Below are 60,948 nucleotides of genomic sequence, written 5' to 3' on the forward strand. Positions count from 1 at the left end.
CTGGGACAGCACTTGGGTGACTAACTCCAGGAAAGGCTTCACAGCTATAGACCCCCAGCAGTAGAAGAGACCTCCCTTCAGCCTGGACACAGCCAGATCCAGTCCCCGATCCTCTTCTCAGTATTTCCTACTAGTTGGTTTAGGCTGCTTACTGCTCAGGTTCTTGGCTTCTGAAAATCCCTTTTTCCAAGACACTAGCTATCCCTGTGTGTTGCAGAGGGAGCCTTGCTGCCTAACCAGGGGCTGTCAGTGCCTTTCGGTGGTAGGGGTGTGAAAGGTTGGCACCACTTCTCTGAAGGTAACTGGCCATCTTGTGAATCTAGGTCAGAGACTATTCTAGAAACCTTGTTTTACCTTAATAACCTGGAGTTTCAAAAATGTTTGGCATCAAACCTGATATGGTTGATAGTTTGGTCACAGTAATGATGATGGAGTGAGGCAGGTAAAGAGTGAAGTCATCCACTAACAGAAGCGCTAATGAAGTGTGTGCTGGGAGAGGCTGGTTAACGAGCTGCAGGAAAAGCCTCTGCACTTTCTGATGCAGATGTCTGTATTATTATTTACTTGCCATTGCATGGTATTTTGCTGCTTCATTTCATCCACACGCTAAGAGATAATAATATGCCAGTTGTTTAAATCAACAACAGTATTAATAATAATACAGTCTTGTGAACTTACCATTTTGTCATCTGTTCTAATGAGATGGTTGAGCTCAAAGTTTGTTAGGCTAGGTTACACGTTTAGTTTTAGATTTCCTTCAACATTCAATTTGTTTTGGTATTTTGTTTTTATTGATACTAAGGCTGAAAACCCACTTGCATGTGGTGATGGATAGCATCAAGGCTTTAAATGCCTTATCTGTCAGATCAGGGTACTTCTTTTTATTTTCAACCAGAATCAGGCAAGAGGTTGTTGCTTGAATTCAAGTTTTGGTCCCCCACCACAGGATAACTTGAGTACAGCTACTCCTTGCTTAACTTCATAGTTACTTTCTTGAAAAATGCGACTTCAAGCGAAACGATGTTAAGCAAATCCAGTTACGTCACAGTAGTTACCTACTAGCAGGCAGTGGCCAAATAACGTTATAACTGAACATTGTGCAACTTTAAATGAGTATGTTCTCTAATAGATCAGCGACGTAATAATGAAACAACGTTAATTGGGATGACGTTAAGTGAGGAGTACCTATAATTGCTGTTCTTTTCCAGCTGTTAGACAGGACCCAGAGTTGCAGTCTGCTACAAAGGGGCTATGTATTAGGGCTGTGCAAAGCTTTGGATGCTGATTCAGTCCGGAGGAGATTCTGCCTGATTCGATGGCCAAATCTCCAAATCCAAATTGAATCAGGGGACCAATTAAAAGGTCTGAATTAATTCAAAGCTCTCCAAATTGATTCAGAAAAGATTCGGAGAGTGTCGGTGATTCAGGCAGTCCCCGGTGGCTGCAACCAGGGAGCTGGACCTGGACTCTGAGCTGGGAAGTAGGAGGTGGGGGAGAGGTGGGCTGGAGGAGCGGGGAGGGGACCATGGGGGTACTCCTGCCAGGCCCCATCTGCTGCCTTCTCCCCAAGCACACCAGCCCCCTTCCTCCCTCCCCATGGCTGTCCTGCCTGCCCCAGCTTCTGGCCCTTTAAAGAAAAGCCCCCACTCATTGGGTGCTGCCAGGTGGGAGGGCAATCCTCACTGGCCCCCACTGCCCTATGCCACGTGGGGAGGGGGCTCTGTCATGAGCCTGCTGACCCGCACCCACTCTCCGAGCCCCCCCATGGCTGTCCTGCCTGCCCCAGCTCTGGGTCTTTAAGAACCCCCCGCACCCCCTGCACTCACCAGTTGCTGCAGCGGCCTTGGGCCTTCTCCCGGATCATGGCAGAGGCCCCCATGCAGCGCGGACCAGTGTGGGGCAGCAGGGATCGCCTCCCCTGAGTCAGCCGAATCTGAATTCGAAGCGAATACTAGCTGCTTTGCACAGGCCTACTATGTATCTGCTCATTCTCATTATCCATTTCAGGAAAGTATTGGCAAAACTGAGATTTGAGCACCAGGAAGTGTTCCTCGATTTCGCTTTTCACATCACTGTCCAGCATCAAATTGTTTTCAGCCAAAAAGCTGTCGAGGGTTTTGAATGTGTCACTGTTGTTTTCACTTACTTGAGAAACCCAGAATTGAAGCTTCCTGATAAAAGTTATCAGGTACAGTCCCCTGCACACACAGGCAACCATTCACCCAGGGACTCCCCCAGACTGGCACAGCAAACCCTCACACATTCACATGTATTAGATGTGCTGTGACGATGAGAAGTTGGGGCACAGATGAAAAGTCTGGTGAGGTATCATAGACATGCCTATACCCCACTACACTTTTGCTGGCGGCTTCCCATCAGGTTTGCAGGAACTATCCTTTCACTAAAAATATGTGCAGTTCACACACATGCGCGCACACACACACACACATACATGCACGCACACACGCGCGCACACATACACACACACACTTTGCTATAGCCCCAGGGAGCTTGTGGTGGTGCCTGAAAGCCATAACAGAGAGGCTGAGTTGGCAAAAGCAGGAGCAGAAGGTAAGATACCCATCAAGTTCATTGACAGAAAAGATTTCCTGCATTGTCCTCACTTGGTAAATAGCAGGAGCTTCACCAGTGAAATGGGGACAGCGGAGGAAGCTATTAAGGGTCCATCCCATGCAGAACAAGGGGAAGGTAAGCCCTATGGTGGAGGGGGCAGATGTGCAGGGGCTGTTGTTGCTGAAGAATGAGTGTGAATTAAATTTACCTTGACAATTTGTCCCAGCCTCTTTAAGGGCTGTCTATGGGCTTAGTAAAATGCATTCAGTGGAGCAACCCTCTACTTTAAGCACATCTTCGTGCAAGAACTATTAAGTCAAGTACAACTTCTTCGTATAGACAGCTATCTTCCCTCTGGCCCTGTTTTCTCAGGCTTGAGTTGGCCTGTATATTCATGAGTAGAGAGATGTAGTCAGCCATGTTAGTCTGAAGTCAAATAAAAGCAGGGTAGATTTGTACCTTCTTGACTAACCAAAGTAGATCTATACACTGACTAAAAGGTATCTACCTACCTACACTTTGGTTAGTCTGTAAGGTGCAAGTCTACTCTGCCGTCTAGGGTTTCTGGTTGTAGCCGTGTTGGTCTAAGGACATAGGCAGGCAAGGTTGTTTGGGTAGATGTGATTTCTTTCATTAGACCAACTGAGTAGTTGGAAAAAAGGTCTTAGCAAGCTTTCAGGTGCGGTCCAGGCATACGGAGTCTCAGTTGGCCTTCTATAAATTCACCATGAGGTGGCGCCAAGCGGACTGATGTTTAGAAATAGCTGGGAGCAAAGGGAGGCTATGCTGAAGGTAGATAAAAGCTGTTCTGACTTCAGGGTACTGCTTATTGTTTTTTAACATTTCCCTGCACTTAGGTATCTAATGCCTGGGGGCATGGGAAGTTCTCTGCAACATCTTGTGGGCAGGAAACTGAAGTGTAAAACCATTGCAACTGCCGCTGCAAGAGGGGAAATGAGCTAGTTGTCATTTAACCAGTTAGTCTCTAAAGGGGCTACCTTGCCCTGCCCTATCTCCTGACTGCCATTTAATCTAGATATGGGTTAATATGTCTAGGTCTAATGCAGCCACTATATAGCAAGGCAATGGCCAGCATTATTTGCATGGTGTATTTGATTTTTTTGAGCCATCTGTTAATAGCATCCATCTGCATTTTTATAACAGTATAAAATTAAATTATTAGAGACCCTGACTGTGAATTTGAACATGGCACATGGCAGTCTGTGGGTTCTGGATAGATTCTTTGTATTGATATTATAGAAGCCTCAGCTTCTCTGGTGTATTTAGACATATGAAAATGATGCTAGTAGGTGCGTCTACACATGCAATTAATGTACCTGAATTTTCTGCACAGGCTAGTCTAATGCACCGTAAATCATCTTGTGTAGGTGCACCCTGTAAGTTGTAATAATGTTGAGCAAGTTCTATTAAATCCTAAGAAACGAGACTACTTACTTTTGTGTGTGCAGAGCCATTAATTTACATAATACATTTGTATTGAAGTAGTTGAATTGCAAAGTAGTGCTTCATTTTCTCAGTCCTTAGTTACTAGGACTTATGGAAGAACTAGACGATGTGATTTGCTTCCTTGTTAAAAAATTATATGTATTTATAAGGAACAGAAATTAACAAAACATAGAAATATATTGCCAAAGATCTACATAACCTGGTTGCAAAGATGGATTTCTGATGCCCACTTCCGGGAAGAAGCCAGCCTCATTATTGTTAGGGTAATGGAACTATATGGGTCTTTTGCTGAATCTGATAAAAGGCCCCTCTAGAGTCCAACCTCCCAAATCTAAGATAAGCGGTGCTTTATAGTGAGCATGCCATTTTCAGAACAGCCGAAGCATCTGCCTGTCTGTACAGATATTTCTCAGGCACAGTGCACTGTAACCTTGAGAGGTGGGGAGACACAGAAAACCAATCAAGAAGTCATGAAAATATTATTACCACCAAAAATATTGCCTCCCACCCAAACACTCCTGGCAGGTCCTTAGCTCCCACGTTCAACTTTTCAACATCAATGTTTCAGCACCTACCTAAATCAGCTATACAGGGTTATAGGTTTGATATGTTTTGGTAAATGTAAGGGGGTGTGTAAACATCTTTTGATTTTCAACAAGGGGTCACCAGCCTGGAGGGGGTTGAGAAACGACAGTCTGTCCTGGTGTTCCTCACCTGGATTTTTGTGTACCTGGGCTGCACAGCAAAGCCTAAGACATGAGTCCAAACTACATGTGCTGCCACAAAAGAGATTAGTATTTCCACTTGTTTACCGAAGCACTGACCTGTAATCCCTTATATGAGGCAAATGCAAACTTTAGGTTTGTGAGTTATTGCAATCTGCTGCCCTCTGGTTCAGTCAATTACAACTTGCTAAATGCTCAGGCTACATCTGCCTCAGAATCACAGAAATTAAAAATGAGGAAGCCTAATAGCTTGTCCTGTCCCCATCCCCCAGAGCAGGAGTCTCCCCACAGACATTACTTAGTGCTGGTCTAGAAGGTCTGGCTTATTTTTCCCCAGATGTCTTGGCTTGTATCTCTCTGGATTGAATCTCATCTGTCCAAAGCCCTTTGTGTTATTTTACCATGTTCCTAACACCTCCCAATTTAACATCCTCCATGAATGTCATTAATTTACTATTTATTCTCTTTTCCACATCATTTATGTGGATGTTAAATAAGACTGAACAGAACACCATTCCCCACAGACTTTTCTTCCAATTCCAGGCGTGATGGTTTATCATAGCCTTTTGTTTATGCTCTATCAGAGGGTTTTCAGTCTATCCTCATTGCCAGGCCAAATTGAATTATTTTGTCTGAGTGAGTTTTATGCAATACCATTCCTGTTGCTTTAATCCAAATACATTGCCTCTCCTACCTTCTCTTCATCCTGCCTTCCCTATATCCATTGATTTTTTTTTCCAAGTCTATGTAATCAAGTTTATGTGGCAGGAATTGCACTTCATTGTATCACTTATAGTTAAGGCCACCCAGTCCTTTCCATCTGAAGGCCCTGTTTGCATTTTATTTAAAACTTTACCAAAATATAATGGTTTGGGCTCAATTTTTTCCTGTTGAGTATCTGCCTCTGACAAAAGGTTTGTGAAAAAGTTCAACTAAAATGGTCCAGCTCTAGCATCACCAGGCTTAGAAGCAAGGACTAAACTATTTGGCTTCTGGGATTTTCATTGTCAGTTCTGGCTAGAGGTGGGAAATTAGCCAGTATAGGCTGTTATCCTACAGGGTAGGCCTGCGCAAAGTGTCTAGTATTTGCTTCAGAGTCAGTCAATTCAGAGGACAGTAATTAGTTTCAGTGATTTGAATTGCTGTCCTGAATTGATTCGGCTGAATCTGAATCACACAGGCCCATCCCCCGCCCGCTCTCCCAGCCCCAGCACTTTGAAAAAAAAGCCCCCACTCACCGGGTGTTGCCGGGCGGGGGGTGATCCCCACTGCCCCACACTGCATGGGGGGCTTTGCACAAGCCCCCCGACCCCCACCCGCTCCCCCAGCCCTCCCATGGCTGGGGGAGGCTGCCCCAGCTCCAGCCCTTTAAGAAAAAAAAACAAAACAACCCCCGTAGATTTACTGGCTCCTGCCTGGCCAATCCCCTGCTGCCCCGCACTGCGTTAGGGGCTCTGCATGAGCCTCTGAAGCCCCGAGGCCCCAGCGGGGGCCGGTGAGTCCCAGGGTTTTTTTTTCTTAAAGGGATGGAGCTCGGGCGGCCATGGTGGGGGGGGACAGGGGGTCTGGGGGCTCATGGCAGAGGAGCAGTGGGGGGCACTGGGGATCACCGCCCCCACCCAGCAGCACCTGGTGAGTGGGAGCTTTTCTTTAAAGGGCTGGGAGCTGGGGCTGGGTGGGGCAGCCATGGCAGGGGGTGGGGCTGGGACAGCGGGTGGGGGTCGGGGGGGCTGGGAGAGTAGGCAGGGGATAGGGTCTGTCAGGGGTCCCCCCATGGTCCCCTCCCCCCTCCTCCAGCCTCCCTTTGCCCGCCCCCTACATACCCACTCCAAGTCCGGCTCCAGCTCCCTGCTGCAGCGACTGGGGACTGCCTGAATTGTCAAAGCTTTCCAAATTGATTCAGACCTTTTTATTGGTCCTCTGATTTGATTCAGATTTGGAGATTTGGCCACTGAATTGGGCTGAATCTCCTCCGAATGGAATCGGCACCTGAAGCTTCGCACAGCCCTACTACTGGGTATTAAGCAGAACCTCAAACGCCTGGCTAGCGTATCTTGATTATATACACATGGTCCAACAGATCACTAGCTTTACGGTCAGGAAGACATTTTCCCTGTCCTAGGACAGTAAGAACATTCTTTGAAGCCTGGCATTTCTGCCATTGCTGGCCTAGGTATTTATTGTGCCTTTATCTTACGGCCATCTTCCAGTGGGATGTGGTAGACTTTTCCTGTTGGGTCCTTTGTGCAACAAAGGAAAGTGCATTTCTTTGTGAGTGAACACTTTTGGACCAATGTTTACTTGTCAATACAAAGTTAGGCTCAGTGTCCTAGGGTCCTTTCCAGTCCTATGTTCTTGTATTGACTGTGGTAGACAGGATGCCAAAAGGAGTACCAAGTCCAAGATGTCACCATCTGCCAGATCTCCTGGGTATATGTAGGGTTCAAAGCCAAAGAAAGATTGCTACCCAAGACTTGCTGTGTTGACAGCTGTGATACACAAAGCCCATAAAATGGCAGGGGATGAGGGCAGAGTTAAGGTTGCTGCATGTGACATTTCCAGCCTAGCACATACCTGGATTTTCCCCGTGGTTTTGCGTAATATAGGGCTAGACTACAAAATCTCAGAGGCAGGGCCCAGCTTTATCTCAAAACACTTGTTTGTAGCTCCCCAGCATCAATCTTAAAGCCAAGGGAAGAATAGACAGCAGCACATCTGGTAATGGGAAATTCTGGTGCTCCAAACAGCTGCTGTGGCAGGGCATGGGCTGATAGGTTTGGAAAAGTGCCAGCAGCAACGCCCCCACGTTCAGCTCTGGTATGCATTTGTACAGAACCTGGCCCTTAGGTCCTCAGTCTTGCTTGGGGCTGTAGGGGCTCCTACAGTGCTAACAGAAAAACAGGATTCTCCCCTGTGCTTCACTGGTTCTGAGCTAATCCAGTAAAACCAGTGAGGTTCTCCAGGAATAAAGCTGAGAAATCAGGTCCTGGGTTCAGCCTTGCATAAGTGACAACTGCTCCATGGTATCATTTCTTCCTTATCCCAGATGAGAATCCTAGGGCCTGATCTGATCCTTCTGGAGCCCACACAGATGGGACCATCCCAGCTGCAGCCTGATGCTACCATGTGCCACATAGGTACTGCCAGGAGAGAATCCCTGTATGCACTGAACTTTTCCCATGGCTCCTACTCAGGTCAGAGGGTATAGCCTTCTGTGTGCCTGCAAATCCCCATCCCTGTTGCTGCATTCTTTCTCCACATGCCTTTCAACTGCTGGGGTATAGGTGCCTTTGGTACCTATCAAAACACCAGGCTGGGGAAGAACTCACCATCCCAGCACCTGCTGCTTGGGTTGGGGGGAGCTTGGCTGGGAGCCCTAATTACCAAGAAAAACATTGTTTCACATAAGGGCAGTAAGGAAGGACTCGGGACCTTGCCTCCTGGGGGGCTTCGGGGAGAGGGGAGGGTAGGCCCTTGAGGGAGCCATGTAGCTCCAGGCTCCAGAGCTGCCCCATTCTTGCTCTGTGAGTCCAGCCTCTCTTGTGAGGAGGGGGGAGAGGAGGGTGGAGCCTGTAATATTGCCAGATACAGGAGCTGTCACATGCAGAATCTAGGAGAGACTGAGATCGACTGGATCTGGACAGGGAAGTGGAGCCAGGGCCAGTGCCCAGGGAAAGGAGCAAGGGAGTGGCTGGAGGGAGCACCTGGGACTGTCCAGGTGGGCAGGGTGGGGCCTGGAGTGGGAGTCAGGTGTAGCAGAGCACAGAGAAGAGACCAGGTAAGGCACAGGACAGTGAAGAGAGAAAGAACATGGCAAGGCAAAGTGGGACCTGAGGGGCTAAGCTAGCCAAAGGGTGCAGGGGAAGGCTCAAGTGGATAAGAGAGCAAAAGGAGCAAGTTTCAGGGGTTTCATTGAAGCCAGGTGTACCATTGTGATCTCAGAGAAGGAGTAGCAGGCACCCCTGAACAGTTCTGCTGTGGCAGAGACACAGAGGAGGTGCTGCACTGATCTGCTCAGTTTGCACTGAGCCAGGACGTGACCTGGAGTGGATGCTGAAGCACAGGTCCCTCTCTAGTGATGAAGCCAGTGTGGCAGCCCCCCAGAGCCCAGACACTGCTGCTCCTGCTGGCGCTGCTCCTAGTTCCTCAGGTGAGTGCAACCTTGGGGTCTTTGCATGTCCTGGGGGCTGGATGAGTCAGGGGAGGGGGTCCATAGTCAGGGTATGTTTGTGTGGGGGGAAAGCAGCTGTTCCTGTTCTGGGCAAGGGGGCCATGTTAGCTGCACATTGTACCCGCCACATGGGAGGGGTACCATGGGGCAGCAAGTGCAGTAGGGATGTTGTTGGATGCTGGAGCCCAGCTTTCCCTGTGACTTCCTGGCAAGCCAGGGGTTCAGCAGGTCTCAACTCTGCAGCTTACACACACTGGCTAACTTGGCTACAATTAGATGGTGCAAGCAAAGCCAGAGCAGGATTGGGTCCCACTTGGTCTATTCTCCAGTCAATTTATCCATCCCCAGAACAGCACTAAAAAATGTCTGAGCAAATGCCCGGATGCTCCCTTTTGGGGTGGGAGGAAAACTGAGTGGGCAGCTCCAGACTGTTTCCCTCTGCCCCCCTGGCTTTTGCACACTCTCTGGCCAAGGGCCAGCCCACAGAGCTGCTGTTCCTTTCCTTGACCTGTGCCCTCCCTTCCCTGTGGGCTCAGGAGCTGCTTGGGTTGGCCAGGGAAGTGCCAAAATCCCAAATTGGGATGGCATTTCAACTGCTAGATGTGGTGAGCCAGGCAGGGAGACTCTGTCTCACCCCCCAGCACGCAGAGTTGTCTATGTTCTCTGTCTCTCAGCCAAAGGAGCAGGGATTGCTGGAGCCAGGGAACGCCCCATGCCCTCCACAGTGGAACGATCATGCCCAGGGACTCTCTTTGTGCGCTGGCTAATGCAATGAGGGTGAAGTGGAGCAGAACTTGCTCTGCACAAAAGGAACCCAGCACTGAGGTTTTGGGTGAGGGCTGCGAGCAAGGTCCCAGTCAACTGTGGGACCTCCTGGACCTGAGAAAAGAATACAGGGCGTGGAGGGACTCGAACTTGTGAGGGGCGGTAGAACAAAGAGCAACAAAGAAATTCTCTCTGCTGGCCCCAGAGAGTGTTGTGGGAAGGGAAGAAGGAGGTCTTTGGCATCCTGTGCCACTCCCTGTTGGGGCACATAGGATTTGATTTCAAGCCCCCCTGCCTATCTGATTTATGTATAGGGCCCCCTCACCTCATAGTCTTTACAGGTTTTGCCCCAAGCTATCTCCATTTCACACATGGGAACTGATGCCCAAAGGGGTACGTGATTCCTCCAGGTCACACAGAAGCTATAGTGAAGCACACTCAGGCTTCCTGAGTGCCAGACTACTGCTCTAACCACTGTATATGCTTTTCCCACTCACCCTAACTACCCCAGCATGCCAGTCTAGTTCTGTTTTCTTCTGATCATAGGGAGTGGCTCAGGAGGGAGCTGCAGCTGGCACCAGCCTCCAGAGAAGCAGGGTCGTGCTCCACCCTGCCCTCCATACAGCCCTGCCTTTGCACTGGGGCAGGCATGCTACCTCCTGGGATGGCAGCAACCCCTGGGAGAGTCCTGTCTGACTGAGGCTGGAGATGACCAGGCTTTGTGGGGGATGAGGGGGGTGGAACGGGGACACAGTAGTATGAAGTGACTTGCTAAGTCTTCATTGTGCTGGTTCAGCTTGCCAAGCACCAATCCCTGTGCCCTTTGGGGTGATACCACTCTAGGCTAGCAATGCCTTGGACCATAACTCAGATAGTGCCTCCCCACAGGGGGTGCACAAGGAGTGTCTCCCTGCATGTCCAGCATCCCTGCTCCCCTTTTATCCCCAGCCCTGCTGTTCTGTCCCTGTGTGCACCTGCTTTCTCTCTGTGTGCCCATCTGAGCCACTGTGTGTGTGTGTGTGTGTGTGTGTGTGTGTGTGTGTGTGTGTGTGTGTGTGTGTGTGTGTGTGTGTGTGTGTGTGTGTAGAGGGGAGGGTGTCCTATTTTGCTGTTGCCTTGTGCCAGCAGCAAATGACTCACATGAGGCGTGAAGGCGTGGGGAGGATACAGTGCCCTGGAAGGCTGTCACTGAGGTGCAGGATCTAGGTATTACATTTTGCTCAGGGCTAGGCTCAAGACACAATGTAGGTCTCTTAGGTAGCAAGGTCCCAATAGAGTCAGATGCCTTTGTTCTGGGATGCCCAGTATGGGATATTTTAAGGTCATCATAACCATTTGTGGGAGGAATCAGTGACGCTAATCTGAGGCTGAGTTATTTTAACATTGTCACAACATAAGCCATAACTGTAGCAAACTTCAATGCTATCCCTACCCCTAACCCTATGGCTAAGACTAACCCAAGGTATCTTTGTCTCTGACAGCTAACCATAGCCTTCAGATTTCTCAAGCAAAGCCATAAAAAATCAGAGGGTGCATATAAAAAACATGACAGTAACAGAGCCCAGCTCCACAGCAACTCTGTGGTTGGAAGAAGCTGCCTTTATTCTTTCATTATCAGAGCCAGGCTGTTGTTGAAGCAATACGCAGAAAGTCAGAGGTGTTTCTGCCAGGTAGAATTCTCCCAGTCTCCTGCCTTGAGAGGGAATTTGTTTCCTCTGTCAAATAGTTACTCCAAGGAGTAGGAAGCTCAAAGAGCTCCCAGGCAGGGCTTTTGCTGCCTGTGTTGCTATACCTGTGCTTGCAGAGAGCCAGGGTGTGAGCTGCTGAGCAGAGATGCTAGTGAAGCTCTGAAATCAATACCAAATTCCTGGATGGTCAGCAATGCTATGGTCAGCAGTGCTGGATGGTCCGTGAATTCCAGCTCAGTTAACAGCTGCTGATTCCAGTGTTATGTACAGAAAGAGTTGCTTGCTGAACTTTAGGACAAAATGCAGTAGTAGATGCTTCTCAGGAAATACCAGACAGGAGCAATTGCTAACAGAGGAAAGAATGCTTCCTAAGTGGGGTAAATGCAGAGCACGAGGGCGTCTGCTGATAGAGTTGAGTGTGAGACAGGGGTAGGCACTAGGGAACCCCTGGCACAAGTGCCAGAGTGTGGCACACAAAGACATTTTGCTTGGCATGCATGCCCTTGGGTGGATGGAAGGGAAGGGGCCGGGGCTACATGGCTACAACAAGGATCAGGCCCTTTGTGGCTCCCCTGCCATCCACCCCTGGCACACCAACATGTTACAGGTTGAAATTGATGCCCAAAAACGTTGCCGACACTGTTAGACCTTTTCCCCACTAAGAGGCACATATCAGGGGTGTCTGAAATGAACTGCAAATCAGTGTTGTATTCATGACATCATTTGACTCCCTACCCTGAAAAAGCCCCAATAATTTCAGAAAGTTTAATTTCAACATTTCTGACAATTAAACCATTGGACATTTCATTTTGCCACATTTCATACCAAGAGTTGCCTAAAATTTAATTTTTTTAATGAATAAAAAGGTTAAAAATCTAACCAAAGCACCGTTTGGGGGATCAAATGAAATGTTTTATCTGAGTCAGAACAACTCTTGATTCAGCTTTCCTTTTCAGTGACTAGACCAAAACCCTTGCTTCTTGTTCACCTTAGAACATGGCTGTGTGTTCATTATTTTTTTCTCTCCATTCAAACAGCATGCTCATAATTAGTGATTCACATAGCTCTACTTACTGGCTTCAATAAAGCTATGGGCAGCATCAGCCACGTGAATGAGGTGTAGGGCCTAACAGACACCCTAGTACAGAGCAGTGATCCGATAGTTCAGGAAGTCCTTACTGCCTTCCCCACCCCATCGCCTTCAGAGCTGCTCCTGAAGTTGCTGAGCATCCTCAGAGCACCCCAGTAGTGCAGGGTAAGACCCAAAGGTGTTCACACACTGGGCAGGATCATACACTTGGAGTAGTGTAGTAGCTGCACTTTTCATCTTGCAGTAGCATGTGGGCTGTGGCCTCAACAAACTGACCCAGGCCAGGCCTCAGAAGAGGGGAAGGGATGCCAAGGCAAAGCCAGCTCCTTAAGAGGAGAAGGGGACACACAGTGTTGAGCTCAGGGATCCAGTTGTACGGTCTTCATAAACCCGTTGCCGTGGTTTCTAGGAACAGGCATATTCACCCACACAATTCCTAGAAGTCCCAGAGCTTGTAAACATGTTGGTAACATGTTTCTTCCATATGACCTGCCTCTGAAAGACAAATTTCAAGGTATTCTTCATGCCTCAGGATTTTTAAATAGTGCTGTTTTCCCCTCTGGCAAAGTCTTATGGGCTGAGGTTCCATAAAGAATAACAAGATTGCTTCCCACCCACTGATCCTGGAATGAAAACATTCATGCCACCAGCATGCAGCCTACTTTAGCTTTGCTTCAGCAACCAGATGAGAAATACATAGTGGGTATTGTCTACATGTGCATTTACTGCACAGTAAATTTACTGCACTTCTGCTGTAGTCTACATGTGCAAGTATTAAAGCACGGTAACACTGTGTGTGGACTGACTTAGGACTAAAGTTAATCCACAGTCAGTCCACACACACAGTTTGATTGTGCAGTAAGGCATCTACCTGTGCATTACCGCACAGCATAGGTGACTGGTAGGGGGAGCGCAGGGAGCACGTGCTGCCCCTGACAGAGCTGTCCCCCACTGCTGATGCTGCCAGCGGCTTCTGCAGGTGCCCACCATCCCCATCCCCACTGCTGGCGTCATTGGCAGCTTCTGCGAGTGCTCGCCAGCCCCACCCCCACCACCAACGCAGCCAGTAGCTTCTGGGGGTGCTCGCTAGCCCCATCTCTGCTGCTGACACCGGCTTCTGTGGGTGCTCACCAGCCCTGTCCCTGCTGCTGCCATTGGCTTCTGCAGGTGCCCCCCCAGACTCAGGAGGCACCAGTTGCCCATGCTGCACAGTAACTAAACAAGCATAGATTTTATACACACTAGGGTTAGAAGGGACCTTGCAAGATCATCCAGCCCCCTGCCCAAGGGGCAGGAAGTCAGCTAAGGTCAAAGGATCCCAGCAAGGTAAGTATCCAAATGTTTCTTGGAAGTGACCAGAGTAGGTGCTTGCACCACCTCTGGGGGAGTCTGTTCCAGGCCTTGGGGGCTCCGACAGTAAAGAAGTTTTTCCTTATGTCCAACTTAAAACGGTGTTGTGGGAATCCGTGACCATTGGACCTTGTCATCCCTTGGGGTGGTCTGGTGAACAGATGTTCCCTCAGCCCCTGATGCACACCCCTTATGTACTTATAGGCTGCCACCAAGTCACCCCTGAGCCTGTGCTTCTCCAGGCTGAAGAGTCCCATAGCTCACAGCCTCTTTTCATAAGGCCTGCTCTCCTGCCCTCTGATCATGTGTGTGGCTCTCCTCTGGACTCTTTTAAGCTTCTCCATGTGCTTCCTGAATTGTGGAGTCCAGAATTGGATGCGATACTCCAGCTGCAGCCTTACCAAGGCCAAGTACAGTGGGAGGATGGCATCCTGGGTCTCTCTCGAGATGCATCAGTAGATGCAAGCCAGAGTTTTGTTTGCTTTGCCAGCTGCAGTATCACATTGGTGGCCTGTGTTCATCTTGTGGTCATTCGTGACCCCCAAGTTTCTTTTGGTCATGGTGCTAGCAAGTGTAGCATTGCCAAGCCTTAAGTGTGATGCAGGTTTTTTTCTCTCGAGGTGTAGCACCTTGTATTGAATGCCATCAGGTTTTCACCTGCCCACCTTGCAAGCCTATCGAGGTTGGCCTGGATCACCAGCCTATCCTCAAGTGTAGATACTCTTCCCCAAAGTTTGGTGTTGTCAGCGAACTTAGTGAGTTCGCTTTTGATACCAGTGTCCAGATCATTTATGAAGACATTAAAGAGTACAGGTCCGAGAAGGGAGCCTTGGGGGACACCACTAGTCACCGAGCGCCATGTTAATTCAGTTCTGTCAACTACTTTTTCTGGGTCCAAACTCAGAGCCAGTTCCCCAGCCATCAGACTGTGGAGTAGTCAAGGCCACAATTGCCCAATTTTTCCATGAGGACATCTTGGGACACCAGGTCAAAGGCTTTTTTAAGGTCCAAATATATGCTATCAACCTCTTCTCTTTTGTTCAGGTGATACTTCACCTGGTCATAGAAGGAAATGAGTTTGGTCAGGCAAGACCTACCCGTAACAAACCTGTGTTGGCTGTTCCTCAGAATGTTGCCTTTTGTTAGCCTGTTTCTTTGGTTTCTTTGATAGTGTTTTTCCAAGATCTTCCCATGGATTGAGGTCCAACTGATTGGCCTGTAGTTTCCTGGGTCTTCTTTCCTCTCTTTCTTGAAGATAGGCACCACATTGGCCCTCTTCCCATCTTTAGGTACTTCGTCCGAGCACCACAGGTTCTCAGATATGCTTGCCAGTGGCCGCACTATGATGTCTGCCAGTTCCTTTAGCACTCTTGGGTGCAATCTGTCTGAACTAGCTGATTTGTGGGGTTTCAGCCTCTCAAGATGCTCCCTCACAAGATCCACACCAAAAGTGGGCATATATTCATCCTTACCCTGGTCATCCCGCATCATGTTAGGTAGGGTGGTCCCTTTGGGCTGGTGAAAAACCGATGCAAAGTAATCATTAAGCAGATTGGCTTTTTCCTGGGTGTTGGCAGTCAGCTGCCCCAACTGGTTTAGCAGAGGTCCAACGTTGCCCTTGTTTTTCTTTCAACACCCCACATAGAAGGGCTTTTTATTGTCCTTGATTTGTATAGCAAGTTGGAGTTCAGTTGCAGCCTGGGCTTTCCTAGTTTACTCCCTGCAGGTGTGGCCCAGTGCAGAATACTCCTCCTTAGTGGTGTTTCCTATCTTTCATCCTTTATAAGCCTCTCTTTTTAGACATAGGAGGTTCATGAGTTCCCTTTTGAGCCAAAGGGTTGTTGAGCCCTTTTACCACCTTTCCGATAGGTTGGGATGGACTCCCCTTGTGCTTCTAGGATTGCTTCCTTAAGAAGCAACCACTCATCATTAACTCCCCTCCCTGTGAAATCATGGCCTTTCAGGGCCTTAAGAACAAATCTCCTGAGCTTATGAAAGTCGGCTTTCCTAAAGTCGAGGACTACTGCATTGCTGGCTGACTTGCCAGCTTTGCGATAGTGAAAGTGAACAACTCGTGGTCACTGTCACCTAGCTTCCTTTTGATTCTTAGGTAGGTCGCTGATTAGATCATCCCCTCTGACAAGTACCAGGTCCAGCAGTGTCTTACCTCTTGTTGGCCCATAAACTTCTTGAGACAGGTAGAGCTCATCCATGCATGTAAGGAAGCTTTGAGACTGATCAGATTTGGCCAAATGCTTTTCCCATGAGATGTCTGGTTGGTTGAAGTCTCCCATGAAAACCATACACCAGCAGCATGCAGCCTCAGCCAGTTCCTTGGCAAATTCTTGCTCAAGCTCTCATTCCTGATTTGGACGTCTGTAGTAGACTCCTACCATTGTATTCCCCTTCACCACATTCCCCTTGTATTCTAACCCAAAGGGTCTCCAGTTGTCCTCCTTCGGTGCCAATCTCAACTTGTAGGGACATGTAGCTCTCCTTCATGTAGAGAACTATACCCCCACCCCTTTTTCAGCATGATCTCTCCTGTACAGGGTATAGCCATTTATACCTGTAGTCCAGTCACAGAAGGAGTCCCACCAGGTCTCCATTATCCCTATGAGATCGTAGTCGTTTTTGTTTAGCAGAAGGACCAGTTCCTCCTGTTTATTCCCCAAACTCAGCATTAGTGTACAGGCAAGTAAGTATGCCATTGGAGGCCCTAGGCTTCCTTGTACTTATGGAGAAGCTCTGTTTCTGGACTGGGATAGGAGTGGGTATCCTTGAGCATCCTAACCTGCTGATTTTGTGGTTGATGCTTGGTGAGCTTGCTCTGGTGGTTATCTGCCCATCTCCCAGCGAGCTTAGTATAAAGCCCAGTCAAGCAGGTCAGCCATTCTGGCTGAGAAGAGCTTCTTCCCCGGTGGAGTAAGGTGGAGGCTGTCTCTTCCCAACAGACCACTGTCGCTCTCTTTGAAGTGAGGACTGTGGTCGTAGAAGCCAAAGTCTTCATGATGGCATCAGCACCGCAATCTTCTGTTTACTGCCTCAATTTGTCTCTCCCGCCTCTGCCCGTGCCCCATAACTAACCCCTTTGCCTTTCTTCCCAGAGCTTTCCCTCAGAACTGTAGAGGAAAAGCAGCGAATTCCTATCCAGGCAGAAGTGCAAGCTGCCATACAGCTATGCACAAAGGACTAGGCATTTTCACCTTGCAGGGCTATTGAAATATCACCTACCCGTAACTAATTCCCCTGAAAGAGCTTAGATATGATTTGCACCCTCAGCCACTAGTGCACAGAAGACTAGGAACAGCTATTGCATTTGTCCCAAGACAAACTGTGCGTATGTTTGTCCATGAACAGAAAAGTCTCAGGATTGGCACGTATGCACATTACCCTTCCAATGGGGGTTTAGTGGCTGAATGCACTGCCACTTTTCTGCCATTGATTCAATGATACAATCCCTGGATAACCATTCAAATGCACTTTGTGATGTCCCAGGATGAACTGTTAGCAGTTCCTATCTCGTGAACCTTTTTTAGGATTTGTCTTGAGACAACAGACATGGACGTCTGAATGACCACACTTGGTCCCAAGAGAAAATACAACACCTGTTTATAGCTGCAGGATGGCACTGTTTGCTGGCTTAGTGCACAAAGAAGTGTTGGTGCAGGTCTGGGGAGCAAGCAGGAAGGGGTCCGGAAGGCTCTGCAGCATCCAATGTGTAGCTCACCTGAGTGAGAGATGCAATCAAGTCATTTCTGGGTTTGGGAGACAGTATTGTTTCCCTAACCCCCAAAGGGAATCCATTAGGGCTCCTCACAGTGCTAATCACTGGGCCACACCAGCACACTTGAATGGCTGCCTTTTCTTACCGAGTAAATTAATTTCATGCATCACTCGTTAGACAAGTATAATTATCATTGACTAAACCCCTCTTACACCAGATTTTAAAATGATGTCTTTTACATTAAATTAGGACCTGTGTTTTTCATATTGAGTCAGGGAACTTGACACTACAGAAAAAACAGCAGTCTGGAAGCTCTTGTGACCAGGAGCTGTCTTTTGGTTGAGTGTTCATGTAGTACCTGGTACCGGATAGGTCTGGCCTATGGCAAAAATATTGGCAACATCACCGCTAGACACTGAAGTAGCACCAGCCCTCAAAGTGCTTTATACAGATCAGTATCATCCCTGTTTCACGAATGGGAAAACTGAGGCAGAGAGAAGTGAAGTGCCTCGATCAAGGATACTCAGCAAGCTAGTGGCAAAAACAGTACTAGAATTCACAATCTCCTGAGTCCTAGTCCAGTGTTAGCTCTGATAAACTGCACTGTCACAAATAATAAGCACACCCTCAGTTGTCCCCATGTGAAATGCTGGAATGGTGCACTGCCTTTGTGCCCATTGACTTCAAGAAAAAGTGTCAGTCCCTAAAATACGAGAGCAAATGCTAGGGCAGAGCTAAGGTTGCTTGGGGGCTGGTTGGTGGAAACGTGAGTGAATCGGAAGCTAAGGTTGCTGTCACAGCTGCCTGTTGGTTTCTTTTTTTTTCCAGGCATGGGGGCTTTTCTGGCCTTGTTCAGTGGCCTAGTATGTTTCTATCAACGTGCCCATAGCAACCTTAATTGTGGCATTTTCCTTTGTAGTTTGTATGCAGGTAGTATTTTAGTACCATACTGCGCTCCTATATTTTATGTGGAAAGCCCAAGGTACTTTCCGCAGGAGCTTTCAGGATTGGCTCAGACTGTTTTGGCCAGGTGCAATAAGTCTTGGACAGAGCAGCTGTGACAATGTGACCTTCCTCAGCCTCTCAGCCTGGGGTCCTTCATTCAACTTTGCTGTGTGCCTCCAGTCTGCAGTCAGTGTCTTTATTCTCTGGCTGTAGCCTGCTGTTAGGACTCCACTGCACTGTTCACCCTCTGTGAAGGGCCATAAGATGTTATCCCTGCTGAATTGGGTTCTCTGGAGCACATCTTCCATCTGACAGACCTTAGCTAATCTACAATGATAAGGATGTCTGCGCCTCAGAGCTGTAGGACTCCTGCCCTGACTCTGTCTGGGTGCTTAATTCAATTGCCTTCATACCCCACACAGCTCCTGGTAGTTGCAACACTGAGCGGTTCAGCATCTTTGTGGAAACCCTCCTGAACATTGTCTGTAATATGGGAAGTGCTGAAGGAAAGTGTACTCAGCTAGTCAGAGAGCTGTGTTATTTTGATGGGTCCCAGGAAATGCAGGTTGTAAAAGTTCAGGCTAATGAAAAGCCCTAGAAGGGAGATATGGCCCCATGCCTCCAGGGCTTACATTAGTCTTTGACAAGGGTTTTTCTACTCTCGAGGAGTGGTGCCCCTGTGTATGCCCCAATCATCTTCGCCCACTCCCACGTGCCCAACTTGGAAATGTGGTGTTGAAGCAAGAGGAGGCAAGGGAATGTCCCCCACAGGCACTAATGACATTGCTGGATGAGTGGGTCTGATGAGCGAGAGTGGGTGGGTGGGATGTGCTTGAGACAGGGTGCCAGAGGCTGACATTTAGGGACAAGGTTGAGGCCTTCCCAGGGCAGACTATCTCACATCTGCTACTTTGGGGGGGGGAGTGGGGGAGGGAATGAGCTGCCTCCCTGGGCACACTCAGAGGTAGGATATTGGGCTTGGTGGTGTTTGGGTTGGATCCAGCTTGGCAAGTCTGATGCTTCCTATGCAAAACCCCGAATGAATGATAAATCCTGAGGGAGTGGAGCGTTAAGGAATGACCTGTGTCCCAGAGCAAATGGCTCATGTGTGTGGCCAACAGTCTCTGCCTGGGAACTGGGGGTTATTGTCAACCTGTGCAACACGCCAAAACTGCCAACAGATGTTTAGATGGTTGTAGACATGCTTCCTTTCAGCTCCTGTTGAGTTCAAGGGTTTCTTTGCTGCCTGTCTAGCTAAGGTTTATCAGCAGCTTCCATTCTGACGGTATCTGAGTACTTGGCTGTCTCTAGCATTGTTATCTCCGTAACATCTCTGGGCAGCAGGGCAAAGCTGTAAGTGCAGATGCCCCACATGTGACTGGTTTCAAAGTGCTGAGCAGTGAGCAATCATGATTCCTGCTGACATCAGCAGGAGTTGTGAGCACCAAACTCCTCTGAAACCTCAGCCTCAAGGTGTCTTGGGCTAGGCATGAAAAATTCATGGGCCTTTTACAGATTTTCAGGCTGCATCTCTCTTCGCCCCAGTTCTCCCTCTCCAAGATAGATGGAGGGAAACAAGACAAACAAACCCAGTGTGATTGTGGCATGGAAGATGGTAGCATAAAGCTTAAGCAGGAGGCTGAAGTGGGGAATGGCGTGGGGGGCCTCAGTTTAAATCTGGTGTTTCCTAACTTCTAAACACTTGACTTTGCAGCCTTAATACTGCATGTTGTTTCAGCACGGATGCTAGCTTGTGAGTTCCTGTGGGAGACTGGGATGTAGGGCACTATGTAAATGTAGGATAACATTAAAGGTTTATTACCTCCATGTACTATAAAAAAATCTGTCAGCTTTGGATTCTCATGAAACAATCCTGCAATCCAAAGGCATGAGATTTCCCTCTCTAATGCCTTGTTCTTCTGTATATTCAGCACTTGTTTAGCTGCCAGAGCCTGAAACTTTAATGAACTTGTATGCCTGCAGTGCAGAGCACCGTTTCCCCAATCTCTGTTGGAGTGAGAGGTTTTGCCTTCCTACCACTATCTCAAGAGTCTTCCTTTCAAATCTGCTAAAATAGACAAGACCACATACTAAGCAGTCCCTGGCAAGAAACAGTCCCGCTCTGGTTGCCAGGAAAATGGATTCGACATGCCTCCATAGGTGTTTGCTATCTCTAATTATACTCTTGCTTTGTTTCAAATTCTCTTCCATCTGCCCAGCTAATGGGGTCAGATCATTCCATCTTTCAAGTGCAGGTCCTCTGTCAGGCGCTGCGTGTCTGAGAGAAGTCCCCCTGAAACATAATCCACTCAGAGAGAATGATAAATAATTGTAGCATTTATTAACAGCATTCACATAGTAAACATGATAAAGGAAAGGAAATATCAAATGAACACAGGGCAAAAGAGTAGCTGCATGACAAGGGCTGCTTAGAGCTGTGTCTCATTGAAATATGCAATACAGGAATTCTTTTTTCCTCAGTTTAAAGTTTCAGCCTCCAAAGAGTTAAACCCCTCCATTTCCTCTCAAAGGTGCAGGGGACCCATCCAGAATGCTCCATCATTATGCATTTCCAAGAGCAAGAGGCCGAGTGCCAGGAAATAATCAGAAGTGAAAACCAAAGCACTGAAGCTCCAGAGCCTCCCAGGTGGAAAGGTGAGTGAGTGTCAGCATCTCTGTTCACTGTTAAGGCTTTGCTGGGGAAAGCGGAGGTTGTCTCACTAGTGGAGGAAAATGTCACTCCAATGCTTAGTAAAGGGGGATGGGGGAGGGAGGAAAGAGGGAAGAAGGAGGGGGGTGGATCCTTGTGAAAAGCTTAGCACCCTTTGGTTAAGATGAGTGAGCTCACAGTGTGTCTTAAGAACCCCAAAAATTCCTCCAGCAAAACAGGCTAGAGCAGAGACTTGACCTTACAGATATTTTATGGTTAAAAAAAAATTATTTAATAGATTTCATAGACATTAGGGCTGGAAGGGACCTCGGAAGATCATTGAGTCCAGCCCCCTGCCCAAAGGGCAGGAAGTCAGCTGCGGTCATAGGATCCCAGCAAGATAAGCATCCAATTTGCTTTTGAAGGTGTTAAATGTAGGTGCTTGAACCACCTCCGATGGCAGGCTGTTCCACACCTTGGGGGCTTGGACAGTAAAAAAAAAATTCCTCCTTATGTCCAGCCTGAAACGGCCTCACAGTAGTTTATGACCATTCAACCTCGTCATCCCTTGGGGTGCTCTGGTGAACAAGCGTTTCCCCAGATACTGGTGGTCAGCCCTGATAAACTTGTAGGTGGCCATCAGATCACCCCTGAGCCTGCACCTTTCCAGGCTAAAGAGCCCCATGGCTCTCAGCCTCTAATCATAAGGTCTGTTTTCCTGACCTCTGATCATGTGCTTGGCTCTCCTCTGGACTCTCTCAAGCTTCTCCACATCCTTTTTGGATTGTGGAGCCCAAAACTGGACTCAGTACTCCAGCTGTGGCCTCACCAAGGCTGAGTACAAGGGGAGAATGACATCCCGGGATTTGCTTGAGAAGCATGTATGGATGCAAGTCAGCGTTTTGGTCGCTTTACTAGCAGCAGCATTGCATTGCAGGCTCGTGTTCATCTTGTGGTCAATGATGATTCCCAAGTCTCTTTCTTTTGTAGTGCTAGCCAGTGTAGCACTGCCAAGTCTATAAGGATGCTGCAGGTTTTTCTTCCCAAGGTGGAGAACCTTGTATTTTTCGGTGTTACTGGTCACAGGACACCATGATGATTGACTTCCATCTATTACTATCCTCTGGGTCCGACCATGGAGCCAATTTCCCAGCCAGTGGATAATGGTGGACCCAAGGCCAGTTTTGCCAAGAAGTGATCATAGGATACCAGATTGAAGGCTTTTTCGAAGTTAAGATATATGACATCATTCTCTTCTCCCTTGTCCAGGTGATAGGTCACCTGGTCGTAGAAGGAAATGAGATTGGTCAAGCAAGACCTACCCGCAACAAACCCCTGCTGGCTATCCCTTAGGATGTTGGCGTTGGCCAGTTCATTAAGGATGGCCTCTTTAATAAACTTTTCTAAGACCTTCCCTGGGATAGAAGTCAGGCTGATGGGCCTATAGTTAGCCGGATCCACTTTCCTCCCTTTCTTGAAGATTGACACCACATTGGCCTTCTTCCAGTCTTCGCGCGCTACACCAGAGTGCCAGGAGCTTTCAAAGATCGGTGCCAGAGGCTGGGCTATGATGCTCACCAGCTCCTTGAGCACCCTGGGGTGTAGATTGTCAGGGCCGGCTTACTTGAAGGTGTCCAGCCTCTCAAGGTGTTCCTTCATGAGGTCAGCATTGATGGAGGGCAGGGGATCTCCCTCACCCAGGCCTCCCTGTCCCGTGGTGGGCATGGGCGTCCCATGGGACTGATGAAAGACTGATGCAAAGTACCCATTTAATAGGTTGGCTTTTTCCTGGGCATCAGTTGTCAGCTGTCCCATCTGGTTCAGCAGGGGTCCAATGTTGCCCTTGCTTTTCCTCCGGCTTTCCACACATCTGAAAAGGGACTTTTTATTGTCCTTGATGCTGGAAGCTAGTTGGAGTTCAGTTGCAGCCTTGTAAGAACATTAGAATGTTCCTGCTTATGTTTGATGTAACCAATCTCTTTCCGTACAAAAAAAAGAACAACTTGGGGGTTTTAAAGTTATCTTTTGTGGGATGCTTTGAAAGCTGGAGCTAGAGATGAAAAGCCGCAGGGAAGGGCAGGAAAGTGGGCTGGACAACTGTCTGGGATAAGTTTTCAGAATCTCAAAGATATTCACAAGTAGGCTTAAAACTGCCTTGCTGTTCTTGCAGGCCATTACAATGGGCCATAAGGTGCTGCAGGGTGGCTGTGGAACTGGCTCCTTCTGGTCTGCTCCTGTTGAAAGTCTTCCCTAAACTCCAGGGCACAGGCCCCCCTGGTCTCTCCAGAGCTGTCATTAAACAGTTAATTGTGGGTCACTGGCCTTTATTCCTGGGGGATCTGGTCCTTTACCTCAAAGAGGCCACTGCATTGAAATGCCTTGCTCCCACCCTACTCCCAGCCACCAGTGTGTGCTCAGCTCAGACACCAACAAGAAGATACAGAGTGCAAGATAGTGGGGCTTAAGAGCTGGTGGGTCCCTCATTCTGGAGAAGTTTTCATTTAAGTTTGTTCTGCAGGGAAAGCAGAGGTGAAGTTTGGGTTTGGCTCAGCAGGTATTGTGTAATTGAATATTGCATGAGCTGGAAGGGCAAGAGGGGAAAGAGCATCCCATGCTGCCTGTATCCCACTGCATACAGTGCATGGTGGGTCCCAACTGGATGCACTTAAATTTCTGGCCCTTGGCTCAATTCCTTGCTCTGTGGACAAACGCTAGCCTGAGTGAGGATTGTTGGCCATACGAGGGAGCCAGCTTAGGGCCGATTGGACAGAGAGAGCGTTCTGCTCTGCTTCAGTCGGTCTCATGCTGTACTCGTCACTTAGGTCTCCAAACACCCTTCACCCAGGTAGCATGCACCGGGATTAACCTTGGTCAGATAGGACTTGTCCTTTGTTTCCTCCCTTCCTCAGAGTTTTTTTTTTCATAGATTTCATAGACATTAGGGCTGGAAGGGACCTTGGAAGATCACTGAGTCCAGCCCCCTGCCCCAGGGACAGGAAGTCAGCTAGAGTCAAAGGATCCCAGCAAGAGAAGCGTCCAAATGTTTCTTAAAAGAACCCAGAGTAGGTGTTTCATGTTCAGTGGAAATGAGTGGATGTGTTAGGGTTTTGTTTGTGTGTCCAGTCCACCCTGCTCTGTGTTTATACTGGAGAAGGCAAGGGAAGAGGTGCATTTGGCACATGGAGCAGAAGGTAGGGAGCTTTGCACTGCTTCTGAGGAGGTTACTTCCATTCCCTGAGGGAGCTCAGACTGTATGGAAGGCTCTTGGGGATTGCACATGAGGTGTGGAGTACTTGGCCGCAGTTCTCACCCCACAGCTATAGGCTCTTGGAGATATGCTGGGCCCAAGCCATTGCACACTGGGAAGACAAGGGCACGCACTGCATCACACCACTCCGAGCAAACCCAGAGAAATCAACAGCTGGAATTGCTAGCTCTTCAAATTACCTACCCTGAAGCTAAAAGATGAGGGACATTTTAGGCTCAGTCGTGAGGAGCTGATCTGTGGTTTTGTCCTGTGCTTGGAACATGCCAGGATGGCGCATGGCTTTGGGTAAGGAGATTCTAACTTTCCTCACCGGCTTCCCCAGGAATGGCCCTGAAGTTCCTCCATTATGTTCCCTTTCTAACTCCATCCCATGCTCGGCAACCTTCCTCAGGGCTTTCAGGGTCCAAGTCTTTCCCCTTGGGGCTCCACCAGCTTTCATGGAGGATTCCTCTCCACACCATGAGGACCATGTTTGGTTTATGTTTCATTTGATTCTGCTGGCCTTCCCAATGCACCGGTGCTCTTCCAGTTCCTGTGTTACCTGGAAGGGAGTCTCTCAGGGATGAAGGGCTTGTGTGATGGTCACTCAGAAGGGGAACATGGCTGAGGTCTGGCTGCCATGTTGTGAGCCATCATGCCTGTGGCTATCATTTCATAAAACAAGATGTCTGCTGAGCCCAAGATGGTCAGACCGCTTGGGGTGCTGTCTGAACAAGCTGGGCAGGAGCCCAGATCTGAAGGTAAAAGGCCTGAAGGAAATGCAGCCTTCTGATTCCATCCAGCCCTGGGAGGAATCCAAAGCAGGATACGCTGTCTGTGTGGATTTATACCAAGCCTGTCAGCTCCTCCACAGCCTGGTGCTACGTGATGTGAACCTACAGAGACAGCCAAAGACTGGTTCTTGGCTAAAAGCACGGGCTGTGCTCTCCTGGCATGATCAGATCTAAGCCTGCATCACAAAGGCTTGCCACACAGTGGCCACTACCTCCATAGGGCACTTCCCTAATAGCAACAGAGCATAACACACACCTGAGCTGCATCCTGGTGTGAGAGGACAGATGATGTTTCTCATGCAAAGCAAATGTTGGAACTCAGGGACTGATGCTGCTGAGACTGAGCCAGAGCCTCCTGTAGGAGGAGAAGACCTGTGCTCTCTGTCTTGGAACTAAGGGCAGATCCACAGCTGTTCACCCTCTCTTCCCTCCCCCCCATCCAGACTGAAAATGACCCAAAGGCATGGAGGGTTCTGGGATGAGGGCAAGCATCAACCAGCACAATTCACTCTGGGCCTGGGCCAGGCCTGAGGTAGGGGCAGGCAGGAAAGGGAAGGGTCTCTCTGTTGGTAGGTTGGGCCCCCCACTTGACCCAGCCGCTGTAGCCTTGCTGCACACAAGGACTGGCGCAGTGCAGGGAAAGGTGGAAGGTTTTTGCTTGGGTAGTTGGTTTGAAGGGGTTATGGGGCATCTGTAAGGTAGAAGGAAGCTATGCCCCATGGTGGTGACAGCAGGCAGATTTTGATGCCTCACTGGATAAAGAAGCCAGGATACCACTGTTCATATGCTCCTGCCATTATCAAAGGGCACAGGTGGGTGCACTTGTCTATTTCCCTACTGTTTCCCTGTCCCCTATCCCAAGCACTCACTGGATAGGACTTACCAAGGGGTCATACTGGACAGGAGGAGGCCTGATGCCTGGGTATGGCCACCCCAGTGCTATTCCAATGTACAGACATTCTGCAATGAATGCCAAACATGCCCTGTGCAAGCACCTCTAGGGATAGTCCTGTCAGCTCAGTCCTATCACCTTTGTCACAGTGTCTTACCAGGCTGAGAAACAAGGGCAGAACCCTAGCAGAGAGGCTCCAGTTGGCTGCTTTGCCAAGCTCTCTCAGTCAAGCATGAGAGCTGCCCTGGCTGACGCACTGTTTGCTGAGGCCATTGCATGCCTTGGGTTATATATGTGACAGAGCCAGCTGGGCTGTGCTGTGGTGAGACACGTGTAGCTTGAAGAGCATATTGTGCTGTGATTGTGCCATGAGCACAAGGGTCTTAGCCATTTCCAAGCTTTGTTCATGGAGTGGGCGTCAGAGAGAGGAGGGTCCAGGGTCAGCAAAAGACCTTTGAGCCTATATGCATAGACATTGCACACAAGCGAATGCATGCACAAGTACACCTTCATGCTCCTGAACACCCAGGCGCACACAAGCAGGGGCAAGCATGCATGCACACACAAGCATGCACTGGGGAATATACTGTGCAGGCTCCTAGCAGCAGGGCAGCTCTAATGAGTAGTGTGTGCATTGTGGGGGGAGTTTGTGGCACATACCCTGGTAGCTGGCTGAGCAGTGATGCTCTGGAGGAGGCTTTTAGCTGCTTCTTGGCCAGATGGCAGGAAAGGATGGAACAGATTCCCGGTTCCTTTTAGAATCCTGCTGAACTATCCCTGTCACAGACCCCAGAGCTCTCAGAAATGTATCTGAGGAACGATATGCCTGCCTGTGAAATAGAGCAGATGTCATGCAGCACAGGAGCATAGCAGGAGATGTCCCAGGGCAGGCAGAGGCCTGGTCACTCTATTCTCCTGTTCCCAGTGGTGCCTGGAGCTGACTCCTGTGGGGTGAATTCCAAAGGGTTTTCTAGTAAGATTTTCTTCCTTTCTCTAAGTGACTCAGGGCACTCATGATACTCTGCCTCCTGCAGACAGACTCCTCCTGGGGTTATGGGGACAGTGGTTTAAACGGGAGAAGGCTGTGGAGAAATCAGCCCCCAGCATGAACAACGCGTGCCTCCGGAGGCTGGGGGGGGGGGGGGGGGGCACAGCGAGCTCCCGCAGGTGGCAGCAGAGCTGTCGGCGGTGGGAGTGCGGCAGAGGCAAGTGGGGAGCTACCGCAGGCAGCCACAGCGCTGGTGGTGGTGGGTGGCAAGTGCCAACCAGTGGTTGGTGACCACCTGCAGACACCGCTGGCAGCGGCGGCCAGCAGCGATTGCGGATCACCCATAGATGCCACCAGCGGTGTCAGCGGCGAGGGGAGGGTGGCAAGTGGTGACCACCTGCAGGCGCTGCCGACAGTGTTGGTGGTACCTTTCTCAGGGGGTGCACTGCCACTCTCAGAGGGTGCACATGTACCCGCATGCACCCCCTCTGTGTCGCCAGTGCCCCCCAGTCTGTCTCTCTGCTGTAATGCAGCAGCCCAAACCCTCCCCCTCCGGTTACAAACCCTGTAATTCACCTGGATTCACCTGGTCTCCTAGGTAACAGGGTTGTAAATCCCATAGGGAGGGAGGAGCTCTCGCTTTCTTTGTTTAAGAGTTTCCACCACTGCAGGTCATGTGACTAATCCTCTCTCCTAGGAAGGTGATGTCATTTGGAAGCACCAGTCAGCAGCCAATGGGCCTGCTTCTGGTAGGGATTTAGTGATGAGGTCACAACAGTGGCATAAAACAGCCCCTCCATGAGGAAGTAGGGGGCAACATATTTGGGAACGTGAAGCAAGCACATGGCCTCTGGAGCTCTTCTAGACTCCAGATGAACATGCGAGTAACTTACCTGAAATGTAGCCAGTAACAGTGTTCCAGAAGCATATCAAAAGACTACCAAGCCACCTCTGTTTGGTCAGGGTTATTCTGTTGTTACTTCTCTGACTTGTACATTTCTCCATGCCTACCCTCACTACCCAATAAAGCTGTCTGATATAGCCAGCCTTGTACATGCTTGAGAGGGATTGGGCAAGCCTTTTTGCTCCCTGCTGGCTGACTAAGGGAGGCTACTTTCTGTCCTTCAGGGTAAAGGAAGCATCCCAAGCTCTCACAGTGGGTTAAGCACCCTCAAGGTGTACAAGGTCTTTGTACCCCAGGGGGCACACAACCCAGACAAAGACTAGACCCCAGGTGGTGGCAACAGTTACCGTAGGCTTGTGGGTTTGCTCCAGGAAGGGGGCTGGCCAGATGTTGGTGCCTGTGGGAAGGCATCTGAAGCTTGTTTTTTGATGGGGTGGCAGGTATCTCTGCGGAAGAGTGCCCCCTACTGGCCCACCACACAGGCATGTACAGATTCCCCTGTCCATCCCCTAGCTGTGCTGTTGCACATGCCTCAGGCTGGTGGAGCTAATCACTGACCCAGTATGGCCCTTTTTGGAGTAGCATCTGGCAGCAGACCACTTTGCCAACCTGCTCTGCCCACCATTCAACCTCCCCTCTTTGACCAGCTTCCTAATGGATCTTAGAGACTGACTCCCTGAGTTTATTGAAGTCTGCTTTCTTCTACCACCTCAGTGGTTGCGTCTGTGCAAGGGCAATGGCAGGAAAAGAATCTGTGTATTTCTGCTTTAATCTTCCGAAAATAAAATGAAAATTAAGCAGGCTTTGACTGAACATTTTAACAAATGATGTTCCCTGTACTCACCCAGGCTAGTGGGAAGGGACTGGATAATGCAAGGATCTCTGAGCTTTGTGTCTGAAAACTTCGCAATGATAGGCAAAGCAGAGTGACTTCTGAGTTTAAGAGCCCTGAGCTGTTGGTATGAGCTGAGCTGCTTTTGTGCAGCACCAGGGGCTCTGCCACAAATCTTGGTGGGATTAGTAACAGGGTATTCCCAGGCACTCCAAACCACCAAGAAGGTAGTTCCCATAGGAAGTTCTGGGATAGTCCTTGTCCCACTGGGGCGAGACATGGACTAGGAGGGAGCTCTGGGGATCAATATATCAAGGGCTGTCTTCGCATGTAGCAGCTGCAGCACTCCTGGTTTCATAGTTTCATGGTTTCTAGGGTTGGAAGGGACCTGAGCAGATCATCTAGTCCGACCCCCTGTCATAGCAGAAAAGAATACTGAGGTCAAACGACCCCAGCAAGATGTGCATCAAGCCTCCTCTTAAACACCCCCAGGGTAGGGGCCAGCACCACTTCTCTTGGAAGTTCGTTCCAGACCCTAGCCGCCCCGACAGTGAAGTAGCGCCTCCTGATATCTAGCCTGAACCTACCCTCTGCCAGCTTGTGACCGTTATTCCTGGTCACTCCTGGCAGTGCTCGGGGGAACAGTGACTCCCCCAATGCCTGCTGATCCCCCCTGACTAGTTTATAACAGGCCACAAGATCCCCCCTCAGCCTTCTCTTTTGGAGGCTGAACAGGTTCAGGTCCTGTAGCCTCTCCTCATAGGGCCTGCCTTGCTGTCCCCTGATCATACGAGTGGCGCTCTTCTGGACCCTCTCCATGCTGTCGCCATCCCTCTTGAAGTGTGGCGCCCAGAACTGGACGCAGTACTCCAGCTGCGGCCTGACCAGTGCCGCATAGAGGGGGAGTATCACCTCCTTGGACCTGCTCGAGATGCATCTGTGGATGCATGACAAGGTACGGTTGGCCTTCCTTACTGCCTCTCCACACTGCCGGCCCATGTTCATCTTGGAGTCGATGACCCCCAGATCCTTTTCCACCTCCGTGCTGACAAGAGGGGAGTTCCCTAACCTGTAGGTATGGTGCCGGTTGTTCCTCTCGAGGTGCATCACCTTGCACTTGTCTGTGTTGAAACCTATCCTATTCTCGTCTGCCCACCCTTGTAACCTGTCTAGGTCTGATTGTAGCCTGTTGCATCCTTCCAGTGTGCCCACGTCCCCCCACATATTAGTGTCATCAGCAAATTTGAGCAGGGTGCTTTTTATCCCCTCATCCAAATCACTGATGAAGATGTTGAACAGTGCGGGCCCGAGGACCAAGCCCTGGGGGACCCCACTGCCCACGTCCTTCCAGGTTGAGAAGGACCCATCCATTACCACCCTCTGGGTGTGGCCCTCCAGCCATCTGGCGACCCATTTGACTGTGGGTGTCTACACCGCAGCCCCCCAGTTTCTTAATGAGAATGGGGTGAGAGACAGTGTCAAAAGCCTTCTGGAAGTCCAGGAAGACTATATCCACTGCTACCCCTGCATCTAATGATCTGATCGTAAAAGGCCACCAGGTTGGTCCGACAGGACCTGCCACTGATGAACCCGTGTTGGTTGCCCCTAAGCACGTAGTCCCCTGCTGGCCCCTCCTGGATGTGTGCCAGCATAATTTTCTCGAACAGCTTGCCTAAGATCGAGGTAAGACTAACCGGCCTATAGTTTCCTGGGTCCTCCTTCCTGCCTTTTTTGAAGATGGGGACCACGGTGGCCTTCTTCCAGTCCTCCAGTACCTCACCAGAGCACCACGAGTGCTCGTAAAGTCGTGCCAGGGGACTTGCAATGACCTCGGCCAGTTCCTTTAGAACTCTAGGGTGGAGATCATCCGGGCCGGCCGACTTGAATACATCCAACCCCTCCAGAAGCTCCCTAACTAAATCCTCGCTAACCCGTGGTCCAGGTGTGCCTACTTAGGAAGATGGAGGCAAAGAAATCGTTAAACATGTTAGCTTTGCCATCTGGTGTGACGACCAAGTTTCACATCGCATCCTGGAAGGGCCCCACATTACTCGGGACCTTCTGTTTACCCCCTACATATTTAAAAAAGGACTTCTTATTCCTTAATCTGGGAAGCTAGTCCCAGTTCCATCTCTGCCTTGGCCTTCCTAACTACCCCCCTACATCCCCAAGCAACTACAGAATAGTCCTCTCTGGTGATGACCCCTTATTTCCATTGAGTGTTAGCCTCCTTTTTAGCAAAGAGACATTCCCCGATGCTTTTGGTGAGCCACGGAGGCTTGTGTGCTCTCCTGCTCCCTTTGATCCTCGTTGGGATTACCTTCCTCTGGGGTTGGAGGATCATCTCCTTAAGGAGCGACCACTCTCCTTGGACACCTGGCTCCCCTCCCCTCCGGGACCTCAGCGCTTCTTCAACTATCCTCCTTAGCTCATTGAAGTCTGCCCTCCTAAAATCTAGGGCCACTGCTTTACTGCATGGTCTCTGAGGTGCAGCCAGCAGCTGGGGTTGGAAACTGTTGCAGCTGGGGTTGGAACCAGCTTTGGTTTCTGCTTTGAATGATGGCACACTGAAGCAGCAAAGTTTTTATTTTGACCCCTAATAAAATTTATTTTGAGGATCTGCTGTGAATTTCTCCTTTACTGTTGCCTGGGAGAGCCTGGTACTTCCCAGAGTGACTTAGCCCAGGGAGGGAAAGAAAGGAGTGCCTCCTTGATCCTCTTGCTCTGCTTTCATGACTCATTTGGGTGACTTCCCTGGAGTGAGTGAGGCAGCAGCCTCCTGAGGATGCTGCCATGTTGACAGAATGGGATGGTGTGAGCTGCTGGGAGACGGCAGTGATTGGCCAGTCCAGAGGAAGGGAGGCTGTGGGGTCACAGTGGTTGAGCAGGCACCTCTGGGCTGGCTTGCCCTGCTCCTGGATGCCATGGTGCACTGGGTTGCTGTGGTTCCCTGACACAGGATGCAGATACAGCACTTGGCACACTCCTACCCCTGATGCTAACTGTGTTCTTGGCTCCCCCAGGCTGCCTGACGGAATGGGATGGTGTGAGCTGCTGGGAGGCGGCAGCAATTGGCCAGTCCAGAACCATGCCCTGTCCAGAGATCCTGCAGATGTTCAAGAAATCTAAAGGTACTGAGTCCTCTCTCCAGCAATGGAGCCTGGGCTCTGGAGGCACAAGATTGATCTGGAAATGGAAGGGAGCAGAATGAATGGGTGATGAGGGACAGTGGCCATAGGAGGTGTGGGTGGGCCCTGGCCTGCCAATTTTCTCAGGCTGCTGTAAGGACTGGCAAGTGTGCAGGGAGGGAGGGAGGGACATAGAGGAAAGAAAGGAAGTGCAAGTCTTCTCAAAGAGGTCAGAGGATGGGGATGTGAGCCTGAGTTTTGCCCACACACCCATTTTGTATCCTATAGGGCCACACCAGGTGTGGCAGCTGGGCAAACAGGGTGTCTGGCTGTGGCTTAACAGCTGTTTGTGTATTTCGGCTCCTTCAGACTTGTTCCCAAGGCTGCCCCCATCAGCCAAGCTGAGATGGGCACCTGGTCATTGGGATAGGTATTCAAAGGCAGCCAGATGTGACGGTGGTCCTGTCACTCCCTGGCATGCTGTTGGCTACAAAAAACTGGAATGTCTTATCCATGCTAGTCCTGTGTCTTTAGCTTGGGAAGACACATGATCTACAGATGGATACTTTAGGGTGCACTGTGCTTTTAAAGGGTGATGTGGAGGGGCAGCTGGCAATGCTGTTTAAGTCCCATGCATCTTCCTGCTCTGGGATCCTGTCTGGGAAGCATAGGTGGCAGAAGGCCTGGGCTAATGGGGCTTAACCCCCACAAATGTGAGACAGGGGTGGCTGTGCAGAGGGCTGCAGGGCAGCCTGGGCACAGGCTCCAGGCGGCTGCAGCAGGGAGCGTGCACAGACATAGACATGCAGCCAGGATTGCAGCCCAGTGGCTATGGAGCACTGCCCACCCCAGCAGGCAAGCCTGTGAAGGGGAAGGGGCATGGTGGGGGCAGACTGACACCCCCCACAGTGAGAGAAGGAGTGGGGCAGGGGCATTGGCTGGGGTGAATGGGGCCCCGGGGCAGGTCATGGGATGGTTGGAGCCCAGGAGGCTCATCCAGGGATACAGAGAGGCTCCCACCACTGTGTGCACCCTAGGAGAGGCATGGGGGGCACATGCTCCCCAGATTTGTGTGTGGGGCAGATGCAGGCTGCTGCTGAAGGATGGGCTCTGCACCCTGATGCCCCTGCCTTGGAAGCCACGCGACACCATATGCCTGCCACCACCGGGTGGGCAGGGGACATGGCGCGGCCTGGCGGCAGCAGTCACATAGCATTGCATGGCTTCCAAGGCAGTGGAAGCAGGGTGCAGAGCCCTAGCCCACAGCAGCAGCCTGTCTCTGCCCCATCCACAGATCTGGTGGACACGTGCCCCTATGTCTCCCCCAGGAGGTGCGCAGCACCAGCAGCCTCCCTGTGTCCCTGGACAAGCTGCAGAGGCTCCAACCATCCTACAACCTGCCCCAGGATCCCTTTTTACCCCAGCCCCTGCCTCTGCCGCACTCCCTCCCTCACTGTGGGGGCCTTGATCTGCCTCCCCCCACACCTTCCCTTTCCCCCCGCCACTTCCACTCAACATACTTACTGTATGTGCCTGTGTGTATGTGTATTCAGCCCCCCAAAATAATATTTTCTCCCTCCACCTATGCTGGGCAGCCCTCTTAGATTCCACCCTGTCTTAATCACTTCTACCACAAATTCTGATTCCTTTATCTTTTAGTAGACCAACTGGATTTTTGCAAAATAAATAAATAAATTTCTTCGCAAAAATTTAGTTGGTCTAAAAAAAAGAATCACTTCTACCATGAGCTCTGATTCCTTTTGCCTCTAGAGCAAAATGGCTACAACCTGGATACCTGACCCCATCTTAAAGGCACAGCACAGATGTTTGACTTTAATAGCAGGCCTATAGGAAAAGCATCCCAAGTGTTATCATGACAGGTGCCAGAAGGGTCTGATGGCAGAAGCCACCCAAAAGCAGTGACTGTGCTTCCTCCCAACTTGGCATCATGCTCAGTCCCTGCTGCTGTCTGGGTCTGGGCTTCTGTAGTCACTGGGCAGAGGTGACCTGGGCATTTCTGTAGAGGAATTCCTGAAATAAGGTAGTGTGGGCAGGTGAACATAATAGTTGGTTGGGATCCAGGAGACTCTGCTTCTGTTGGTGGGTGACCCCAGGCTAGATACCTCAGTTTCCCCATCTGTAATTGGTTTCATGGTGGTGACCTGCTTTGTAGAGGCACAGTGACTGATATTTCAGTGCCATTCTTTCATGGCAGTAAAGCAGCTCTCCCACATTTGACTTTAACAGCAGCCAAGCAAGTTCTACTTTCATCCAATTTGAAGTCAGAGTGCAAAGAAAATCAGCCTAAGAGGCAAACAAGTATTTTGCTCTGTGCATGCAATTGCAAACGTAAGGAGCTTTGATAAATACCAGCTGTAGGGCAGGGACTGGGCCTTGGATGGTTCCATGCAGGAGGACATGTTGAGCCCCTGGCCAGCAGCTGGAGACTGAGATGAAAAGGGCCTCTGCCCATTGATGATGGAGCTGTGTGGTATACACACACTGGGCCTGATACAGAGATACCCCCTCCAGCCAGAAAACTACCCCATGCCCTGGGGGAGGAGGGGATGCATTTTGATTTCAAATACAGTTCCTCTTCCCTGCACTTGGTAGGGGATCCTCTACAGCTTTCAGCAGTGGCCTCATTCTCTTCCCACCCCCTCAACACTCATGTCCTGTCCCTTGGTAGCCATACTATTTGTGAGGAACCCCTAGACCGCCATTGTCAGCAGTGATGGAGTCCAGGCCCTATGCAACCAGCACCAGATCTTCCATTGTAAGGCCTCACCGGGGGCAGAAACAGCTAACAATGAGGAGACCATGGGGGTTCTTTGGTACTGATCTGCTGAGAAGGAGGTGGGTCACCCTCCTCCAAATCCTTCTCCCTGGCCCTGCCTAGAGCAGGGTCCATCTTCTCCGGGCTCCCAGGATGTTGTGCTTAACCTCAGAGATGTGGCTGAAAACCTGAAACTATGAGCAGATCCCTTTAGAGCAGAAGCACAAGGGCCCCCTTGCCACAAAGCCATTTCAGAGGGAGGCTGGCGTGCTGGAGCCGAGGTTGGTGTGTTGGGCTCTGGGGTGGGTTCTATTGCAGAGGCCGTTATAAGAACTTCCCTTTATTGCTACAGGTCTAATACAACGGAACTGCACAGAAGCTGGGTGGAGCAGCCCTAGTCCCCCGTACTACAAGGCCTGTGAGCTGGATGGCGCCAATAAGGACACTGAAGCCAAGGCAAGCACGGGGGGCCTGTTGCCCCCAGGAAGCCTGCCACTGGGGAGATGTGGTATTTGCCATTTAATGGTGCTGGCTGTAAAAATAAACTCTCTGGCATTATTCAAACAATGATGCCCGGAGCAAGCTCCATTCCATCATCTGGGGCAGGTTGGAGACTGTGGCGGGCCAGTAGGGGGAGCTCCTGCATTGACCCCCTTTCAAGCCCCACCGTGGAGTCTGGGGGTAACGTAAGCTGCCACCACCTCGAGGGGGGACCCTCTTAAGCTCCATGTCCTTGGGGAAACACAGGCCTAATAGTCCTACAGGTACTCGACCCAGTACAAGCATTTGGGGCACCTCCCTAGGTCGGGGCCAAAAAGGAAAGTCTCCCCTAGTCCACAGACAGAAGGGGCCTCTTAGACATGATTTAGATCCACCCTTCAATAAGTCTCCTACACCAGTCACAAAGGAGAACTTTATTGATTACAGGAGTAGGGTGAAAATAGGGTACAAGATAGAGCAACATCATAGAAATCCCATAGAGCAAAACAATCAAAAGGCTACCTTAGCCAGACTACACATCTGAGTTACTGCCAGCTAGATATCTAATCAGGTCTTGAGTAGCTTACTCACAAGTATCATCCCAAAGCTGTTGGCGATTCCCTCTGGAGGCAGGCTGTTCCTCGCTCATTAGTTATGGAGGAGAGAGCCAGTTTCAGATGGTAAAGCTCCTCTCTGAGTCTGAGTCCCTCACATGACAGCTGCCCCCTCTTCCTGGGCAGTCTTAACTTATAAAGCCCCTGTGACCTTGTTGACCTGGTCCAATGGAGGCCAGCAGCTGTTGGCTGTTGGCCAACCAATTTGAAATACATCACTAGTTGCCAGGCAGAGTCTAGCCCACCAGGTAGATGCCCCTCACCCAGGTAGCCGATACCAGTCACGCAGGCCAAGGGAGCAGGTTTCCCCCCTCCCTCTGGAATGTATCCATCTCAGGTTACCTAAAGGGATAGGGTAAAGGTGTGTCTCTTCTGCTGAGCCCATCCTAATCAAATTGTCACAGAGCAGAGATTTTGGGGAGAAACAAAGGTGGCTTCCTGCCACAGAGACTATGGGCTTTTACCTGGCTTTCTCCATGGGACTGGCACAGTCCTTCAGTGGTGGTAGTTAGCTGGATCTACCTGTGGTGAAGAGAGCCAATACAGCTTGGATCCCACATCAGAGAACAGCTAGAAGAACTTTTCATATTTGTTCAAAGGTTTTCCCCTTCTGCAGAGTAGGCCCTACCTGCCAGGAGCATCAATGATTGATACAGCACAGCTGTCCTTCCCTCTGCTTGCTGGTGAGCAAACAGCAGTCAGGAAAGCAGGGGATTGCACACAGATGCAACCTTGCTGTGCTGTCTGCTCAGGCATGTGTTGGCACTGCCCTAAATATCTCCCTTGCACAGGCACACAAGCACAGGTGCTGCAAAGCCAGCGAACACCAGCATATGCCTGACCTCACATGGCCAATTTGCATGTGGGAGCCTGTCCCATGCAGTAGGGAGGCAGTATGTAAGAAGCTTCCTGATAACAGGGTTGCAAAGAGCACTGGGACAAACATGGCAGGGCCCAGGGTGCATGTGTCCTTTGTTGTCCACATCAGGTACCAGTGCCCTCAGGGACCATGTACTCCAGGCTGTCAGTCCATACACTGGCCTTAGCACAGGTAGGATGCCTGGTTTTGCCACCCTGATCTGCTAACTCAGTTGCATCTTTCTCTTCCAGAAAGGCTACTTTGTCACTGTGAAAGTGCTCTATACCTGCGGCTACTCTGCTTCCCTGGCTGCCCTGCTCTTGGCCATTGGCATCTTCTCTGGCTTCAGGTAGGAGAGTGGCACTGACATGCACTGGGAGAAGGAAGAAGGGCACTTGGGCCCTGTGCTCAGCTGTCAGACAGACTCCAGTTACCAGTTTACCATCATTGGTTTCCAGGTGTTATAGTGAAGAGAGGTAGAAACCACATGAGCAGGGGTTATAGCAGGCAGATTTACCCAGGATTGGAGGATGAAGAGAATGGGAGAAACCTTTATGGAAAGGCTGAAAGAAAAGTTCTTACAGACATTGTTTAGATGAAGGGGAACTTTAAAGTAGGCTGTATCCTATTTTTTCCCATTCCTTGTGCCTGTGAGACAGATGACTTACATCTGTGGAAGTGACTTCCCAGTCTGTAGGTAGATGGTTGCACAGGGGAGTGTGTTGGTTGCAGTTGCAAGTTGTTCCCAGCTGTAAAGTTTGCTCACCTGAAAGAATGACAGTCCCTGACTTGCATGAAATGGCCTGAGCATCAAGCACCTCACCCTCCTTTGTCCTGCACCTGGCAATACTACATACTCTAGTTCAAACTCCCTCACCTTGATTTGGTAGCATTTCCCTTCCTTGCATTGGTGTCAGTGCCACAAGGCACAGGATGACAGAGAATCTGACATAGCTGACATAAACATTAGGTGAAAACTATATGACTCCACATGCCACAAAACCTGGCTGCCAGCTGCTTACCTACCTCAGGCTCCTTAAAGGAAATAGGCTGTTGAACTGGATTCCAGAGGAGTGGTTTCTGATTGCAAGTCATGCAGGTGACTTGCAGACTCAGAGTCTGCAACCCATGTTACAGATCCAGTTGGAAGGGGTCTGAGAGAGACCAGTGAGGAGGAATCATCCATATACACCTAGAGAATGGTCCAAGTCCTGGAACTTTATTCTAAGTTTTTGCCTGGTTTAAATACTCAGGAGATCATAAGACAAACATAAACAGTGGAAATATGAGGAATTCATCTTTTATTTCTCAGTTTTAGCTAACAAAACTGTGCCTCCAGCCCACTAGAGTTGGCTTGAACTTTGTAACCTTTCTAGGCAATATTTTAATGATTCTCTCCTTGGAATTCGATGCCTATTGTGTCCTGGAACTAATGGAATATTAATTCTGTAGCTAATTAACAGGGATCCAGGTTTTCTGTTTGCTGTGGAAAATGTGGATTTTTCTCATTTAAAGGAGAAAGATGTGGGAAATCTTGGGGCTGCTTGGGGCTGGGGGGAGCAGGATGTAGAAGGCTTCACGTGCATGGGTTTGTGCACATACATGCAAGTGGCAGCCAGGCAGCAGTGTAAAGCAGCTCCTGCAGCTCCCTCCAGGTAAGTCTGTGTGGGCAAGGGGGCATAGGCGATGAATAGCAGGGCACAGGCATCAGCAGGGGTGGGCAATTATTTTGGGCAGAGAGCTGCTTACAGAGTTTTGGCAAGCTGTTAAGGGCCACATGGGTAGCTCTGGCCCCTTTCGGGTGCCTTACCCCCTGGTTGTTATCTTGCAACCAGAAGCCCTGCCCCCTAGCCCCTGACCTTTCCCACCTGAAGTCCCTTCCCTTGCTCCACTGGGAGTGCTCCTTAAAGCAAGAGGTTTTGCCATCTCAGAACCATAAAAATACCAAATTATATTCTTCAAAAAATTAAACATCTACAACATTCATTAATTTGATCTAAAAAAAAATATTTTTGTCCTGATTTACATGTGTTTGTGTAGCGTACACAAAGGTGATTACACAATAGCTTAAAATGAAGTCTTAATCTTGTATACTGTGCGGGGGCAGCATGGGTGGGTGGGTATAGGTTTGCAGGGGGCTCCGGGTGTATGGGTATGGGGAGTGTGGAGGTTTTGTGAGGGGATGGGTATGGGGGTGAAGTGGGGAAGCCTGTGGGTATATGTGTGGATATGTGGAGTGTAGGTGGGTATGGGGTTTGTGGGGGATGTGTGGGAGGAGGGTGGCTGGGGTGTGTGAGGGGATCTGCGTGTATGGCAGGGTATGCTTGTGGGATTTGCCCTAAGGACACAGACGCACACAAACTATCTCTCTTCCTCTCCCTCACTGCTGTCTCTGTCTCTCCCTCCCTCACGGTGCACACCCACACACACACAGGACATTGGTGCAGCCCTGTGCGTGCTGCTGCAGTCCAGTGGTGCAGCCCAGGGCCATGTGGTGCTGGAGGCTGGCAGGCAGGGAAGCAGTGAAACCCAGGGCAGGCAGAGACTTTCAGTGGGGTGGGGCAAGGATGGGAGGTGGTTGTGGGGGGGGGCAGGACCAGGCCAGCCTGCTGGCTCCTGCTGGCTCCCCCTGGGTCTTACTACCCCTGACTCCTGTCATTTTTGACAGGCAGCCAGAAGCAGATAAATATTAATTTTCTAAATTTTTTAGGGGCCTGCAGGCCAGATAGAATGGCTGGTGAGCTGCCCGCCCCTGGGCTACAGGGAGGGGCACAGGCAATGGGGTGAGGGGGGCACAGCTTTCTGTACCCACAGCAAGGCTGGACCAGCTCTGGGAACGAGCTGCCAATGTGGGCCAGCTGAGGGAGTGCCATGCTGCCATGGCCACCAAAGTAAGGCACTCCCTTCCCGCCCAGTAGTAGTGGGGGCACAACTCCATGCAACCATTGCTGCCATGCCTCACATTTTAAAACTGATTTTTAAACAGAGAAAAGTATGATTCCTGCTAATTAGTAACCAGACCCACTCACTCAGTGATCCCTTGGTGGGGCCTGGTGCTGCTGACACATTTTCCCTTCTTGCGTTGAAGGCTATAAGTTCACATCTTATGGGTCTAGGTATGCAAATTAATGTCATGACTGCAAATTCCCCTGCCTATGTGGTTACACTGGGGAGATAATTAATTCCTTAGTATTTGTTCTCCAAACCTTCCCCAAGTGAAGGCACTAGGGCAGAAGGCACTAGGGCAGGGGTTTTCAACTTTTTAAAATAAATGTATTCCCAGCAGCTGGATGCAGAGTGTGGAAAGTGGGGGGCAGTGCACACCTGGATGTGGCATGGTGGCAGTGTGGGGTGGTGGTGGCGGCCACTGCACGCAAGCTCCCTTTTCACACCCCTCCCCCCCTACGTCCAACTGGCCAGGCGGCGCTTGTGCGACCTGCAGAAGGGCATCACTGCCCTCTTTTCCCCGCCCCCAGCCCTGCTCCTGGGAGGTGGCGGTGTGGAGTGGTGGGTGGCAGCACTCTGTCCCAAGCTGCCTGTGTGTACCCCGTGGGGCCTTCTCAAGTACCCCCGAGTGTATGTGTACCCCCAGTTGACAACCCCTGCACTAGGGGATGTGAGAGACGGGCAAGGCAGGTGAAGGGGAGACCTCTGACAGATCGCTGTGAGCTAAAGGTGGGCTAGAGAAATGACACACAGTTTAAGAGACAGTTTAGGAATGGAAGAGTTCCCAGGCTAGATCAGAGCAGGATCTTTGAGCCCTGTGTTCTGTTTCCAGCAGTGTTCAAAACCTGCTGCTTTAAGGAAGGTGCAAAGTGGCATAAGCTTCCCCCAAGACGAGTCTTCTGCAAGCCTCTTTAGTTAGAGGATGGCTCCTGCCCTGACACAGCACAGAGCTCTGTTCATTGCTCAGTGCTTGCCATGGGAGTTCTTGCCTCTATCAATATCCTGCCCTTTGGGAATCCTACTAAGGAATTTATGCTATGCCCACACCTACCAGCTGCAAGACTTCACACACAGAAGAGATACTATAGGGGTACAAGGAAAGGAAGCAGCCATGGGGGAAAGCCACCAGAGCATGGGCCTGAGGTAGAACATTAAGTGAAACAGCTTCTGGCAGCATCACAGTGCCAGAAGTACAGGAGATGAGCTTTGTTGGGGATGTGGTCTGTGGCAGCAATCAAGGGTGATGCTGTGGGTATCACTCCATTGGTGCAATATCTCATGGATGGCCATGGTGCATGCTGGATACACTGTCACCAGCCACCTGAGCATGGTGTGGTCATGCACAGCTTGGCCCATGGTCAAGGAGAAGCCTTGGCTGACACTCCATTATATAGTCTGAGCAGCTGATCAGCCTAACTTCCTTGGCTCAGCAATATCTGCAGTCCCCTTTGCACTTGCTTGGACACATTTCTGTCTGGGATGTATTCGTCTAGGCTAGACGAATACACCCTTCACTAATACACTGTGCCCCAGTGGGACTTCATGGGCTGTGGTGGGTAGTGTTGAATGTGATCCCCAGTGTTCAATGCAGGGGGACCCCACTTGTGACCATGTGCATCTGTGTATGTGGCCTGTCCCCTTAGCCTTTGGATTATCTTCTTTCTACAGGAAGCTGCACTGCACCAGGAATTCCATCCACATCCACTTCTTTACTTCTTTTATATTACGAGGGGCTGCTGTGTTCATCAAAGACTCTGTGCTCTTTGCAGATGAATCCATCGATCACTGCACAATGTCAACAGTAAGTAGAAGCTCAGCACATGCCCAGGAGCTACAGAGGAGGGGTAGGAGGTTTCTCTTCGGTCAGACACTGAAGGAAAGCTTCTCCTGAGGGTTCAGTTTTAAACTTTTGCATTTCCTAGACATGCATGAACTTGCAGGTCACGCATTATATCTCACTTCAATGCCCATAGCTCCCAAAACACTTCAGAAATGAGGTTGGTGTCCTTATGCCTAGTCAAAGACTGGGAATTTGAGGTACCAAGCAAGGAAGTGAGTTGCCCAGTGGTGATGCTGTGGCTAGAACCCAGATCTCCAGAGTACACCCAGACATTACGAGGAGGAAGGAGCAGACAGGCCCTGCAAGCTCTGCAGGAAACAGTGTCCCTCCAACCCAGGTTATTAGAATTCTGTAGAGTTTATTTCTGCTTGAACTCTGCTTACAGTGAAACTTTCCTGCACTGAGAGTTTTCTACCTGGCTTGTAGGTGCAAACTCAGCCGGGGTGTGTTAATTCCTAACATCAGCAACAATGGCATAGGCAAAAGGGATTTCTTGATGCTTTAGCTTGTATATTTTTATTTTAAAATTATAATGGGCTTTTCCAAAGCCATGGACAGAGACATCCAGAGGGAAAGGAGGGTTGGAATCAGAAGGCACATTTCTCAAGGACTTACTGCAGTAAGCAAAGCAGAGTGGAAAACAGTCCCCAGTCAACATAATAGAAAGGAAAGGCAATCTGAGATCAGTCCAGTTGCCCCGGCCTTTTAGGGTCATGGAAATAAAAAGCCAATCTAGGGAGGAGATAAAACTGCAGTGGGGGAGAATGGGGCAAAAAATAAAGAAAAGGGATGCAGTTAGGTCAGGAACCAAAGGGGCCACTGTTGAGAGAGGCTACAAGTAAAGGGCAACAGAGGATGTTCCAGGGAGACAGCACTGTATCACTGAGTCAGGGAGGTGGCTAGGTGTGTTTTTCCCCTGAGAGTCAGGCTGTGAAAGCAAATCAGCTGAACTCCTCCTACCTTCATGCACACAATAAACTCTAGGCTTTGGAGCCAGATACCAGCAAGGAGGAGGGGGTGTTGCCCAGAAATGTCTGCCTTGGCTGAGGGAGCCAACAATGGACTAAGGGGAAGGAGTAGGGCCAGTCATCCAAGAGGGCTTGGGTTTTCTATGCTAGATACTACAGGAGAGGGTAAGAGCACTGAGGAGGGGATAGATGCTTTGTTGTGGTATGGGGTGGCAGGGAAATGATGCCAAGAAGGCTGAAAGGTTTCAGAACGTGAGAGGTAGATGCAGAAGGGACTCCTTCTCCTGTATGCCATTCTTTGTTTGGACTGCATCGGAAAAGATATGGTCCTCTTAGCCTGGCAGCCATTCTCATCCTGAAGTGTGCACTAACCTGCCAATGTCATAGAACAGAGATGTGCCGGTATAAACCTTCCTCTCCCTTACTAGGTTAACTGCAAAACAGCTATCGTCTTCTTCCAGTACTCAGTGCTGGCCAACTTCTACTGGCTCCTGGTGGAAGGGATGTACCTGCAAACCTTACTGCTGCTCACCTTCACCTCTGACAAGAGGTATTTCTGGTGGTACATCCTGATTGGCTGGGGTGAGCAAAGTGAATACTCGGGAAATGCAGTAACCTAACACACCAAGCCTGTCCCTGAGGGAGGGCCCACACTGCAAAGGTTCTCAGTGTCCTACCAGAGCGACCTGCTAGTCAAATTTTACTCAAATGTTAACAACTAGAGGTCAAAGCTATTCCTCTCCACTGCCTTGCTGACCCAAATATAACTCCAGCTTTAGACAGGTAAGTTGTAGGCCTATGTGAATAGGGAAGTATTCGATTTGGATTCGGTCAATTTGGAGGACAGTGATTCAATTTGGTGATTTGAATCACTGTCCCCATTTGATTCGACCGAATTGGAACCGGAGATTCGGCACTGATTCAGTGCTGATTTGGATCAGCTGGGGAGAGGCAGGTACAGCCAGGTGGCTGTAGGTTCTCCCACGGCTTCTCTGGCTGTGCCTGCCTCTGCCTGGGCAGGGAGAGCCACAGGAGAAGCCTCCCTGCCTGCCCTGCCTGTCCAACCCCAGCCTCCCGGCGCTTAAAAAAAAAAATGCATTCACTGGCTCTGGCAGGGGCTTTGGGGCCACAGAGCAGAGCCCTCCGTGCAGTCCCTGTTCCTTGATCACCCCCAATGGGTGCCCCGCCAGCCCCAGCATCCCAGCAATTAAAAAAAAAAAAGAAAAAACCCCCACACTCACTGGTTCTGACAGCAGCAATTGGGGCCTCTGAGGGCTTGTGACAGAGTCCTCCTGTGCAGTGGGGGGCAGCGGGGATTGCCCACCCCCACTTGGCACCCATGCAGCAGCTGCCTCATGGCACAAGTGCAGCACGGCTCGGCAGGGTACTGCGTGCTGCTTGGGAGCTGGGGCTGCTGGGGCTGAGCAGTGCCACGCTCCAGGTGACTGCTGGAGCCGCTCCAGCTCCCATGTGGTGCATGGCACCCTCCCATGCTGCGCTGCATCCATGCCATGGGGCAGCTGCCAGGTGGTAGGTGGCAATCTCTGCTGCTCCCCACTGCCCTGTGCTGCACAGGGGGGTCTGTCATGAGCCCCCAGAGCCCATGATCTCTGCTACCAGAGCCAGTGAGTGCAGGGCCTTTTTTTTTTTTTAAATTGCCAGGACGCTGGGAGTGGCAGGACAACCATCGGGGTGGGGCTGGGCAGGGAGGAGGGGGGCTGATTGGAGAACAGGGGCTGCATGGGAGGGGGAGGGAGGGGAGCTCTGCCACATGTTCTCAGAGGTCCACTTCCAGGCCTTCTGCTGAGCACGCTGGGGAGCTCCCTGTGCTTCTGTGGGACACTCCGTGCAGCACAGCACTCACAAGCCCCTGCTACCTAGAGTTATTTAGAAAAAACATTTAAAGCTGTGTCTATGTCTGAATCTCCGAATCTCCCCAAATTGATTCAGGTGTTCTGATTTTATTCAGAGAGATTAAAGGGTCTTCTGATTCTATTTGGATTCGGAGTTTCAGCCACCAAATCAGGCTGAATCTCCATCAAATCGAATCAGGGACTGAAGCTTTGCACAGCCCTACAGTAAAACATCTCATGTAAACACACCCTCTGTGTCTTACCCTATCTGTACAGGGTGCTATGAGGGTTAACACTGATTCTACTGTACCAGGGACAAGATAAGTACCTGTGCCAGAATGAATGTTCTCTCATTGAAATCAGGTAAGGTTAAAATACAGTCCTGGACCCATGGAACAAAAACAAGATTGGGACAGCACCTAGGATACATGGAACTGATGTTGACTGAGACCGTGGTTCAATAGTTTTTCTCTGTAGGGGCTGTCCTTTTTGGAAAGAGACAATCTGCCTTTAGGTTCATTACTGTTTCCATGGGGCAGGCAAGTCCAGCCCCGCTGCTTAAAACTAGTGGGAAAATGAAGAAAAAAAAAAGAAGCTATTATTATAAATATGTTTGAAATGTCAAGGTGTTTTTTCCTGTCTGTGGGAGAGGGACAAAATGGATACAATTGCTGTTTTTCATTTTTGCATTAACCTTTTTATCCAAATTATTACTGAAAGGGTTATTGAAATAGATTATTTTCTCACTAATGGGTTTTTGGCAAATGAAAATTTTCCTTGATGACTTCAAAAAATGTTGTCAAAGAAGCCACAAGAAATGTTGCAAAAAATGGAACACGTCATTAATGTTGACAGCCTGCCCCCAGATAATTGGTAGAAAGTCAGTGTTTCATGAAAAAGCATTTTGTTGTAAAAATTTCAGCTAGGTTTGCTCCTGATCCAGCCTGAGGAGGGGAAGAGGAGCCTTCAGAGGGAATGCTGTGCATCAAGTATCTATGTTTAGGACAGCCTGGGCATAGGGCATTTTGTACACCAAGTGCTTATGCATTGCACATCCTCACAGTGGGGATGGGACAGATAAACATGCTTTACACTTGTCTAGTATCATCCATGAGAAGATCATAACATGCTTCACAAATGGTAGTCAGAATAGATAAAAGGGCGAATATAGGAATAAATGGATAGATGGATGAATGGGGTTCTGTGGGGATAGACAGAGAAGTAGGTAGGTAGATACCATGTTCTTCACCCTGGGCGTATCCCCATTTTATAAGATTGGGAGGTAGAGAAGGACCCACCCTGAGAGATACAAGCCAGATCTATGGGCCGGATGCAGCCTGCCAGGCCATTCTATCCGGCCCATGGGGCTCCTAAAAAATTTAGAAAATTAATATATATCTGCCCCTGGCTGCCTGTCATGCAGCCCTCGATGGCTTGCTGAAACTCAGTAAGCGGCCCTCCACCTGAAATAATTGCCCGCCCCTGCCCTAGCATTAGCTTCCTGAGGCTGTGATACCAATGCCAACAACTAGTAGCCATGAGACTGGAGTGCCCAAATCTGTGGGGATGGAGGTGGGTCTCCTCCCCAGGGCAATGAGTGGCTAGGGCAGGGGGCCTAATAGCTCTCTGCTCACTCATTAGAAACTGCCAATTTCCTGTGGGAGAGTAACTGGGCTCTTTCCCTTAAAGGTGTCCCTCTGCTCACAGTGAGTGTGTGGATCGCTACCCGGCTGCAGTATGACAACAATGGGTAAGTGTCTCCCCTTTATGGCTAGTCTGAACCAGGGAAGTCCCAAGTGAACACAAGTTCTTGGGGATTCAGGTAGTCCAGGATGAGCATCACAAAACTCCTGAGGACAGAGACCTATGTCAACACCCCTCTGGCCCCAGTGCTTGGGGGTCACAACCAAAGGCTGTAACTTGGCAAAGAAAAGCCTCTTGTCATGAGGGCACACTTGCTGAAATGCACTGGGCCAGATTCCCATTCAGACAAGGGTCACAAGAAGGGGTGAAACGTGCAAGTGAATGTAAGTGCCTGAGCAGTGTAAACAGGTCGCTGGGATCTGGAGAATCCAGCTGTGCATCTCTCCTGGCTGCAAAACAGGGATGACACTGGTTTGCATTGCTAGAAAGCTGGGTGGAGGAGGTATGATTTACTATTTTCTTGATAATTTGAGAATAGGGGATGCTTGAGAAGGGCTAAGGAGTGCTGATAATGCCCAGGGCCTTTCCCTGTGGACTGAGCTGCCTTCCTCTATGAGAGCCTCTGGTTCCATGAGGGAAAACTAGCAGTGTGACTTCCAGAGTGATAGATATGTGCCCATCAGGCCCATTGCCCAATCCGCCTGCCAATCTAGGCCACATTCAGTCACCAGTCCACAGAAATTCTGCCCAGAAACATGTTCTTCCCCGATTGTTCAGGCCTTTCCTTCCCCCCTGCTCTACAATTTAGAGAGCACCCATCACACATTTCATTTCCTTGTACCTTCAATCTCCCTTCTGCCTGGGACTGGATTACCAGGGACCTTTTCAAGTGTCACCAACCCCAACCTTGAAACATGGAGTCTCGCGCTGTTTAAAAAAAATCTATAAGATTGTCCCCAAATCATGACATTTTGTTTAAAGGAAATATAATACTTGGCAGTTTTTGGTCTCTACTGTGACTTTTAAGCCCTCTGCACTCCTAGACCCATTTTGCATATGGATGCCAGCTCTCATAAAATGGTCAGGAGAGAGACAACTTTGGTTCACTTCTGCTGGAGAATTCAATCTCTCATTATTGAAGGTAACTAAGATTGGGATCCCATTGGATTAGGCACTGTGTGCACATGCACACTCATGTGCACACTCATATGTTTCCACGCACACACAAACACAAACGTGTTCCCTGAGAGCTTATAGTCTTGTGCAAAGCACGGTGAGGTGTTTGCAGCCTGTGAGCTGGGATGGAAAATCCACCAAGCTCAGCTCATACAGGTACCATGAAACAGCCATCAGATGGGAACCACTGTTAATTCCTTCTGTGCTTGGCTGGATTCAGACAGGACCCTGACAAGGCTCAGTAGCAATGCTGGAGGGACCCAGTCCCATATGAAAACTAACATTGCCATTCTGCTCTGTGACTGGGTGAAGGTAGAGTGGTTCGTGACAGCTCCCCATGTGAGTGGGGACCCACATCTGGATGAACCCATACAAGTTGGCAACACTGCTGTGGTGACTCCTGCTCTCTCCTAGGTGCTGGGATGATTATGCCAGTCTGTACTGGTGGGTGATCAAGGGACCCATTCTCTTTGCCATATTTGTGAGTATGCTGTACTGTATTTTATTTTGTAGCAGCATGGGTGGCACAGCAAGTAGAGTGAGGACAGCAGGACAGAGACCCACTCTGAGTCCTGCAGTTCATCAGAGGAGGCTGGGTTTGAAGGGCTCTGACCCTGGCAGGGGACATAGGGGAGGCTACTGTGTGGGATGGTGCATGACATTGGTTTGTCAGAAGTTGAGACATGTTTTTCTTTCCCTTCTGAAGGTGAACTTCCTCATATTCCTGAATGTGATCAGAATGCTAGTGCAGAAGATTCGGTCCCCCGACATTGGCAAGAACTACAAGCAGCAGTATATGTGAGTAAAGGGTCAATTCCTCCTGCCCTAGTGCTGTGGTCTCCTTTTGTGCAGGCTGGTTAAACCCATCTTGACTAAGTCAGGTTCATGTCTTAGGGGCCTGAGGAAGTGTCATTACTTCCCATGCTGAAGACAAGAGCTGGTTGTGCTTTTGTGCTGTGAATTCATTGAAACCGGAACTCTTCCGCATCTCTGATGACTGCCCTAAGTACCAACCCATTGGCTAGTCTGAAGCCTCTCAATACATCTGGTTTTGTAGAGAAATTCCATGCTAGACTCCAGAAACCTTCATAGGTTTTGGTGGTGCTGTGCCTGGGAAGGTTTCTGGAGTCTAGCATGGAATTTCTCTACAAAACCAGATGTATTGAGAGGCTTCAGACTAGCCAATGGGTTGGTACTTAGGGCAGTCATCAGAGATGTGGAAGACACATCTGGCGGGAATATTTGAACGCTCGTGGCGCACGGGTCAAGTCCCGGAGGACTGGAAAAGGGCCAATGTGGTTCCCATTTTCAAGAAGGGGAGGAAGGAGGACCCGGGCAACTATAGGCCAGTTAGTCTCACCTCCATCCTTGGCAAAGTCTTTGAAAAAATTATCAAGGCTCACATTTGTGAGAGCCCGGCAGGGCAAGTTATGCTGAGGGGAAACCAGCATGGGTTTGTGGCAGGCAGATCGTGCCTGACCAATCTAGTCTCTTTTTATGACCAGGTTACAAAACGCCTCGACGCAGGAGGAGGAGTGGATGTCGTATACTTGGACTTCAGGAAGGCCTTTGATACGGTATCCCACCCCATACTGGTGAACAAGTTAAGGGGCTGTGACTTGGATGACTGCACAGTCCGGTGGGTGGAGAATTGGCTGGAGGGTCGCACCCAGAGAGTCGTGGTGGATGGGTCGGTTTCGACCTGGAGGGGTGTGGGCAGTGGGGTCCCGCAGGGCTCGGTCCTTGGACCGATACTCTTTAATGTCTTCATCAGTGACTTGGATGAGGGAGTGAAATGTACTCTGTCCAAGTTTGCAGATGACACTAAGCTATGGGGCGAAGTGGACATGCCGGAGGGCAGGGAGCAGCTGCAAGCAGACCTGGACAGGTTAGACAAGTGGGCAGAAAACAACAGAATGCAGTTCAACAAGGAGAAATGCAAAGTGCTGCATCTAGGGAGGAAAAATGTCCAGCATACCTACAGCCTAGGAAATGACCTGCTGGGTGGCACAGAAGTGGAAAGGGATCTTGGAGTCCTAATGGACTCCAAGATGAACATGCGTCGGCAGCGTGACGAAACCATCAGAAAAGCCAATGGCACTTTATCGTGCATCAGCAGATGCATGACAAATAGGTCCAAGGAGGTGATACTTCCCCTCTATCGGGCGCTGGTCAGACCGCAGCTGGAGTACATTCTGGGCGCCGCACTTCACGAAGGATGCGGATAATCTGGAGAGGGTCCAGAGAAGGGCCACTCGTATGGTTAAGGGCCTGCAGGCCAAGCCCTACGAGGAGAGACTAGAGAAACTGGACCTTTTCAGCCTCCGCAAGAGAAGGTTGAGAGGCGACCTGGTGGCTGCCTATAAGTTCATCAGGGGGGCACAGAAGGGAATTGGTGAGTATTGATTCACCAAGGCCCCCCCGGGGGTTACAAGAAATAATGGCCACAAGCTAGAAGAGAGCAGATTTAGATTGGATATTAGGAGGAACTTCTTCACAGTTCGAGTGGCCAAGGTCTGGAACGGGCTCCCAAGGGAGGTGGTGCTCTCCCCTACCCTGGGGGTCTTCAAGCGAAGGCTAGATGTGTATCTAGCTGGGGTAATGTAGGCCCAGCACTCTTTCCTGCTTATGCAGGGGGTCGGACTCGATGATCTATTGAGGTCCCTTCCGACCCTAGCATCTATGAATCTATGAATCTATGACACAGGTTCCAGGCTCTGCTCTGAATCAAGAAGAGCAAAGGGCTTGAACCTTGGTTTTTCAAGCACATGTAAATAATGTTCTGAGCACAGAGCTATAGAATCCATCTCTGTCACCAATGACAAGCTAATTATTAATGGGAAGTGGAACATCTCTGTGGAGGTATTTTCATCGTTAGGGTTACTGCCGGCACCCCGCGTCGGGGCCGCTTACCCGACTCCAAGAAAGAACTCGCCTGTGGTTGGACTCATTGCACACGCTCAGCTCGCCTGCAACGACTTTGATGATAATCCTGAATGGTTCAGATGGTCCAGCGCGTGACATTCCAGAAGTGAGGCTCCTTCATTTCTCGTGGGTCCTGCGTTGCTGAGGGCTCCGCCTCCCCTACACCCTCACCCAATCCACCGGGGTCATGACCTTCTATGTGGTCAGGCCATGTGTCAAGGTATCTCTCAAATTAGTCCATAAAAGAAACGCAAAAGGGTCAACGCAAAAAGGTACGGCCAGGGATTCCTCAGAGCTTGAGGACCGCTTCAACCTTCCGTGGACATCCTACTCTCTTTCCCTGTATGCCGCAGGGTGAGACCCCTTCCCCAACTCTCAAGGAGTTCTTCGGCCCTCCCTAGGGCTCCCCGAGACCTCTCGGTCCCCCACTATTAGAGCAGCGATTTCACAGCCTGTGACTGCTCTTATACTACAGTCTATACGGTAGCTGGGCCCGCCGGGTTCCAGCTGCTCCCGGCGGTATTACACAGTCCGCAGCCTCGCTGGGCTGGTTCCCCGGGCTCACAAACCCCGCTGGGGCTTACCCTTCCGCCAGAAGGTCCAGCTGCAGTTCAGGCCGGCGCACATCCGCACAAGCATGCTTCCGTCGTTGCCTGCTTCTCTGCTGGCCGCTTCCGGTTCCGCCCCCCGCTCTGCCAGATACTGGCGTCTCTTTTATGCTGGCGTTCACCGTCCTGGCTCCTCCCGCCTCCGTGTACCTGAAAGAGGTGGGTCCGTGCCCAGCGTTCTGGGCGTGAGTGCGAGGGATTATTGTGGTTGTGCCGGGGCGGGGAGCCTCGGAGCCCGCCGGCTCCTTCTCTCCCTCACAATCTCCACCAGGAGAGCGGGAGAGGAAGTTTGGGTCTGCCACCCACTAGCTAGAGATCTTGTTTGGGACGTAGGAGACCAGGTTCAAGTCCCTGCCCAGAATCAGGCAGAACACTGACATGAAAATTAGTCTGTTTTCCAGGTGAGTGCTGTAACCACAAGACTATCAGCCAGCTTGGCATGTGTTCTCTTTTACAGAATATTTCAAATCTGGTTTTTGTTGAAATGTGGAATGAAAAGAAAGGTTGAAACCTCAACATGCTTGTAGCAGGAGACTTGGTGCTCTTGCTGCTTTAAGGGATGCATCCTGCAGATATGGCAGGGGGGCAGTTAGGAGCCACATGACCAAAAGGGGATGAGTCAGCAGAATCTGAGCCCAGGGCTTGAGCTGAGCAGGCAGTCTATCCCTGAGAGCTGTGGAGGGAATTGCTTATGAGCAGCAAGGCTGCAATAAGGCACCTGGTTAATATCTGAGCTGGGGTAAGCAAGACCGGCGGTTTAGGGACTGAGAGTGTAGGGTCAATGGAGGGCTCAACTGGCATGGGAGCAGGACCAGGGCCCAAGGGATAGGAGCCAAGACCAAAAAGCAGGGCCTCAGCCAGGGTTGGGGACCCATAGCCCGTGAGAGGTAAGTACCAGGGTTGGGGACCTATAGCCTCCTCAGCTCTTAACTGGCTTAGGAAGCAGGGCCAGAGCCCAAGCAGAGAGGTCAAATGCCAAGGAGGACCACAACCGGGGACTGACAGGGGCGGGGACCCACAGCCCAGAGGAGGGTACAGAAAGGGCCAGGGACCCAGTGCCTCTGAGAGGTGGAAACAGGGTTAGGGACCCAGGGCTGGAAGTAACCAAGATGGGCAAAGTGCCCAGGCATGGGTGGAAGGAGGCAGAGGTCTGAGCCCAGGAAGGATAGAGGAGAATGCAGGCCTGAACTAGGGAGGCTTGTATGTAGTGAGAAGTGGAGATGAGGAGGCCATGTAATTATCCCTTAAAGTGATGAATAAGGGTACCTTTACTCATGAGCATGAGATCTAGCTTGGGGAGTCCTTGGGCAGCCTCCCTTTTCAAAAAGGGAGTGGCAGGTGAGTTGGCAAAGAGATGGCCCCAAAGAGAGCAGAGGTGACAAGGGCTAAGGGGGCTCCAGAGGCTTTGTGGCCACCCCTGGGGAGGACCCTGTTACAATGTCCCACAGATTGGACTGGCATGGCCAGCTCTCCACAGTCAAGCCTGATCCCATAGGCTAGTATGTCCCTAGGACAGTGGCTTTTTGTCATGCTTGTGTATGATCCAGGCATCCCAAAGCTTGCAGAAGAGTTGAGCTTGTGCAGTCTCTTCTCCTATGAAATGCAAACTGTATCACCAGTGCCTCAGCTTGGGTAAATCATTATTGATTGCAGTGGAGCTGTATTAAACTATACCTCAGGCCCAGTCATTTCGACCAAAACATAAAATACTCTGTAGTCATGACTCAAGAATGTGCTATCCTAACACTAGGGTTTTATGCCAGGGCTAGGGCTGATTAACTCAGAGAATCAAGAGCTACAGCCTATCATCCTCTCCCACCAATAAATCGCCAGTGCTAAGGGGATCATGGGCACAGCAGAGACTTTAGAGTAAGGGCTAAATGCACTTCCCAAAGTGCCATCTTAAGGATGGTTAAAGTCACTGCACATCAGGAGTTCCAAGATGAATGCTCCCACAGTGGCCCTTGCCCAGGTCCAGGGCACAGCTTGTATATTTTATGAGATACTGTACTTCCAACAGGAGTAGATGTGTGTGTGACACAGGCTTAATGCTATTGCTGGGATTTTAACTCTTGCGTTTCCTGACTTCCATGATTTTAATTGTTCAACAATTTTAGTTGTTGTGCTAATGTTTTTGGATTTGATTTTTTTTAAGTAAATATAAACACAAAGATAAAGGATTCTCGTACTGTTGGGCCTGTGGAGCTTACAGACCCTAATTTATTTACCAACCTCAAACCCACCAGCACATACTTAGTTACGCGCACTCAAGTGAGTATCACACAAAGAAAAAGGCTCTTTGGTTCTTCTAGAGGGCTTGACCCTGCCTTCTCTGTTCATTTGAGGTGTCCCACTGAGTTCAACAGAATATTCCTGCAAAATAGGACACCTCACATGAATAATGGTTGAGAGCCCTACATGGCACTTGTAATCATAACAATATTCTCTCCAGCGCACATTCAATATGCAGTTTTCCAGCCATCGCCAGCTGTAATGTTGTTAAATCAAACCCAATTGATTCTGTGTCTAGCAAAGGTACTTTTGAGTCCTCCCTAAGGGCTGTGTCCATAGCGAGCGTCACGCTCTAATCGCCTTTGCTGCAGCTGTGTCAATAAGATATAGGTAGAATTTTTTTTTAAAATGGGAATAAAACTTTTTCACCTTCTCTGTCATCTGCCACTGTCTCCTTAAAACTTTGCTTCAGGGAAAGCACAAGACCCTCTAGAAATGGGATCAAACCTATCAAGAATATGCAACACCCCCAGGTCCTTTATTTCTGTCACTATCACCCTCTCTTCCGCCTTTGATGTCTCTGACTCACCAAAGCCCTGGTTCAGCGAGGTACAGAGGCCCAGAGGAGTTTCATCCACAGATTTTAAGGTCAGAAGGGAACATTATGGCCTCATTCACCCTCGTGCATGGTAGGGGCCAGAGAACCTCACCCAGGCTTATCTCACCTGGGTGATCCCTGTATCCAGCCCATTGAGCTGTCCTCTGTCCTTTGGTAAGAGACATCTATCTGATCCTGATTCAAAGACCCCAAGTGACAGAAAATCCACCTCCTGGCCAAGGAAAGTTTCAGTATCCCTTATCCTTGGTGTTAAAAATGTGGACCTTCTTCTAGTCTGAATTTGTCCAACTTCCACTTCTCACTACTGGATCTTGGTCTGCTTTTTCCCACTACTTTAAAGAACCCAGTTCTCAGTGAAAACTTTGCTCCATGCTGAGTGATAGACCATGACTATGCCACTTTTTTCCTCTCTTCTGGTAAATTAGGCAGACAGAATTCTGCTTGTCTCTCCCTGGGGGGCAGGTTCCTCAGCCCTAGAATCATTCATTTCCCATTTGTTGACATCCCAGTGAATGGTTGTCAATGGGATGACTCCTGTGTGTAAAATCAGGCAGGGGCTTCTGTACCTTGCTGAATCAGAGCCCTGGTCAGACATTAGTATCAGGCCTTCATTCATGATGGCTGGCAGAACCAGGCAGTGAGATATTACACCCTTTCAGGGCCCATTGGGCCCATCTGTTAGGGACTGTGTGCCTTTTGGAAGCTGTACACAGAGAATGGTAATAAGGGATAACTGGGTCCCATTCTAGGGTGGTGGGTGTTGCTATCTGGAGTCTTGGGCCACTTTTGCAGCTGCAGGGGAAGTGGCCAGGAAGTGATGCTTGTGTTGCAGCAGATGGAGCACTGCTTCCATCATCTACATGTCAAAAGGACAGCGGTAGTATTTTGTTTCTGTGCTTTCCTAGCAGCTTGGACAGGTCCCCCAGTATGCATGGGGAGGGGTTGCATTTTCCTCCTGTAACTGTACATATAGTGCTGAGTGTATAGTCAGCCCCTGATTACTGCTTTGCTTCTTCCTAGGCGACTCACAAAATCCACACTGCTTCTCATCCCCCTCTTCGGGGTTCACTACGTGGTGTTTGCCCTGTTCCCTGAACACATTGGCGTTGAAGCAAGACTCTACTTTGAACTGGTCCTTGGCTCCTATCAGGTATCTGGACAAGGACAGCAGGAGGGACATTGTAGGGCAGTTGCAGAAGCCACCATAGGAACCTTGTGCCCAGCATCCTTCTCCTCATGCCATGGACCTACTGTCCCCTTTTGTACCCCACAAGGCCCTTCCTGTGAGCAAGGGGGAGGGGATGCAATGCTGGCTAATGCGCCACAGAGTCTTTTTATTTTAAAAATTATAACAAATACAACATTTCAAAAAACCCAGCAATTTAAGGAGATATCTGAGTGCCATGAACATAATGGCATACCACTGTATCACTACAGGTAGAACTGGCAGTGGATTGTGACTAACCTCCAGCAATATTCTGTAGATAAGTGGTGGGCAATTATTTGGGCCGGAGGGCCGTTTGGCGAGTTTGGTTGAGCTGTCATGGGCTGGGTCAGCACTGCCCCTGCCCCCCACCCTCCCCCAGCCCTGCCCTGCAACAGCTTACCAAAACTCCCTAAGTGGCCCTCTGGCCCAAATAATTGCCCGCCCCTAGGCAGAGAGAACAAAGGTTAGGGCAACCTAAATTTTGTTCCCCTCATTCTCCCTGCACCCCCTCCTCCACCCTGAGTCCCCAGCACATGGTTGGGTTGGGCAGGAGTCACTCCAGCTTCACCCATGTGGCCCAAGCGGTGCGCAGGAATACAGTGCAGCATTGGCCCAGCTGCATGCTGGGAACTCTGGGTCTGGCACACAGGAACACAGTGCGGCACCGGTGCCTGCAACCCTAGCCTGGCAGAGCCCAGATAAAGAGGGCCAGGAGCCACAGGTTTCCTTGCACTTCCTTCCCTGTTAGCTAGGACAACCTTACCTGAGCTTCAAGTCACTGGGCACAAGGTCTGAGTGACAGGCAGGCAGCTTCACTGGCAGAAGCCTGGTAAGAAAGAGGCATGGGACTTTTCCAATTGCAGAATCAGGAAGCAAGAGGACCCAGCAGTGCCCGTTCCAGATCTGATGGCCATGCCAGGGTTTGGGCCCACCTGACCATAGGGGCCATGTGGACTTTATCAGTTGTTAGCAACTGTCCCAAGAAGAAGAAGGGGCTGAAGATACAGGAGTTAAAACTCAGCCTCCCAGTAGAGATACACAGAAGCTGATAAGGGTGGGAAGCAAGGTGCTCTCTGGAATCTTTTTGAGATTAGATCCAAAAGAGCATTTGATTAGGCACCTATGTCTGAGTGATTCACCCATGGCAAACCCAAGTCCTTGCTCAGCCACCTGGGAGGCTGTAGCACCTAAGTTTTAATGAGGAGAGGTACTTGGTGCTTAATATCCTGCCCATGCCCAAAGGTGCTGCCCTCTGAGCAGAGCTGACCACCTCAGCACCTATCTCATGCCAAAGGCCACTTGAGGTTCACACCCTGCATATCCCTGCACCCAAATCCCCCGAGGCCTGTTTCAGTAGCTGAACCTGGAATATGTCAAATGCAAGCTGACAGCAATGAGTCCAGCCCTAAGCCCAGCAGCCATGGCCATCCTCATTAAAACTTAGAGCTGGAGGAGGTGCTAGATAACTGTCTAGCAGTTAAAGCATTTGCATATAAAATAGGAGACCTGAGCTTTAGGTCCTTTGCTGCCAGAGGGCATTCAAACACTTATCTCCCACTTGCCTGGTTAGTACCCTGGGCCATCTGAAGTGGGCTACTAGTCAGAAGAGGATGCAAGGCCATAGGCTCAAAGGAAGAATGAGTAAGCATGACTCCATCACCCAGTAATGAGGGCTTTCCTGTGGAACAAGGAAGCCTGAGTTCTGGTCCCTGCTCCTAATGCTCTGTATGCATTTTCTCCAATGACATGTCAGTCTAGTGCACCAACAGTCCCTGGAGCAGGGACTAGTCCCCAAGGCTTCCTTTCTTTCAGGGGAGTTTCCTTATCACTAAGCTGTGCCACAACCACCAAAACCCAGAGATTTTATGGATCTCAGCCCAGAGGCACTGAGATCGAGGGCCTGGCTTCTTTTCCACCCTTCTGGCCAGCAGTGTGGAATACAACAGGAAGAACTGTTTTCCAACGCAGCCATCTTGGGAACCACAGGAGAACAGTGCCCCAAGACATCTGCAGGACCTAGAATTGCTTTCATCCGTCAGTGATGGCTGTGCCAGATGGCCCTTCTTGTTAAATAAACAGCTAAAGGCAAAATATCAATGGTTTCTTGCAGGCCACACCCCAGCTCCCCTCTCTGCCACTGCTTAATGGGCATAATTTGTATACAAGATCTAAGGAAGGAGCCCAGAGGTTGATTTCCAAACTCCTTTGCTTTCCAGAGCCAGAGCTGAGCCAGGTGGGTTACAGGGAAGAGTCCCACCTCCCTTCCTGGAAGCACCCTAATCTAAGGCTGTCAAAGAGTATGAAGTCCAGCCACATCTTATCTATGTTAAATTTCTTCCCTTCTGTTCATATTTCAGGGGTTCTTGGTCGCTCTGCTGTACTGCTTCCTGAACGGAGAGGTGAGTGACACCTACTACACTACTGTGTGCGTACGTTTGCACACATGCTCACACATATACATATACACACACATCTACTACCAGATTGACCCACAAGCACACACCTGGTCATATACAGCCATATGCAAACAGACCTACATAAACATATCCATGTGCACACACAAGCACTTGCATTCATTCATGTGTGCAAATCCTCATATACCTTTGTGCCCATACAAACATGCCCATAATCAAACACACATGTCCAGTGTACCCAGTTCTCCTCAGACTCAGCAGAGCTGGAGTCAATTCAAATCAAACTCCCAGTGCAGTAGCCAACACAGGGACTGTGCCATTATAACTTGGAGTTCATCCTGTGCTCCCAGATGACTGGTTGGTGCAGACCCCTGCTTGCCTGGGTGATTACAGAAATTCCCAGTCCCGGCATGCATCCCAACCGAGTTTATTTAGTTTACCAAAGCACCTCTAAAAGGATAATAAACAAGGCCCTTCCAAACTGTGGCAGTAATATGTATCCCTGAGACCCCCTCCTTCTCTGCCTGATGCTTGTTATAAAGTTCAGCAAATCCTGAACCTCCCTGTGGCCCTAGTCCTGGTTCTGATCTCCATTTCCCATGGGTGCACAAGAGGCCCAGTGTGGGGAGAAGGCCTATAAGCTCTTTTCAATACAGATCTCTCATGATTTCCTGGTATGATGTTGCAGGTCCAGGCTGAGATCAAGAGGAACTGGGGCAAGTGGCAGTCATCCATGGAGAGCAATGTCTTCAACCTGGTAACCCAGGATTTTACAGCATGAGGAGGAAATGGGCTTGGACCTAAGGACTACTTAGCTACTCCTCGTCCTGGCACAGCAGCCCCAATGGAACCAGTGCAGCATGTTATGTTCCAGTTTGCCACTTGGCTTCACTTTCCTTGGCCAAACGGACAGAGACGGGCACTAAAGGAAAAGACCTTCTAGATCCCAGCTAACCTGTCCCCTGGGGCTGGGACCTTACAGTCCAGGTCTCTAGGGCTTTGTTCATGCTTTGGATCATAGGAAAGTAGGGCTGGAAGGGACCTAATCCAGCTGGAAGGGAGGCCATCCAGCCCAGTGTCCTGCTCAGGTCAGGTCTATTCCTTGCAACTGTCTGAGCATCTGTATTAAACCCCAAGGAACAGGTTGTCCTTGGTTCCCCTCGAGGGGAATGATTTCAAAACTGGAGAATTTGCTACTGGGAAAAGTCTTTAGGTGCTCCTTCTACGTTCTCAATGTTATTGTATTCCTCTTAATCGTCCTGCTGTGAACCTGCTTAAAAAACCTCCTCTGCCTCTGCTGTGGACCCCTGTCCTCTGTCTGTAGGCTTCTCTCAAGGCTCTCAGCCAATATGTAGCTACTCCTGACACATCCAAGCCTCCTGTCTCCTTAGCAGTCTGGTTGCCCTTGTAAATACATGCCATTTTTCTCCATCTTTTTAATCCTGCATAGGACTGACCGGTAAGTGTGAATTCCATGTCATGAAAAATGCTGAGGTTTCAACACTTGGTTGAATGAAAACTGGACCTTGCAACACATTTTTAACAAAAGAGAGACAATCCCATCCCAAAAGAGATGATAGCCAGGTGGTCTCCTAGAAGGAGGGAGACCCAGAATCCAGTCAGTATTAGGGTAGTTATTTCCTGTACCTGTGCTCTAACCCCCAGCTATTTCTGGGCAGCTATGACCAGAAGAAATTTCTTCCCAGACCTGAGAAACCTTCCTGAAGAAAATTGTATCAACAAATCAGCATTTCCCCATAGAAAAAGATGTATCATTGAAAATTTTCCGATCAGCTCTTGGCCCTGAGCTACAGCATGGCTGTGTCCTGATTGGAGCTGAATGCTGCATTGCCAACATGGTCTGCCCTTAGCAGGAAGTGGTGTCAATAGCATGGGCTGCCCTGGGCCTAACTATTCTAATGTATTACTTGTACTACCATTGTGAGCCCTAGGAGCCCTAGTCACAGGGTAGGATTCCCCTTGTGCAAATGCAGCATTGCTGGCAGGGCCTGCCTGATGCTGAACAGACTGCTGACACAGCCTGTCTGGAGTCAGAGAGGGAGAGAAGATTACATGCCTGTTGCACAATGTGCTACTTGGCTGGACGGTTCATGTTTTGCTGCCATTGTGAGTTTGGTTTCTGCAGTCCTATTTCAGCCCTATCACCTGCTAGATATTTTCTTCCCCTTTAGATTCTTGTTGCTTGGTGGGGTTGGCCCATTCCCATACAATATCCCTTTTGTTTCTTTCTGGGCTTCCTGTTCCTCCTGCTCACCTCACTGATGCTCACTGCTGCTGATCAGGAAGCATCTTCCCTCCACCCAGACCCTGAAGAAGTGGCTGAACACAAAACATTTCCCTGCCTTGATATTTGGTTGTTTTGCTCATGCTTGATGTTTTTTTTGTTTGGAGTCCTTTAAGCCATTTCCTGGTTTCTGAGCTGGAATTCATACACACAGCAATTTAAATTTTGAAACTGGCATTCAACTGATGCCCAGGAAAAAGCCAACCTATTAAATAGGTACTTTGTGTCAGTCTTTCATCAGTCCCATGGGACGCCCATGCCTGCTATGGGACAGGGAGATCCGGGTGATGGGGATCCCCTACCCTCCATAAATGCTGACCTCGTGAAGGAACACCTTGAGAAGCTGGATACCTTCAAGTCAGCCGGCTCTGACAATCTGCACCCCAGGGTACTCAAGGAGCTGGCGAGCGTCATAGCCCAGCCCCTGGCACAGATCTTTGAAAACTCCTGGCGCTCTGGTGTAGTGCCCGAAGACTGGAAGAAGGCCAATGTGGTGCCGATCTTCAAGAGAGGGAGGAGAGTGGATCCGGCTAACTACAGGCCCATTAGCCTGACTTCTATCCTGGGGAAGATCTTAGAAAAGTTTATTAAGGAGGCCATCCTTGATGGACTGGCCCAGGCTAACATCCTAAGGGATAGCCAGCACAGGTTTGTTGCGGGTAGGTCTTGTTTGACCAATCTCATTTCCTTCTATGACCAGGTGACCTATCACCTGGACAAGGGAGAAGAGATTGATGTCATATATCTTGACTTCAAAAAAGCTTTTGATCTGGTATCCCATGATCACCTCTTGGCCAAACTGGCCAGTTGTGGCCTTGGCTCCACCACGATCCGCTGGCTGGGAAACTGGCTCCGTGGTCGGACCCAAAGGGTTGTAATTGATGGCAGTCACTCATCGTGGTGCCCTGTGACCAGTGGGGTCCCTCAAGGCTCTGTCCTGGGACCCATCCTGTTCAACATCTTCATTAATGATGTGGACATTGGAGTCAGGAGTGGACTGGCCAAGTTCGCCGATGGCACCAAACTTTGGGGCAAAGCATCCATGCCAGAAGACAGGCTGGTGATCCAGGCTGACCTGGACAAGCTCAGCAAATGGGCAGACGAGAACCTGATGGTGTTTAACACTGAAAAATGCAAGGTTCTCCACCTTGGGAGGAAAAACCTGCAGCACCCTTATAGGCTCGGCAGTGCTACGTTGGCTAGCACTACAGAAGAAAGAGACTTGGGGGTGATCATTGACCACAAGATGAACATGAGCCTGCAATGCGATGCTGCGTCTAGTAAAGCGACCAAAACGCTGGCTTGCATCCATAGATGCTTCTCGAGCAAATCCCGGGACGTCTTTCTCCCCTTGTACTCGGCCTTGATGAGGCCGCAGCTGGAGTACTGCGTCCAGTTTTGGGCTCCACAATTCAAAAAGGATGTGGAGAAGCTTGAGAGAGTCCAGAGGAGAGCCACGCGCATGATCAGAGGTCAGGAAAACAGATCTTACGATGACAGGCTGAGAGCCATGGGACTCTTTAGCCTGGAAAAGCGCAGGCTCAG

The 60,948-nt window shown here is 49.9% G+C and overlaps 1 protein-coding gene across 1 annotated transcript; it reads left to right on the forward strand.

The window, feature by feature from the left end:
- Window positions 1–7,687: 7,687 nt before the first annotated feature.
- On the forward strand, window positions 7,688–59,975 carry LOC149866820 (vasoactive intestinal polypeptide receptor 1-like). Its single transcript, XM_090044265.1, has 13 exons — window positions 7,688–8,916; window positions 21,034–21,157; window positions 31,833–31,940; window positions 35,066–35,169; window positions 36,918–37,015; window positions 41,281–41,413; window positions 42,849–43,002; window positions 45,963–46,023; window positions 47,508–47,574; window positions 47,800–47,891; window positions 54,498–54,627; window positions 57,042–57,083; window positions 57,787–59,975. The coding sequence occupies exons 1-13, from the start codon at window positions 8,845–8,847 to the stop codon at window positions 57,877–57,879; spliced, it is 1,278 nt and encodes a 425-aa protein (XP_089900391.1). The 5' UTR covers window positions 7,688–8,844; the 3' UTR covers window positions 57,880–59,975.
- The last annotated feature ends 973 nt before the right edge of the window (window positions 59,976–60,948 follow it).

This window comes from Crocodylus siamensis, chromosome 4 (assembly GCF_052110815.1).
Source record: "Crocodylus siamensis isolate JL-2025a chromosome 4, ASM5211081v1, whole genome shotgun sequence".
In the NCBI taxonomy this organism is placed as follows: Eukaryota; Metazoa; Chordata; order Crocodylia; family Crocodylidae; genus Crocodylus; species Crocodylus siamensis.

Bases quoted from the DNA above. Each gene is read 5' to 3' on its own strand.
- LOC149866820 (XM_090044265.1), top strand. From the start codon at position 8,845: ATGAAGCCAGTGTGGCAGCCCCCCAGAGCCCAGACACTGCTGCTCCTG. The intron at 8,917-21,033 runs GTGAGTGCAACC...TTCCTCTCAAAG, and splicing joins CGCTGCTCCTAGTTCCTCAG to GTGCAGGGGACCCATCCAGA. The intron at 35,170-36,917 runs GCAAGCACGGGG...TTTCTCTTCCAG, and splicing joins ATAAGGACACTGAAGCCAAG to AAAGGCTACTTTGTCACTGT.